Source organism: Lactuca sativa, chromosome 2 (assembly GCF_002870075.4).
Source record: "Lactuca sativa cultivar Salinas chromosome 2, Lsat_Salinas_v11, whole genome shotgun sequence".
NCBI lineage: Eukaryota > Viridiplantae > Streptophyta > Magnoliopsida > Asterales > Asteraceae > Lactuca > Lactuca sativa.
The window spans coordinates 235,146,288-235,218,376 of NC_056624.2; the positions used below are offsets into that span (position 1 = coordinate 235,146,288).

At 35.6% G+C, this 72,089-nt stretch overlaps 4 long non-coding RNA genes and 1 pseudogene across 6 annotated transcripts in view; 2 read left to right on the plus strand and 3 right to left on the minus strand.

Moving 5' to 3' along the window:
* Positions 1 to 24,828: 24,828 nt before the first annotated feature.
* Positions 24,829 to 26,794, plus strand: LOC111920394 (uncharacterized). 2 transcript variants are annotated; one of them, XR_006188645.2, is made up of 5 exons: positions 24,829 to 24,961; positions 25,061 to 25,109; positions 25,749 to 25,817; positions 26,084 to 26,469; positions 26,549 to 26,794. It is a non-coding gene; the product is annotated as an uncharacterized LOC111920394 (long non-coding RNA). The 2 variants fall into 2 exon arrangements; XR_002859834.3 differs by having other exon boundaries at positions 25,749 to 26,469.
* A 2,117-nt stretch (positions 26,795 to 28,911) lies between these two features.
* Positions 28,912 to 29,722, minus strand: LOC111920230 (uncharacterized; annotated as a pseudogene).
* Positions 29,723 to 64,183: 34,461 nt separating this feature from the next.
* Positions 64,184 to 66,827, minus strand: LOC122196814 (uncharacterized). Its single transcript, XR_006188904.2, has 2 exons — positions 65,404 to 66,827; positions 64,184 to 64,381 (listed from the first exon to the last, which is right to left on the minus strand). It is a non-coding gene; the product is annotated as an uncharacterized LOC122196814 (long non-coding RNA).
* A 725-nt stretch (positions 66,828 to 67,552) lies between these two features.
* LOC122196566 (uncharacterized) lies at positions 67,553 to 70,987 on the minus strand. Its single transcript, XR_006188646.2, has 2 exons — positions 70,129 to 70,987; positions 67,553 to 67,714 (listed from the first exon to the last, which is right to left on the minus strand). It is a non-coding gene; the product is annotated as an uncharacterized LOC122196566 (long non-coding RNA).
* Positions 70,988 to 71,073: 86 nt separating this feature from the next.
* LOC111920597 (uncharacterized) overlaps positions 71,074 to 72,089 on the plus strand; it is a 1,588-nt gene continuing 572 nt past the window's right edge. The window contains exon 1 of one of the 2 annotated variants that reach the window (XR_002859941.3): positions 71,074 to 71,670. This is a non-coding gene — a long non-coding RNA (uncharacterized LOC111920597). The remainder of the gene's footprint in view (positions 71,671 to 72,089) is intronic. The other variant, XR_002859943.3, reaches the window with a different exon arrangement.

The following is a 72,089-nucleotide window of genomic DNA, read 5'->3' on the forward strand; positions in this document are numbered from 1 at the left end:
TGCAACCACACGTCATGAAAGCTAATTCCATCTCCGAGATCCAATCCATGACCCCGATCGGATTCTCCTTTCCAGTGAAAGTCGATGGCTTGCAAGTCAGAAAATCCTTGTACTTGCATCCATTCCTCTCGACTTCGTCATCTTGGTTGTTTTGTCGAACTATTAGTGGGTTGACTTGACCAACAGTCCCATTGTAGTTTCCTTGCCCTTCGTTCAGCTCGGGCTGTTCGATTTGAATAGTCGCTTCCTCTCGATTTTGCTGGAGCAAACGTCTGGTTTCCTCCATTTGACGATCCAACATCGCCTGGATCATTGCTTGCACTCCGGCCATTGTTATTGGCTTAGCAGCGGCTACCACAACCGGTATTTGCTCAATCACTGGGGGTTGGTTTCGGTTCCCATTTGCATTCACGTTTCCGCTACGGGTCCTTGCCATCTTGATCTATACACCGAGTAAGGTGAATCTAGACCTTTACTTAGGATTGACGTTTAAATCATCCTTATCACTCCGAAATGTTTATATCCTAGTTCTAATATCGTGATTAAACATTTAGAAACCTGAGCACATAAAATTTCCAGATCCGGTCGGCAATAGACCATAGATCCAAACAAATAACAGCATATAAGGCACAAAGCATTTAGCACATAAAAGCATTTTAGGCATAATTCCTAAAATAATCAAGTGCTCACACCTCACAATCATCGGTTAGCATTCTAAGTTTAAGTCTAGAAATAAATCCATATTCCTAGTTCGCTTAAACTAATGCTCTGATACCAACTGTGACATCCCCATTTTCACGGCCAGAAAAGACCGGTTTGTTTATGCTTTATAAAAATCAGAGCACTTCTTTTAATAAAAAAGTTGCGGAATTTTTTCCCAGAAAAACACGATAAATACGTTATTAAAACATTTTCGAAGGAACGTATTTTATTCATTTCAAAACGTTTGGGATGTCTGCGTCAATACAGAAACATAAGCATAAACAGAACTTACTTTTATTTACACTAGTGATCTACATCTCTTTAATCCCTGAGTGTAATGTGACTTCATATCAACACCTGGAATATAAATAAACTGGAGTGGGTCAGGTTGGGAAACCTGGTGAGTACATAGGGTTTTCAACCCACAATAATATAATTATTATGTTTAATCATCAAACAGTTAACCCAATTACCCATCCCCATTATCTTCTTTATTCTTAAGGATCTACCCTAAGAATCAGCTATTTCTTGTTCATTCATTCCTAAGGAGTATCCTAAGGAAACAATATGAAGTCCATTCTTGCCAATGACACTTTGGTCAAGCGCAGCTGCTAATCTTGTCACTTAGGCGCAGCTGCCAGAATTGGGACATTTCCTATGAGGCGTTTATGCTGGTATTGACCTTTAAACGCTACTGTCATGGTCATAAGGCTCCCTATTAGGCGCGGCTGCCGATACTGTCCTTAGAGCGCAGCTGCTATAACGTTTACTGTAGATCTAAAACATCTACGGGTTGTGGCGCAGCTGCCAATGCTCATCTATAGGGTATTAGGTCCACTGCTGCTAATGTATACCTATAGGGCACTAGGTCCATGCTACTAATGTTCCTCTATTTCAGCTTTTATCCCTCATCATTCATCTACCCATGTTTTACCCAACATATCTTGTAGATATAAAATACTTTATACAGTTTACATCATTTAAAACATGTATAAAAATCTTTCACCAGCATAGACAGCAAGTATTCAGACAATATGCACACATAGCACGTAATTTATAGTAAAATACTTCATATCTATGTGTAAGATGAAAGGGACCATGCACTCACTTGAAAGGTGGTGACTTAACACTCGAACAGTGCTTCGATACTCTCAAAACAATTTCCTTCGATAAAACCTAGTATCGATACCACTAGGGTTTAGTCTAACGATAACCGCGACAAATTAATAGTCTGACTATTATTATTATTATATAAGTGTTAAATAACACTCAATATAACTCATAATAATAGCCCAAATAATTATTTTAAGGACCTAATAACATTCCTATAATTATTTGAAAGCTATATTAAAAATTTCGTAAGCGTAGCACACTTACAACGAATTTTATCGAAAACTGGAACTTATTTCGAGCAGCGTTTCGAAACCGAAAGACACTTTTTTCTCGGGACTCTGGGAGCCTCGGGGCTTCCCTAGGGTGCTAGGGGATTTTTCCTAGGGTTTAGGGGGTTAAAATGGGCTAGAGAGAGAAAGTAATTTAGAGAGAGAAAGGAAATGTTGTGAAAAACTCAGAAACCTTTGCAGCCTTTTATAGGCGCTCAGCAGCTCAGACTACGTTGCGCGTTCAGCAGCTACGCTGGGTGTAGTTCGGATAGGGTTGCCAGCTCGCACCAGCTGGCTCGCACTTTAGAAGAGGATAAGGACCGAGGGTACGCTGGGCGTAAGGCAAAGCAAGGCGACGTGGCGTGATCCGAAGGGCGCTCTGTGATCGGTGATGGACGGTTGCGATGAGGCCACGTCATCTATCTGCATCAGATTTCGCAATTTGCATACTCAACTTTAAAAATTCGTAACTTTCGCATACTCAACTTTAAAAATTCGTAACTTTCGCATACGAGCTCCGTTTTCGACGTTCTTTATATCCACGCGAAGGTGGGAACGTACTCTACAAGTTTCGTTTAGACTCTGTTGGCTAATTTTGACTCGATTTGAAATTTTATATTATTAACAGACCGGGACAGGATTGGTCCGTTAAATCCTCATAACTTCTTCATCCGACGTCCGTTTTCGCCCCTCTTTTTCTCGTTACGCTACTCTTAACGAGATCTTCGATTCTCCTTTAGGTCGTGTCGCCTAAAAACCGCTCGATTCAATGTTCGAATTTCCGGCTGTACACTGCTAATCCGAAACTTCGAAAAATCATAACTTCTTCATACAAAGTCAGATTTGGGCGTTCTTATTATCAATGTTCTTAGTTTATTGTATTCTACGACTTTTGTTTAAGGCGCTAAGGCTAAATCTCGCTCTATCGTAAATTCACTATTTACGCTTCCCGGTATCGTGCCGGTTCCGTCGCGAAACTTCGACGGGTCATAACTTCTTTGTTATAACTCGGATTTCGGCGTTCTTTATATGTACGGAAACCTTGTGACATATTCTACAGCTTGGTTAAGATTATTTATTCTAAATAAAATTTTGTCGAAAAATTGTTTTCGACCCCTATTGCCTCTAATTGACTAGCCCGGATTTGCGGGCGTTACATATTACATCCATTCTAAATTTTCCAAATGCTTAGGGAATTAAGAGGGAAAAATGAATAGAACCGGATATGACTAAAATGATTAAACAATTTTCGAGGACAATCTGAGGTTTACCAAAGATTGGTTGCTCGTGGACAATTGGAAGTATAATGTAAACTTTGGAAATGACCATATTGACATATTTTGAAAAGAGGTAACTCTTGTTCAGAAGTGATGGTAAAAATGGAAATGTGGAATTGTGTCCATAGGTGGAAGTTATTCTCTGAATCTGTATAAGATTAGAAAACTTAATGCAAAGAAGGATGTTCAGAGGAATGTAGTTTGAATATGAGACTTCATTTCCATGGAATTGATCTCCATTGGAATACTTTGTAATGTCTGTTGCCAAGTCTTTATGACTTTTTTGCACAATCGTTACAAGAGAATCATTGCGTATAAGTTTAGAATCTAACAGATTACAGTAAATGGCAAGAGTTTGGTATTCTTACATTTACAATAAGGATTGGGATTGTGAAATGAGCATCATTGGAGTCGTGTTCAATTGATCTATTTCACAAAAGAAAGGACCATAGGTAAACATAGTGTGCATGCTTGGAGCATGGCATGCATATTGTTTTAATTCAAGTATTAAGTTGATATATCGAAACATTATACGCTGAATAACGAGTAATCAATATGGTACTTAGATAAAAGGGTTTTTATTTACACTCAAAGTGTTGGGGTCATATAGGATTAGTATTATTGTTGTGTTTAACTTTGCATGTTTTGACTTACTAAATAACTGGGTTATTCAAACCATCCAGATTCGATCATACGTTGGAAGTAGGTATTGAGGCAAGACTGTCATGAATGGGTCTGTAGTCTGCCTAGGTGGCTAGACTTAGCTACAGTATTCATGAGTGCTTCTGGAATAAGATTCGAGTATTGGACTAAACCCACACTCATTTGAATCCCTTCATGGATTTTATCACGAGTGAATCATGAGATGATAATATCTTATATTCTTCCAACCTAGAGATATGAGTTGTTAACTATGAGTTGGTTATATATTGATTGTACGAAAACGCATCAGTAACTTGATGTTAAAAAACGTGCCTTTGTGTATGATTCAACAAGTGGTTAGTACAATCATATGAGTCGAAGTTTATCCATTACTTTTACCTCATAAGGATAAAAGCGATATATGTGGGCCCCTCGATGATTTAGTGATGACACCCCTAAGTGCTTGGCCAATCCTGGACTGATTTGATTTGTTCAATTAGTCAGTTGTCATAAATCGAAAATCGGAAAACAACAAATGGACAGAGAGAATGATTATAATCCATGTCTCAGTCCATATGATATCTAGAGTGGAGGAATATATGGAAAATATCTAATGGACTCATCATTGATTTGTTCAGAGTTTGACAGCGGCTTTAAGAGCTATGATTGCTAGTCGGGTTATGAAGTCGTACTTGCAATAATAGTTTTAGACTTATCCAAGTAGGAGACTGTTGGATTAGATGTCTAAGCCCATAACTATTATTGGTATGTACTTGACCCGAGAGTAGCATGGTCCATTTGGGTTGCATATCATTAGGACAATTTGTTAGGATGGACTCTTGAGAGAATGTTATATATGATTTATTAATATATTATAAGTACTAATATATTAATATGAAATCATATGGTTTTAATTAGTATTGATCAAGAATTAATTTAAAATTGATTTAGTGATCAAAAAGAGACTAATTAAATCTATGGGGACGAATTATGTTAGTTAGTTATATTTATGTGTGTTGGGCTTATGATCCATGTTGGACCAAGTTTATGTATGGATACATAAACAGTTGGTCCACATGAACCATGGATCATAAGACCCATGAGTATGGATTTGGGTTATATCCATGACCCTAGAAATCCCGCATATAAATACATACTCCATTGCCCAAAATCGACACTTGTGTATTCTTGGAGTTCATGGTGGTTTTGGGTGCATGGAGATTCTCTCTCAAGTTCCTCCTTTTTCCATGATGTGTTGTGGTTCCACTTGAGGCTTCCATACTATTGGGGCTAAGCTCTTAAGGCTAGAAACACCAAGACTTCAATCTCCACCATAAGGTATGTTATCCTAACTAGATTCCTGTGTGGTATATGACAATTGTATGCTAGTTATAGGTTTAATACTTTGGAAACACCATTGCATGTATAATTAGTGAAAGCATAGATCCAAGGTAATTAGGGTTGCATGAACACCTTAGGAGTGTTAGAATGCTCCAAACCCTACTATCAATTGCAGGATCAAGAGAACAACGATAGGGTCCTAGTCTCGGATCTTCACACTATCGATGAACTCAGAGATCTTGCCAAGATCTTCATTGCTTCTCATAAAAAAGGATCACTAAAGCATATAAAAAAACATCAAAGTCAGAAGGTTCTAGGTAGGAGATTTGGTACTTAGGAAAACGCCAAAATACCAAGGATCCCAATGCAGGCAAATTGGCATCTAAATGGGATGGATTGTATCTCATTGATTTAAAAGCAAGAAGAGGGGCATGTTAGCTAGCTAACCTTGAGGGTAACATCTTACCTAGGTCCTGGAATGTCATATGTCTAAAATCATACTTCATGTAAGTTTTATTGATCATTTTCAAACAAACTTAAGGTATTCTCTCCTACCCTCTACTTTTATCTAATTATTTTTCTGAATATCGTTACTAACTTAAGCATCAGATGGGCATTAGCCAAAATAACTCCCATCCCAAGCTAAAGTTTGCTATGCGTTGGAAATTGAGGATCCTAACACATAAGGATCCTAACACTCAAGGATCCTAACACACAAGGATCCTAATATTCAATTATATTGACATTATAGGATCCTAACATCCGAGGATCATAGCACTCAGGGGTCCTAATAGATACATAATTATGTGGTCTTGACGATTGCAATATGCGATTATCTAAGTAACTACGAACAAAGACTGATCATCTCTCCTATGATTAAAGGTACTTAATCCCCTCTAAGGTTTAAGGAGTTAATTACTTCTTTCATACGATTTAAGGTTTCTACACCTCGCTTGGACGCATGAAATATTACTATGGGATGTGAATAAGGGGATCATTTCACGCTTCAGTGACTTGGCAAGCCTCTTATTTCTGAACATATGTCAAGATCCTAACGTTTAAACATGATGTTTACAACAGTTATGTGTTATCCTATGTTGGGATCTTCCCTAGTGATTTCCTAAAGTTTATAACACTTATGTTGTATCCTAAGTTAGGATTTCCCCCAGTAATTTTCTAAAGTTTATAAAACTAACGTGTTATCCTATGTTAGGATTTTCCCGTTTATTTCCTAACATTAATGTGTTATCTTAATTTGGGATTCTCCCCAGAAGTTTGTTGAACATAATAGTGTTTTCAAAGATGAGATTTTACCAAGGAAACTGTTGGATTAGTGTCTAAGTCCATAACTATTTTGGTATGTACTTGACCCGATGGTGCATGGTCCTTTTGGGTTGCCTTCACCAAAGCAACTTGATAGGATGATTTATGGAGAGAAAGGATTAAATATGATTTATTAATATATTATGAGAATAATATATTAAAGGAGAAATCATATTGTTTAATTAATATTAGTCAATAATTAATTTGTAATTAGTTTTGTGACTAAAAGAGATTAATTAAACTTAAGGGACTGGAATTGTAATTATAAGATAATTGCAATTTGGGCCATGGATTGCCTTTTATTATAAGGTGGACGAATTCTATGGGGGAAGCCCATATGAAATCGTCCAAAGGCTTTAAGAAAGGGCTCCATGGGTTGCTTAGGGCTTAAGCAACTAAATTAGGGTTTCCATGTTAGATAACCCTAATTGCCTCACTATATATAGATCCCTTAAGGACCAAAACGTGGCTAAGCTTCTTGCTAGGGTTTCACACGAGTTTTGGCAGCCTCTAACCTCTCTCCTCTTCATCCTCTTGCTTATGGTGTTTGTGAACCATTAGAGGAGTGACACTTGTATGCTAGAATTAGGGTTTATAGTCTTGGATAACATGCATGTATAATAGAGAAACCTAGATCCAAGCATTAGGGTTTGTATCAGCACATAGGATGTTCTTAGGACCAAAACCCATCAATGGTATCAGAGCCTAGACTGGTTTCAATTGTATTGATGCATTGTATATCTAAAAAATTCGGTTTTTGGTGTTCTGGAGGCTGGACTCGCCGAGTCCATCGCTGAACTCGCCGAGTCCATGCAGACTCGACGAGTCCAAGCCTGACTCAACGAGTCAACTCGTCAGATGGGGATTTCTTCGCGATTTCTTGCTGTTTTTGCTTATGGATAGTTACCTTATCATGTTAGATCAATATAAATCCGATTTTATGATATATTTGACTATATTCTTGATCTAATTGAAGATATTTATCAATTAATAAGACAATTGTTTCTTTATGTGATAATTGATTAATTATTTTGACTAAATTGATAAATTGTTTTGCAAGAAATCATTAAAGAAATCCAATATGGATAATTATGTAATTAAATGTTAATTTAGATTATTTGTTATTTGATCCTTCTTGTTATGAAAAGTTTCATATTTTCCCTTTTAGGTTTTATAGTTTAAATTTGAACCTAAAAGTTTTGTTGTTTTGAAATTTAAATAGTTAAAACCCTAATGTTTTGAAAAAGGTTTCAAAACTTGCCCTCAAGTTTTTGAATTTAAATTTTGATTAAATGGTTTAATTTTGATGTATATTTAAATTCAAAACCCTAATGTGTTGAAATGTTTCAAAACTTGCCCTCAAGTTTTGGAATTTAAAAGTTTATTAAAAGTTTAATTTAGGAATGTTAAATTCTAAAACCCTATTAATGTTTTGAAAAAGTTCAAATCACACCCTTATGGTTTTATTAATTAGTTAAGGTGTATAATTAAAAGAGGTTTAATAAATCCATAAAGTTTTTGGTTTAAAATTTAATTGAATTAAAAGTATAATTGTTAAATTTGACCACCTAATATTTTAAAAGTGTAAAATACACCCTATACTATATATATAACATTAAAAGTCTAACATTATATATATGTATGAGTAAAGTCAGTCTTACCGTTAGTAGGCCTCATTCACGAAGCTGGTCTATAAGGGGTGTTTAAGGAAATTGCCTATAAAATGGCGATTGAATGGGTATCCACTCTTACCCACCGCACTCTTGACTAGTGGAGGGTCGTTAGCCGAACGGGTAGGATAGGACGAAACCTTCCATTATAAGTATAATGAAGTATAAAAGTAACTAAATGTTTTCATAAAATTCTCAATCTTAGTTACTTAGGCAAAAGTGAATTGATGCAATTCCATGAAATTACACTTTGTGCCCTTGCGAAGACGTTAGTGGAGCGTGTGTGGTTTACCGGCACACTAAATGGTTCTAAGCAAAGGTAGCAAAGGGTGACTCAATGTTTGTCATAGTTCGGTGGAGCGTGTGTGGTTTACCGGCACATCGAATAGATGACTGTAACATGTGAGGGCACCATGTAAGTTTGCATGGTTATTCACACCCGCTTTGTGATCCTCGGCATCCCAGTCACAAACAAGAGGGGCATATCGAGATTTAACATGTCATTGAAAGTTCAATGAATCTCAAAGGATCTAGGAGTTTTCATAGATTTAAAACTTAAAATTCTTTTTCGTTTTTCGTGGTGGAAATTAGTGAATCGTCATTCACTTACCTTCAAATGTTCTGCAATTTGGGTTACGGCATCCCTCTCCCAAGTTGTAGAATATTGTGTTGGGTCCTAGCCTTAGTATCTCATTTGGGTGATTTACTAAGGACTCTATCTATCGACTAACTTGAATTCGTTTTCTCCCGTTTTGTAGATGTCAAAGTTTGACAACTATGGTTTTCCCAAATCCCGTGGAACAAGCATTCCACATGAAGATGATATTCCACGATTCGATCGAGGAACAAGAGATCATACTTCACTTCCTCCTCCTCCTCAAAATTATTCTCCCTAACCCACAAGTTCAAAGGCTTGAAAAGTTCAAGATCACTCAAGCCCTTTTGGCAAGTAAACATAAAGAAGGAAAGTCAGTGTGTGCACACGTTCTAGGGATGAAGTCACACATTGATAGGTTAAGAATGATGGGATTCGTTGTCTGTGAGGAGATGGCTGTTGATTGGGTTCTTCAATCACTTCCTAACTCATATAGTGAGTTCGTAAGAGAGTACTATATGATGAATCGCCACGTGACCCTTATGGATCTCACCTATATGCTTATTGCTGCTAAATCAGAAATGTTTTGGCGCAATAGAAAAGCAAAGTTGATTGGTGAATCTGCCTTCAAGACCTCTATAGATATAGACAATGGCAACAAAAGACATGCTATGATCGAAAAGGTTGATCATAAGAGAAAGGCAATGTCTGAAGTAGTTCCATGTCATGTTCCAAAAGAGTCAATTTGCTTTTATTGCCAAGAGAAAGGACATTAGAGATGAAGCTGCCCCATTTACCTAAGAGATCTAAGAGATGGGAGAGTCAAAACGTATGGCTCTAATATAGGTAAAATCCATTAACTAACTATTTTAAGCTTCTATTCTAGACTCTTAATACATAATGTGATAAGATTACATTTGATGTTTCGTAGGATCAAAGAAAAGAAAGGAAGCTTAAGGGAAGAAGTGAGCAGAATCTAACCGTGAAGGAATGGATTTCGATCGCATTTCTCGAAGATTAGATTCTTGAGCTACCACTTAGAGTTAGAATTAGATCGCTAAGAAAGATGTATTAGCATAAGTTTTTCAATGAGTTGCATTGTAAGGACAAATTTTTCCGCAATAAAATAAATTTTGATTTTATAATATTTATTTATCCTTGCAATGGTGTATATGAAAAATTGATGTTTGAATATTAGCACTAAGTATTAGAAACATGAACTTAAGAAATTCAATAAGTATTGTTTTCTGAAAGTTAAGATGTTTATGAATACATGTCGAAGCTAGTGGGAGCATAAGTGTTATTGTAACACCCAAGATTTTGAAAGCCAAGAAAGTAAAGGAAACCCTAAATTTAGGAGGGACTCGGCGAGTCGGAGCGGGATCCGGGTCGAGGAGTAAGTGACTAACTCGGTGAGTCGGCCAAGTGGACTCGGCGAGTCTGGTCTTTGCGAGGAAAACCCTAAATCCGGGATTTGGAGCCTATTTAAACGTCTCAAACTTCTTCCTAGGGCTCCTTTACTGCCTCTCACACCCAGAACGCCGCACCCTAAGCCTCCATTGTGATGATTTATTTTTTTGGCCATTTTTGAGTGATTTAGAAGAAGAAGAAGAAGAAGAAGAAGAAGAAGAAGAAGAAGTGGGAATCTTTGAAGCATCAAGAAGTGGCTTTGGATCTGAAGTTTGGGGAGCATTTCAGAGCATTGGAAGGTATCAATTCGTTTCCCTCCTTTAGATCTTCTTTGGTTATGAGTTTTGGGGCTTTTAAGCCATGCCTAAGATCAATTTCAAGCTTGAGGTCCAGATCTGAGGTTGCTACCTCAGATCCATGTTTGTGTTGGTTAGAATCCCGTAAAGTTTCAGCCATTGGGTGGATTTTGGAGCCTCTTGGTCTTAAACCCTAGTTATGGGTGCATTTTGCCTAGATCTCCCTCTTTACACGTAAAGTTTGCAACTTTACGTGGGGAATAGGCTTGGGAAGGGTAGATCTACAGTTTGGAGTCCATGCATGACTCGGAAGTCCTCTGCATGTAAGTGGATCTTAATGGACTCGGCGAGTCCTTCGAGTGGACTCGGCGGGTAGCTTGAAGATGAGGAGGAACTCGACGAGTGGGATGAACAGCTCGTCGAGTCGGATGAAGATGAGCATGAACTCAGCGAGTTGGATGAACAACTCGGCGAGTTGGATGAAGATTGTCGTGTGCTCGGCGAGTCTGTTCTTAGACTCGGCGAGTCAGGTCGCGTGGTCCCAAACCCTTCGAGTTAAGTCTCGAGTCAGCGAGTCGAGCCAGGACTCAGTGAGTTGGACAGGACAGGAATCGGGAATCAGTAGACTCGGCGAGTTAGGGGCTGACTCGGCGAGTAGAGTCGCGAGTGGAAGGACTCTGGACTTATGAACTCGGCGAGTCAGTAGGATGACTCGACGAGTAGGGTTGACTTGGAAGGTTGACTTTGACCAGGACGTTGACTTTGACCAGAGTTGACTTGGTTGACCTTTGAAGGTCAGTTAGACTAAGTGTTATGTTGATATTGGTAGCTCGGGGAGCTAGCGGAGCAGCAGTTCGAAGTCAGTGGTCAGGTAGCGGTCAAAGGGGTTAGCAGTAGTAGTCAGCAGTATCAGGTGAGTTTCCCTTTGTATGAATGGGTCTACGGCCACAATGTCGGCCCATGTAGTTATGAGTAAAAGACTCGGGGGTTAGCCCGAGGCACAGTATGCTAATATGATATTCGGACGAGGTCCAATGATAGAGGGCGGGTGCCCAAGGAGCGGTTTAGGTGATAGTTTATACTTGTTGTCTGTGTGATACTTGTATGTGCCTGGTAGGGAGGTGAGTGTGGGCGAGGTCCCGTATCTCACCAATAGCAGAGTGTGGATGGTGTTCCACATCTCAGTAGCAGCAGAGCCGGGGTGAGGCCCAAGTTAGGAAAGGAGTGAGGGTGGGTTGGGCCCATATCTCACTATCAGAAGGAGTATGGACGAGGTTCCATGACTCATTAGTAGCAGGACACGGGCGGGGCCCAGAGATAGGCGAGGCCTTAGAGAAAGAGTTGTTAGTATATGTTTAGTTTATGTGATGTTATATATGTTAGTGGGCGAGGCCCTGTGACAGGCGAGGCCTAAGTGAAACAGATCTGTATCCGAGCGGGGCTCGAAGCCAGGCGGGGCCTGGAGCGGCGGGGTCGTTGTAGCGGGCGAGGCCCGAAGTAGAGGGCGAGGACCAGGATAGAGGGCGTGGCCCAGTATGTGAAGTATATGGTTTTGCATAGTATGTGGTAAGGTGGGGAACTCACTAAGCTTCGTGCTTACGGTTTTCAGTTTTGTTTTCAGGTACTTTCGGTAGCGGAGGGAGGAGCTCGGGGTGATCGCATGGCACACACCATAGATTAGTCAGCCTGGGAATGTTTACTCTGATAATAAACATGTGTTTTGAAAACTTATGCTCAGATTATGTTTTGGGAATGATGTCCTTTCTTAAAGAAATGTTTTATTAAAAAGAAATTTTTGGTCTTGAATTTTGGGATGTTACAGTTATGTTTTATAATAATCATCATGATAGTGGGAGCATAAATGTTATCATTGTATGATTATTAAGGAAAGTATTGCAAGGTTAGCAATATTAATTATAGAAAATAAGAGTCATACTTTGCAAAGTTGTAAGAGTTGAAAGGTTGTTTTGCTATAATTAAGGGAGAGAATATTATGCTTCATTTCAAATCTAAAGGCTTAGGTTGTGGAATGTTAATAAATTTAGTCAAAGGTACATAGTGGGTTCTTAAAATTCCGATTATGATTATGACATTCCTCTTCACAATTCGAATTTTGAGAACATAGCAAATAAAACATTATGCATCATGTCCCATACGCTTCGAGTATAGGATCGATTGCAAATGCTTTAATGCTTGACCATTCTAAAATTTTCCAAATGTCGAGCGCATTTAGAGGGAAAAGGGACTAGAATTGGTTTTGACTAAAATAATTAAACAACTATCAAAGGACAATCCAAAGTTTGACGAGGATTGGTCACTTGTGAGTAGTTGGAAGCATGGTATTGGATGGACCATATCGACATTATTATGAATAGAAAAGATTCTATTAAGAATGAGTTGTCATATGGAAATTATGGAAATGTTTCCATATTGGATGGACCATATCGACATCATTACGAATAGATAAGATTCTGTTAAGAATGAGTTGTCATTTGGAAAATATGGAAGCGTGTCCATATTGGGAATTGAATATTGAAAATCTATGTCTAGATTAGAAACTTTTATGCAAAATGATGTTCAAAGGAATGTACTTTGAGTAAGAGACATCATATCTAAGGAATTGTCATGTAACAATCTCCGATAGAGGACTTTGTAATATCATTGGAAATAGTCTTTGTGACTTTGGTGCAGTGAATTTACGAAAGGACAATTGCATAAAATGTTAGAATCTAGCATATTCTATAAGTAGCAAGAATTTGATATTCTTTCACTTATGAAAAAGGATTTGGAGTTGTGAAATGAGAATGATTGGAAATGTGCTCAATTTGATCTATTTCACAAAGTAAGAACCATAGGTGAACATTGTGTGCATGCTGAGAGCATGGGACAAGTGTAATAATTCAAGTAAGAAGTTGATTACCCGAAACGACAAATAATGAGTAATCGATATGGTGATAAATAAAATGTGTTTTATTTATACTCAAAGGTTTTGAGGCCATATGGGATTAGTATTATTCTTGTGTTTCACATTTGCATGTTTTGACTTCCAAAATAATTGAATTTATTAAGAATAATCGAATTATTCGAACGGGCCACAGTCATTCATATGTTGGAAGTAGATATGAATGAATAATGTCGTGAATTGGTGTGTGGATTGTCTAAAAGAGTATTAGACATAAGCAAATGTTTGATGCAACGTTCATGAGTGCTTATGAATATGAATTTGAGCATTGGATTAAACCCACGATCACTTGGATCACTCCATGAATTGTATCACGAGTGATTGGTGAGACGATAACATCTTATATTCTTGAAACCGAGATGTGTGAGTTGTATCTTGCAAATCGGTTACACATTGATAATATGTAAACGCACTAGTAACTTGGTGTTATAAAACATATTGTTGTGTGTAATGCGGTGGGTGAGTGCAAGCAAGCATTGTATCAAAGTTTATCCGTTCCTTTTATCCAAAGTAGGATAAAAGCGATATCTTTGGGCCCCTCGATGATTTAGTGATGACAAACGTAAATGCTCAGCCGGGCTAGGGCTAATTTGATTTGTTCAATTAGTCAGTCGTCATAAATTGGGAAATCGAGATATAGTACAAAGAGAATGATTTGGAATCATATCTCATACGATATCTAGAATGGAGGAATATATGATCCCTTATCTAAGGACACGCGTATATGATAGGATCAGAGTTGACAGCGGCTTTGGAAAGCTACGATTGTAGATCAGGATCTGAAGTCATATGCAGAATAGTTATTAGACTTATCCAAGTGGGAGACTGTTGGATTAGTGTCTAAGTCCATAACTATTTTGGTATGTACTTGACCCGATGGTGCATGGTCCTTTTGGGTTGCCTTCACCAAAGCAACTTGATAGGATGATTTATGGAGAGAAAGGATTAAATATGATTTATTAATATATTATGAGAATAATATATTAAAGGAGAAATCATATTGTTTAATTAATATTAGTCAATAATTAATTTGTAATTAGTTTTGTGACTAAAAGAGATTAATTAAACTTAAGGGACTGGAATTGTAATTATAAGATAATTGCAATTTGGGCCATTGATTGCCTTTTATTATAAGGTGGACGAATTCTATGGGGGAAGCCCATATGAAATCGTCCAAAGGCTTTAAGAAAGGGCTTCATGGGTTGTTTAGGGCTTAAGCAACTAAATTAGGGTTTCCATGTTAGATAACCCTAATTGCCTCACTATATATAGATCCCTTAAGGACCAAAACGTGGCTAAGCTTCTTGCTAGGGTTTCACACGAGTTTTGGCAGCCTCTAACCTCTCTCCTCTTCATCCTCTTGCTTATGGTGTTTGTGAACCATTAGAGGAGTGACACTTGTATGCTAGAATTAAGGTTTATAGTCTTGAATAACATGCATGTACAATAGAGAAACCTAGATCCAAGCATTAGGGTTTATATGAGCACATAGGATGTTCTTAGGACCAAAACCCATCAGAAACATCTAAGGCTTGCAACGTTATTATGTTATAAATAGGGATCCTCCCCATTTGCATTTGAAGTTGGGGTTATTCCCAGTTATTTCTTAAAGAGGAATCCTCCTCGGTTAACTAAATAAAAGCTCACCAAGGATCTTTCATGATGTATCCCTAAAGTAAGGATCCTTCCATACACAAACTCACAGAGTATGCCTAATTCAAGGGATTGTGGACCCAAAGGAGCACCAGGTTATATCTATCCTTTAAAATCATATTTTCTACTTAAATTTTGAAGGATTATTATCTCAAAAAGATCTTAACTATTTTAAGATCTCAATTTGATAACTAACTATTTTCAGGTTATTCAGAGTTCTTATAACATATAAACTTTCTAGGATCTTAATTACACAAGGATCCCTAGAAATCCTATTACTGCAACCACACAAATTAACCATGAAAACATAGGAGTATAAAACAATCATAGTTAAAAGAAGAAGTTGTACATTAATTCCATGAAAAATAAAAATTGTTTTATATAAAATCATGTTAAATGTTTTTGTCTAAAAGGCCTAGATCATGGCTTGGTCATCATTGCCTAAGGTCTTCTAATCCTAATTCGCCTTTGGCTGCTACCCTATAGGATCCTCACTAGTGTTGACAGGTTTACCCTTTAATTTGGTTAGGGATTTACGCCACCTAGCAAGATTCCCGGAACCTGCGTTGGCCACATATTTAGCTAATTTGATCTTGGCTTCCCAGACATCCATGATGGTGTTGGCCTTCACTTCGGCAATCAACGTTGCCATATCTATATCGTGCTCCTCCTCTTTCTCAGCCTCCTCTTTCCTTAAAAGTTCATCTCATTTTAGGAGATCCTCATTGGTCGCCTTCCACACTTTCTCTTGCACTCTTAAAGCTTGTTCAACCTTTTCAACTCGGATCCTCAAGTCTATGGAGACGTCATCAAATACCTGGAACAATAGTGACATCAGAAAGAGTGTGTAACACCCAAATTTTCAAATAATTTTTCACAATTTAAAAACACACTTTCATTCACAATTTTTATAAAAATGTCATTGTATCACATCTCAATTCATAAAAACACAACCCAAGATCATAATGTGTAAAAACTCCTAATGTATGTACTGATCATGTCGGCGCCTTCCCGCGATCCTCACTGGTACCTGAAACACATAACACAACACTGTAAGGATAAATGCTTAGTGAGTTCCCTAAAAATACCACATACAACACATATTAGCCACTCGAGGCTATAACTCTGTTGACCCTCTGGTCAATGTGTCTCAGTGGGACCCTCCAGTCCCATAACTCTGTGGACCCTCTGGTCCTAACTCTGTGGACCTTTCGGTCCTAACTCTGTAAACTCTAAAACATACATAGCACAAATCACATAGAAATCACATCATACAAAACATACAAGGTACTCTATCACATAACTCTAATTACCACTCTTTGGTAAAGTATAGTGAGAAGACTCACCTCGGGTAAATCCGGTCTAGCCTCCGCCTAATCACATGGAATAAGCACTCTAATCAATACAACTCTCAAGGCTGGACTATTCCCTCTCTTAGCACTCTTAGAAGGGTAAAAGACCATTTTACCCCTCTCATGGCTCAAAGACCCTAAAGTTGACCAAACCCTAAAAGTCAACAAAAGTCAACCCTCCGGGTTACGCTGCGCGTACCAAACCTGTACGTTGGGCGTACCCAGCGACCTCACAGAAACGGGGAACGCGAACCCTTACGCCGTGCGTACTGGGATTACGCCCCGCGTAACTCCCAGTTTCAGACTCCTAAGCTTTGGGGTCTTAAACAGTTAAGACAAACGTCCAACTTCCAGATCTGGCCATCCCTAAGCCTCTTAATCCATAAAGTTGGTGACTTTAAGCCTTTGCATGGCTGTAATAGTCACCAACACCCATAACATTCCACTTCCAACCCTAGAAAAGCTCATATCTCAAGCATGACCATATAACAACGACCAAGTTGGGATTTTTATGGATCTACAAAACATATATCACCGAAATGGGACAGATCTAGGTCCATGGAGTTCCTTATACTCATAAAGTCTCCACCTTTGGGACTTTTAACCCTAGAAATGGTCCATGCAACACCAAAACAAAATAAAGAGGAAATTTTTGAGCTTTATACCTCTAGATGAAGGTCCTCCCTATGAAGAACTCAGATCCAAACTTGCACTTCAAGCCCTAGCCTCTACAAGCTCCTCTCCTTCTTCTTCACACACACACAAAGGCACTTTTATCTCAAAACACTCACACACAAGCTCAAGGACGAAGGAAATGCTCTCTTAGGGTTTCACTCTCTGATATGGTGGTTGAGGATAAATCCTTAGCATTCCTTATATAGTGCACAAGCCAAATATTAGGTTTTGCATCTGGGCCCTCTACGCCCAGCGTACCTAGGTGAGTCTTCGTCCAAATTAAGCGCATGAGTACGCGCAGCGTACTCCCTAGTACGCCCAGCGTACTCATTTGCTACAAAATTCACTCAAGGGCTAATCTTGACAACTTGACAAAAGAGAAGGGTTAAATAGCTTTACCTGAATTTTGGGATGTTATAGAGTGAAAAGGCAAACCAACTTCCGGAGTGCATCCTCGGCTCTAAGATTGTCAAAGCTCAAGCTCGTAGCTTCGAAACTTTTCCTCTTCCGGGATCCCAGATTCTTTATGGTCAGACTGATATGGGCCTGTTTTGAGGCAAGTGAGGAGCTAATCTTTTCTTTCTTCACAAGCAACTAGCCATTTGACATGGCCGCATCAAGGTCAAAAAGGGAGAAATAAGCACTGACGCGTTTGGCTTTGGATCCTAGGAAAACCAAAGAAATCTTTAAAATTTCTCAAGACGAGAGGTGAAAGTACTCAAATATCCTTACCGATAGCCATAGGGATGATAGAGGTTGAGTTTTCTTGATGATTAGAAGGATCAAGCTTGAATGTCCAGTCAATCTCGGGCAGAGCAAGGAAGTTCTTGATCCTGTCTTCGGTGTCTTCAGTAGGGGGAATTAACTCATCAAACTTGAAAGATGCAAAAAATCAAACAAAATAAGAAGTGTAAATATTGGGATCCTCAATACAAAGATAAGAAACCCTACCCTTTTTAACCCAAGAATAAAGGTAAAAGATTTCCACCAGGAGTCGAGTCATGTTTCATGAAAAAGTATCTTCCTTTCCAAGCACCATCATCATGCTTGGATTTCAATACAAGAGGTGAACCATCAGTTTTGACTTTCAATAAGAAACGAGAATTCCCAAAGGTTGAAATGTCATAAACATAAGCTAATTCTTTTAGAGCAATATTGAGACCCATGGAGTGCTTCAGATTATCAATCCAATAAAGGATCGTCCAAACCGTTGGCATGACTTAGATGTATGAAATCTTAGTAATTTCGAAAAATTCATAGATGATTCCAGAAAAGGGATAAGTAAGGCCTTAGGTAAAAGGGTACTTAGGAAAACAAACCCAAACATAAGAAATAAAATCATATTAGATCCTGACATCAAAAGGTTTGAAAACAGTACCAGAGGGAAAGGTTTCAACTGAACTCAAAGCTTTGATACTATCGTCATTAAAGGTAAAAGTTTCCTCGTAGGAAAGGAGTTTATGATCTACGAAATCATCATCAAGTATAGCTATGATGTTTGCACAAGAGAGAGCTCTTTTTTGACCATTTTTAAAAAAGAAAACTAGGAAGGAGAAACAAAAATAGTACCTTCAACGATATTCGGTGGACTTCCAGAAGAAGAGCTAAAGAGTAAGATGAAATTGAAAGGTTTCATACCTTATTTATACAAGAATAAAATAAAGGTGGAAGGGCGATTTGACATATTCCAACGACTAGAAATCTATCCGTTGAAACTTAAATTACCCTATCCGTTAGAGATTTTTACTTTATTTTTTACTTAATATCTCCAAAGTCTTAGGATCCTTAAACATATCCCAGGATCCTGATTATTACCATTAATATTTCCTAACACTTAGAACGACTATATTCTTCTTTATTTTTTTCACATGTGCAAAATTAGTCAACACAATACTCATTCTCAACAGAGAGTCACTTAAACCAAGCTTAAGACCCGGGGATACCAAGTTAAACAACGTGCAAACACTTGTTCAAGGAAGATCCCTGAAATCTCATACTTCTTGTTGTTTAGATTAGACTATAAATAACACATGTAACCGCACACAACATGCACAATTAGCTCTACCGTTACACTTGTACTCGTATTACCTTCATCATATTTGTAATCTTAGATTTAAATCAATAAAATACATGAACGCAGATGATCATTATCACCTCCCAAGGTTTTATGTCGAAGATCCTATAAGGGATCAAGGGCTTTCCTTGTAACTCATTTGTCTCACTTTGATCATTATTCTATACTTACATTGCACTAACACCACAACCTCTCATACAAATTGGTTGAATTGCACTTGATCAATTTTTGACCAAAACATATATATATATATATATATATATATATATATATATATATATATATATATATATATATATATATACCATCGACGTTTGTCTTTCCCAAGATCTCTTCCTTCAAGCCGACTCATCAGATTGCTTCGTCTTTACAATTACACGATTCAAGAGAAGGACACTTGGTCTCCACTCCCATTTTCTTCTGTCCTAATTCACATACATATAGTCATCCATTAGTTTTGTTCCTCTCATAAACCAATTTGGGGTAGATTTAAATACAGTTCTTGATTTCCATCTTACCTTTTTTATCTCGTTTTGCTTTTCTCCGGTGATTTCTTAAATGGTTTTACTCACCTACTCATAGTTTTGTAGATATGGAGGTTTGATTTAGATAGTTCTTTGAAGCACAAAGAAGTGGAAGAACCTACTTATGTCCGCCTCTCTCATCTGAAGTAAGGCTAATCTCTATAATTGACTCCACTTTGTTTCATCGATATGTTGGTTGATAGGAATAAAGTTTCTTTTATTCTTACTGGAATTCTTAAACGAACCACCATATGTCTCTCTATCCACTCTCTCCACAAGCCCTCAAAACACCGCCTCTTAATCTTCGTCTTCGTTCTCTTTCTATCCACTATAGAAATTGGAAGGTGAAAACACTTCATGGGTAAATCACATCTCATGTTGAAGATTCTCAATTGAGGTATTTTGTCTTCTAAATTTCTTTGCGTCCATACAAACCCATTGGTTGGTTAAATTTCTATAGAACTCCTTAGATAAAGTGGGCTGGTTTTGCAACATCTAATTTTTCCAAAGATGTGGTTGTAGTACTTATGGATGGAACATGATTTTTAGGTAAAAACTGGATTTTTCATTTTATGATATTTTTATTCCCCGTTTTCTTTCAAGATTTTTACTAAATTGTGGATGTCATGTTTCTTTAAACTCCTATTTTGGGAGATCCTTGAAACATATAAAATAATGACTAGAATTAGAACTTGAAAAATAATAATTATCTCATGCCCTCTAAACATTCATCCTTCATAGAAGTGTTTTGCCATTCATAATTTATATAAGCCTTGCTTTTAATTCACAACATAGAAAGAGTCTTACTTACTAGAAAATATAGTTGATGGTCATCTTTGACATTTATTATTATGTTTGGGAGTGTGTGTGTGTGTGTGTGTATGCCTAATTTTCCTTTGCAACCTAACTATTTATCTTTGTCTAATCCTATTTTTTGTTTATGGTTGCAAAAATAAAGAATATGGATGTAGTAGTGTCAAATGCTATTGGTAATCCCCTATTTGATACCATTGTAGTTATTGGCATTTGCATTTAGAATGATGGTTAGTATTGGTTTTCTCCTTCTTTTTCACTTTCTTTCTCTATAATCATGTCTTAGTCTTATTCATTCATTTCCTAAACTATTGATCATACTCATTATTTTTCAATTGTTAAAGAAAGAGTTACCTGTTTGTGAAATTAAGAGAAAAATAGGAAGGAATCTAGTGAGTGAGCTTGTAACAACCCATCCCATATGGATAGAAGATTAAAATTATATCAAAATCCTTGTTGCATGTAAGATTTTACAAAATTTTAAGTATAAGGATTTTTTAAGAATCACATTCCAAAAGTTAGATATTTCATTGCATATAAGGTGTTTGACAAAACTCCTGACAGTATTCTATTTGTTTTTATTAGGCATTAATTGGATGAATTGCATATATGGAAATCTCTTCTTGTTCTGAACAATCAATAATTTGAAATGTAAATTTATGAACTTATCCAATTACATATGTAATGAATTTATTTGTTGTATTTATTCCATTTTAGTTTAGGGGATGCTACAATGGACTTATTAAACCTATTTATTTGTAAAAAAGAACAATTGCAACAACTAAAAAAATAGGAGTGTTACTTTCCTAATTTGGTATCATTGCCACAACTCGTGTGTGATCGGTAGAAGGGTCATGTTAAGACAAATCTCGAGCAGTTGATAGATGCATCAGTTCAGGCTGATATATACTTTATATGAGCCTGCAATATATTTCTTTTTAGATGTTTGGAAATTTTCTTTTGAGCGTTGTTATCATAGTCATTGGTGAAGTTTCTGTGTACCTATCTCTATCTATCTATCTATCTATCTATTTATCTCTCTCTCTCTTGTGTGTGTGTGTGTGTGTTGCTTTTAATTAACTGTATGGCTCATTATCTAAAGTACATTGACTTGATAGGAATTTCTTCAAATACAAAGATGTAATAAGAATACGTGAAAATAAAATGCTATGATAGAAGAACAATTAGGAACATGTTTGCTTTTTCTTGCATCTTATAACAAACTATGGGTCGTGCTTCGCACGACCTACAAACCCTACTAGTGTGTGTGTGTGTGTGTGTGTATATATACCTTAATAAGCATTTAGCCTCAAATGCTGAATTTTAAGAGGTACAATTGTTAATGTAATATGTAAAAACCTTTTTTGCATCGTAGAGAAAATTGAACTTATCGGTCAATGACTGAAAAACTCAAAGATAAGAATTAGGAGTATTCAATTGTACTTGACCAATTCATGACATAATTTAAGGTTGCATTTGTTTTGCAAAATGTTTTTGAAATGAATGAATGTCAAAGGAATTGGAATTTGAATGTACTAGAAACTTAAATATGTTTGGTTGACATGGAATGAAAACTGTTTTCTGTTTGGTTTATTGACTTTCCAAAGGAATTGGAAAATGATTTTTGTAATTTGATAAAAATACCCTTCGTAGTGTTTTTTTTTCCTTATTCGTATTTTTAATAAACATAGCAAAGTTTTATATAATTACAATATTTTTTTATTGAACTCTTTTATAAATTATAAATTAAAAAACTACTAACATGTATTTCATCGAACACATAAAAATCATAAAAGTATTTTTTAAATAGAAATAAAACAACTATATATAATAACATAAAGCAACAATGCCATTCATTATTTCCAATCTAAAATTAAAAAAAGAAAGAAACAAAAATAAGTTAACCAAGCACTATTTAAAATAATATCTAGATACCTAGTTCATAATCATATCACTCTTCCAACATGAACCTCATTAATTTCCTCCCGATATTCTCCTTCCAAATTCCAAAAACTTAACACGGTTTCCGAATCATGCATTATTTTCCTACACGCATTAATCGTTAATTAATTGTCACATTATACAAAAAATGATGTTGTCCATTAGTACAACACATGATCATACGACTAGAAAAAAAAATTCCATAGAAGATATCATGGTTAAAATGATTCCAAGGGAGTAAATTTGTATTTAACATATTTAGTAAGGCATGTGATGCAATTTATCATAGTTTTATCATAAAAGTAGTATTTTATTCATTTATTTTTCTTCCCACGTGACGATGTTTGGAAGGATACATATAGCCTTTAAGTGATATGAATAAAATATAGGGTAGTAGTTTTGAATACAAACAAAAGTCTCATATTTTCCTCATCTATTTGCTTTTTCTCTTGTTATGTATAGCACCACGTTTTTTCTTTTTGTTATTTGGTCATAGGTTAAAAAAAATGAATAAACCAACAGTTTATCTAATTAAAAATGCATGAAAGTAAAAAACTAACAAACCTATCAACATCATTTTGTGAATTTACATTAGTTCTGAAGCTCTTATACCATTGGAAACAGTTTCATAGTTTTTCATCTTTTTTAACATGTGAGATCCATTAGTCATATAGGGTAACTGAAAAACTAGGATTGAAAGAAACATGAACACCATTCTCTTTTGGAGGGTTTGAAAGAGATCACTCAATTTCAGATGGTGCTAACAACGTAAGAGGGTTATTATGTGTATTATTAGTTTTTGGTAATGTAGGAAGATTGCTACTACCAAAAGATTATATGTTGAAATTTGTACATGACTAATCTCTTTCAACCCTACCAAAACAAAATGATGTTACTGTTTCTTCTAATCCTATTTTTCAGCCAACCCATATGACAAATGCATCTCACATGCTAAAAAAAAAAAGATGAAACCATTATATAGCTTCAGAACCATTTACAGGAGTGAACCGAATGGGCAAATCAGAAGGTTATGCATGTTGCACATAGATTTTGTAAAGGCAAAGTAGTTATTGATTTCATAGAGGCAAAAGCACAAACACTTGGTGTGCATACTTATAAAAACAATGATTTCATATCCCAACAGTAAATCTAATCCCAAAAAATTTACATGTCTGTATGTATGTATAGATAAGTCTCGATATTTTATCCAAATAAACCATAGATGAAGTAAAACAACACTAATATACATATATTACTGTCTATCAAGCAAAGATGAAAGCAGATATAGAATTTGTATAAATCAATAGTAAAATATAGTTGGTTGCAGAAAAATATAAGGATTTAAGAGGCTTACCTATAAATGGAGATGATACATCAACTACGAAGAACAGGACGAACCACAGACAATACGATGTCACAGCAGCAGCGACCGAAAGATGTAAATTTTTTGGAAAATGAGAATGAGGAAATATATAATCAGGGAGAACGTAATACTATAAAATATATGAAAACGAAAGAGATGATTTTTTTATTTCTCGCATCGTATAGATAATAGGAAGACAGATAAGGAATTGAATTTAGAATCTTATTCAAAGATGGAAGAACTGGAAATCTTTCAAATAATGAATGAAATTGGTATTATGGAAATCGAATTCCATTCATTCCATAAGCCAAACACGCTTTTCCCCTTGATTTTAGTTTCTAATTCCCTTTAATTCCTTTAGAATCATACGAAACAAACGTGCCATAAGGAGTTTTGGTTACATTCAAACTTGAATCCCAATTATATCGCCCTGTCTCCTTAAATTCTTTCATTTTGTAGATGGTTTGGATTTTAGGTCAGATCCAAGCCCACCGCACATTGATCTTTAAATTGTGTTTCTGAAACTCTCTGAAAGCTGCAAACCACGATACCATCTTCACTGTCTCTTCTCTCCTTGAACTCTCTAATAAGAACCCTAATAGGAAAAATCGTAAACATCAATACCACCTTCTATCACCCCTCTTCTTTCTCACAACCATCATCGTCTCAATGGTGGTACACCATACACTCACAACATTCTCCAGTCTCTTTTTTAACAACCATTAGTCTTGATTTTTTTTCTGCCTTTAAAAACCTAATGGTTTCTTCGCCTATCTTCAGTATTCAAAACCCTAATTTTTTCACTACCCACCACCAGATCAATATCAGCCAATGGTGCCGGAGTTGATCAAACCCATAAATCAATTCCATTAATGTCTTCCATGATTTCTGAACTTTTTGATTCTCCTTAAAAATCCGACTTCGAAGCTCATTATCTTCTTCATCTTCCACACACGAATCAAGCAGGTAATTGGTTTTTTACTTTTCAATTGATCCTCTTATTCATGTTGAAATCGGGTGGAGCATGCACATAGAAATTGCAACTATTTGGGGTTATTATTTCAGATTTCGCCATGTTTTCGTCTCTCACATAGTCACAAATGGATATCATCAGGTACACTTTTGCATTCAGACTTTCTTTGCAAACATAAAATTTATATTGACAATTGTTTTGGGTTTATTAATCCATATATGACTATGGTTTCTCTCTCTCACACATATACCCAAATGGATATCATCGTCTATAGTATTACTCATCCTCCCTGAATCTCTCTTTCTCTATCAATTATGGGATTAATTGGTTTCACTTTGGTCTTTGAAATCTAAAATCTGCAAATAAGGAGTTGCATGAAACATCATAGATTGGTTTTGAGATCCTATATTATCAGAAGAAATAAACAAAAATTAGAGATGCTTGGTCTTTTACCTTCCATAATAAATTTAAATTTTCTTATTTTTAACTATTTAAAATTGTATTTATCATTTGCTGATTTTACAATTTGCCGACTTTTAAATTCAAGAGACTGTTGGGGTGGTAAACACAGGTAATTTGCACTTGAATATGTTTTCTTAAAGTTGAAATTTTTCTTTTTGGTGCTATAAAAACTGAGGGTTATTTTGGTCCGGATTAGACGTTTGTTGGATTCAATGTTGTTTTCGTGCATTCAACTTCTAGTAATTACCTTCTTACATTTCTTTACTACAATATTCTTAGATTTCTTGTAATATCTCAAGGATTTGTATATTCTTATAGGATCAAAAGTTGTGGTAGCAAGGATTGCTTGCAATATAGCAATATGGGAGAAAGTTGCAACATAGACAGGTATCAAGTGTGATCCGATCTATGTGTGTATTGGATCTGATTTGTATGTATTTACATATGTCATATGATCTATTTTTTATGTGAGAGACCTGATCTGTATATTCGAGTATGATCTGATTTGTATGTCTATGTATATCTTCATTACTTGCCTCCTTCTATTGAATCTCGAGTGTCTGATCACATGCCCCTAATGAAGGGTATGACCATTTTTTTAAAAACCGATGCTTACATTCTATTACATAGTAAAAAAATTCTATTTTTAACAGTGAAAACAGGAAAAGACTACAGAATCGATGGAACGGGAAAATACTACATAATCAAGAATTGAGAACTAAGAAGTCTGGAATCTTCCAAGAGTCAATATATCTAATCTTGAAACTGAAAATAAAGTTGAAATAATATTTTCACTTCAAACTAGCCAAGTGGTGTCTTCCTCTATTCAAGGATTTAGAAACCTATGAGTTTTCAAGGTAAACAAAATTATTTCAAATAAGAAAATCAAAGGCGTGGAGTCCATATTCCTCAAAGACATTTTGGTCATTTCATGACAAGCAAATGTAACGACAGCCAACAAAATATATATGGATGTTGCAAAATAACTTCGAGGTGAAGAGACTTGGAGCCAAAAACTAATCACATGAATAATTCTAAAGTAAGGGATTTGGTCGCTTTTCTTTTTGACATAATTGCATTTTTATCTGTATACTAAATAATCTCTTTCACTGTTATAGATGGAACCTTGGGAATGCATAGAGGGATGCTGTGATACATAACAATCTGCTGTCAAAACCATGGTTACAGATAGGTAATGAGCATCTTAAAAGTTTTTGGTCAAAATATATGAATTACTCCTATAAATTTACTCAAAATATGTGAATTCCTTTATGTTATAGCAAGAAATATCAATTTACTTTGAACAACCATTTGATTATGAAAATAAAACAATTTTTTTAAAAAAATGTTTAGTTTTGATTAAACATAGTAAAATTCAGAAAGAACAATGATCCTTTTGTATTTTAAATCTTGTGTGTCAGCTTCTTTTTTTCATGTCTTTGGTTAGCAATCATGTTTTTGTTCTGTTGGTGATGGTTTTCTTATGAGTTATTTTGTTGTGAAAAGCGTGTTTCTAATCAATTTTATTTGTTTTGTTGTTAATTATGTGAAACAATGTATTACTTTAAAGGTTTTTTACTACTTTTGTGATTGCCATATATTATGGGGGAGGGGATGTTAAGGAAGGATCAGAGGGGATGGGAATTGCATATGGCGAATGTATATATAGAAAATTAATATAAACTAGGTGGTGACCTGTACGTGCGTACGTGCGCTGCAGCATGGACACCATGCATGTAGTTTTCAATATCATAAAAAAAACTATTCAGATTAAGTGATTGTAGCATATACGTACAACACACAACATTTGTTGTGTTGGTTGATACATCAAAATGTAAAATCTGTTGAACTTGGATTTATTGTTTAAAGGTTCCTTTCCATTTTTTTTATTTAAGCTTTAGAGGCCTACAATAAAGTTACTGTTAAATTTTTTATAGAATGGTTTCATTTATTGTTCCGATGCTAATTATAAGTTAATGATAATTAACGAATAATAAAAGTAATTGAGTTAAGAAGCTTTCATGAAGGGTAAACAAAAAATAAATTCTATGAAGGAAAAAAAATATAAAACTGAAACAGAGTGGGAAAGATAGTAAAGGGAAGTCTAGAAGGTGGAGGAAATAGACTCTGAAAGAAAAAAAAAAAGAAAAAGAAGTTAAAATATCCGACATATAAAAAAAATAAGTAATAATATCTGAGGGATATATATATATATATATATATATATATATATATATATATATATATATATATATATATATATATATATATATAGGCCTAGGTTATTCTATTCAAAGTAATTATTGTGTTATTGTATTCATAAATATGGGCCAATCATTTTACTTATTTTAAGAAAATGATTAATACATATTATTGAATTAAAAATAATCGAAAAATACCATCTAATTTAACTAGAAGCGTATTTTAGTCAATTAATATAGATTTAATAAAGGAAATTTGCATATTTTAAGGGATCATAGATTCTATTAATTTTAAAAATCCGATTTTACGAATTATAAGGTTTTTAAGTCGGACATTCTAATCAAATATGTTTGAGTATGTTCAAAAAAATATATTCTAGAACCATAAAATAATAAAAATATTCTTGAACATATTTCTTGTAGAATAACAAACTCTCGAATCAGCAATTGAAGAATTAAAACAAAAATTATATTAATTCTTATAGAATACATGTAACAATTGCTAAGAATTACATTTGTTGTTAAAGAATAACACTAAAAACTGTAAAATCGGGGGGAAAAACATCAAAATCTAACAAATACACTAATTTATTCTAAAAGAATAATGTTGCTAAGAGGCGTCGTTCAAATTTCGTGGTCCGTTCTTCAAGCATCAGCTTCTGTGGAAAATAATCCAATGAATAAATTAGTGAGAAAATATTCATATTCCATTCCAGCACGAATGGAATTCGTGATTCCATTCTGATAGAATTGGAATTCATTTACCAATAATTATATTAATTTGGGGCATTCTAACAGAATATGTTCATGATTATCATAAAAAACATTCTTTTCTTATAGAATATTATAAATGAAGAAATACCATTCAGTTGAAACATTTTACCGAGCGCTTGGTGTGCATCAAAACAACTTTTAATTTCCTATAAAAATTAGATAATCAGAACAAATTCCCAAGAAACCTAAACACATCGAGTCTATCAATGACATCATTCAAGACTGTATTTTTTAATCATCCAACAGAAGATTCCTAATTTCGTACATTTTTATTGGGGATTTCGTTTGGGATGGTTCAAATAACGAAAACTAGGGCTTTTTTGCCAATTCAAACTCAAAGAACACCTGATCGATCGGCCTACATGTCTATAAAATACTAAATGCTAACATATTATACAAACTGAGCATTCATCACTGCAAATAAAACTGCTTATTGATATGACTAATATCTATTAACAGCCTCGATTAACTCAGAGAGCAAAGCACAAAAGGGGCAAAACCTGAAATCAGAATCGACCTCCCGTGCGCAGAATTGACATCGAATGCTTTCTGATGGCCGAAGGAATTTCCATGTGATCAATAATCTCAATTCCAAAAGGTGCTATCGGTACATCGCCATGGTTGATCAACAAAAGCTTCTTGATTACTGTGAAGTAATCGTATTTCGCAAAATCCCTCTCTACTCTTCCTGATTCCTGTATTAATTTCCTAAACTTTATGAAACTCATCGCCATGTAAACAGAGTGAGAGAAAGAAGAAGAAGAAGAACCTGGAATTGAGAGATGTAGAAATCGTCTCCAAAAGATTTAGTGAATAAGTGAGTTGGATTGATAGGGTATCTTGGAAAAAATGGAATACCGAGAGTAATGATTCCTTTGACTCTATCTGGCCGGAAAAGACTCAGATGCCATACGGCGGTTGCCCCCTAATTGTGTCCCACCACAAACACCTGATATTCATACTTACACAAAATCAACCCTAACGTTGATTAAAGCTTCATCGCCATTAAAGCCACATACGACATACCTGTTGTTGATTGAAGTGACCTAGAAGGCCGATGAGATCACAGACTATGTGGAAGAAGGTGTAGGAAGAGGGAGAGGATAGGGAGTCAGAATCGCCATAGTTGCGGAGGTCAGGTGGGAGGACATGGTAACCATGGTTACTTAAGTGAGTGATCTGATGACGCCATGAAAACCATAGCTCCGGGAAGCCATGGAAGAGGAGCACTACAGGTCCGTCGCCTTTTTCTGCAACATGCATCGATATTCCGTTGGTTTTGATTTTATGGTGAACTATTTCACCTATCTTCTTCATCCATTCCATTTCCATGTCTGCCGGAGTCAATGAATATAAGAGAGGAGGGAAGTAGCGGACTAGAAATTGGGTTTTAAAACTGATATCCCTAAATTAAAGGGATATTTATTGACTTATATATTTACCATAATTAATTAAGTATAAGATTACATATTTACCCTTTTGAAATTATTGGCATGTATTTACTCATACAATAACACAATAATTAGTTTAAACAAATGAACCTAGCTCTCTCTCTCTCTCTCTCTCTCTCTCTATATATATATATATATATATATATATATATATATATATATATATATATATATATATATATATATATATATATAATAACACACAATTACATAAAGTTTATTACAAATTAAAATCAGCTTCAAGATAATTTTTTTGGACTAAAATCAACAAAATAAAGTACAAGAATAGTTTCAAGATAAACATGATCATTGAACTTAAGTTGGAATTTGGTGGCAAACCATATGATCAAAATCAAGGGCGGAGCCACCTAGGACTAGGGTACACCTTAAATTTTATAAATTTACACAATTCAATTTTTAGCTAATTTAATTTAGTTTTTAGTTTTTCTTTTCCAATTTATTTTTCTTATATATATAAAAAAATTATATCTAGGGGCCGATTTTCACTTTTTACATAGGGTCTTCAAAATACCATATATATATATATATATATATATATATATATATATATATATATATATATATATATATATATATATATAATTTTAAAAGGAACACCTTAAAAAAAAATTGGCTCCGCCCCTGATCAAATTAGTGGTCTTACCTGTTTTGAAGATCTCTACACTGTCAACAACGTAAATCATTCAACTATAAGTTAAATTACAATTTAATCTTTTTATTATTATTATAAAACATGTAAATTAAATTATAAGTTTATTTTATTTGCGCAAAAAAATATCAACTCTAGAAATTACTTTCTGCAAAAAGTTTTTGCACCCGCCGCTTGGCGCGGACAAACGGCTAGTATCTATATATATATATATATATATATATATATATATATATATATATATATATATATATATATATATATGAAACATCCCAAAAGTACGATCCAAAAATTTCGTTTTAAATCCATTTAAGAAAACCATAATTTATCTAACATCATAATAAAGATCATAATTCAGGTATCTCAAATCGTCATAAAAAAATACTATATAAAAATCATGTGTCAAAATATCAAAGTAAATCATCCCATGCTAAATGTTGTGGTGTGTGCTATGCAGTCATCTCGATCTCTTCCCCTTGCTAGTGGAAGCACCTGAAACCAAAACTAAAAATTGTAAGCACGAAGCTTAGCGAGTCTCCCCAAGCTACCACATACCATACACATAAGCACATAACAAAATACATTAGGCCTAGCCTGCTACCTCGGGCCCCGCCTGGCATCGGATGAATCCGGCATCAGGCCCCGCTCGGTATATAGACCTGTTTCTACTAGGCCCCGCCTGTCTCTGGGCCTCACCCGCTATACACATATAATCATGTTAGTACATAATAATCAAACACTACACTACAACTACTAGTCTCAAGGCCCCACCTATCCTGGGCCCCGCCCCTATTCGCTAATAATGAGATATGGAACCCCGTCCACACTCAGCTAGTGATGAGGTACGGGCCCCCGCCCACACTCACCTCCCTACCAGGCACATACAAGTATCACAAAGACAAAAAGTATAACTAAACATGCATTCCTTCCTAGGGTACCACCTGGCATCGAACCATAGTTCGGAAACATACATATAGACTTTCCTCGGGCCTTGCCCGACATCAGACCATAATCCGAAAACTTATAAACTACATCAGGCTAAACCCGACATCATATCTAAATGTGGTATACACTAACATATATAAACGGGCCGACATTGGTGCTTTAGACCCGTTCCTACAGGAGAAAACTCACCTCGCAAGCTGACTGTAGAATCCCGTGAATAAACCTCTCGCTGCTAGCTAGCAGATCCCCGAACTACTGATCACTCGTCTCCCCGAGCTATCATTACAAACATAATACTTACTCAAGAGCTGATAATCCTTCTTAGGGTAAAATGACCATTTTACCACCGGTCAAAGTCAAAGTCAACGCTTGGTCAAAGTCAAAGTCAACACCCCGAGTTGACTCAACTCACCGAGTTGCTCCATCAACTAGTCGAGTTCTCTAAATCAGAATCCTGAAATCACGATCCAACTCGTCAAGTCACCCCCTGACTCGCCGAGTTCCCTGGCTACTCATAGTCGCGATTTGGCGACTCAACGTGTCGAGTCCCTTCACAGACTCGTCGAGTTCTACCTTAAACTGGATCGGGACATCATGACCCAACCCGTCGAGTTCATTTATGGACTCGACGAGTCCCATAGTCTGTTTAGGCCATCTTAACAGATTAAGCCTCTACTCTCCAGATTAAAGCTCCATACTCCTTCTACATATTGGAAGAGCCTTCTTAAGGGTAAAGTTTCCAACTTTACCCGCTACTAGTCCTTCTTAATGGGTTTAGCTAAAACCCTAGTTCTTTAGGACATAGATCTTGTGAAAAAAGCCATAATACTCTGAGCTAAAGCATACTAACATAGATCCAGACCTTAAACCTCATTTGGACACGTAAAGTCTTAGGCTTTCCTTCCATTTATGGCCTTTTGGGGCTTAAAAGGCTATAACAACACCTTAAATCTTGCAAGGGGCTTCCATGGTCATAAAGTTTGCACCTTTATGCCATGAAACCCCTTCTAGATCCCAGATCTGAAAGATAAGCCACTAGGGATGTCCATTCTCCACATGCTAACATTCTTGGACCAAAAACCCTCATAAAAATGACAAGAAGAGATCTAAGAAACCATTGAGCAAGGTTGGGACTTGCTTGCATGAAAATGTAGCAAATGATGTGTAGTTTCTGGATCTACTCTCTCCCTCTTGAGCCCTCTAGCTTCCTCTTCTTCCACAATCTTCAAAAATACACAAGGATCACTCAAATGGCTCACAACCTCAAACAAAGCACTAGGGTTTCGTGGATTAGGGTTTGGGACTTGGAGGCCATAAATGAGGCTAAGGGGTGGGTATTAAGATGCTTAAATAGGGTGCAAAACCCAAAATCTAGGGTTTCCCAAACCTAGACCAACTCGTCGAGTAGGTCTCTCTACCCGCATCCAAAACTTATTCCTACTCGTCGAGTTATCCCCCATTGGACTCGACGAGTAGACCTTCAATTTGCATAATATCTTTCCTTAATTAGCCTTCTGGTTTCCGGTGTTACAACATATATATATATATATATATATATATATATATATATATATATATATATATAATTATTTTATAAAAAATATGATATGTTATTACTTCTGATATATATATATATATATATATATATATATATATATATATATATATATATATATCCACTCATACATATGTGGCTAATTAATTAAATAAATATTACTAATATAATTGATTTAATTTATAAATAAATAAAAAAGAAATAAATAAAGGAAAGACTTGTATAGGTATCCCACACCGCCTGAACAAGAAAGAAGGGATAGAACTTTCATCTATATATATATATATATATATATATATGTGTGTGTGTGTGTGTGTGCGCGCGCGCGCGCGTGCGCTCCCTTGTACCTTATACTTCATTACAAGTTAATAAAGTTGTTGGTGTGATACAAGCTTATCTAATCTTATTCTTATATGTGATTTACGTGGTTTTTTGTATTTGTTGTATATATTCATGACTCGTAAAGCCGTTTCGAAGGTAATCATAGTCACTATGTGGTGACATTATTTCCATGCAATTATTTTTTAATGGAAATAAAAATATTTTATATGTTTAGAAGGTTTGTGTTTTAGTAATAATAATGTATCATATTTTTTTCATAAAATAAATATAGTTGTATAAGTTATTATTTCTAAAATACAAGCATAAACATTTTAAATTTATAAAATATAAATATATTTGTTGAAGTCATGATACAAATATAACTATTTTTATGAAAAATATGATATGTTATTACTTCTGAAATACAAATCTTTTAAACATATAAAATATTTTTATTTTCCTTCTAAAGAAAATTAATTGATTTTAACTAATATCATATTATTCATATATTTAACTATTTTAGCGTAGTTAATTATTAGCTAACACATGATTTTTTAATTTTGTTTTGAAAAGTTTAAGTATTAACTAAGAAAATGTTTTTAAAATTTGATAAAACTAAATAATTATTTAAAATTTACCTTATTTATAGGTAAAAGTATGTTTAAATTTACCTTATTTATAGGTAAAAGTATGTTTCGGTTTTCATTTTATAATATAAATACGGTAAAACTTATATTGGTTTGATATAAAGTTTTGATATCTAAATTTTAAAAAACAATTTAGTATTATATATATATATATATATATATATATATATATATATATATATATATATATATATATATATATATATATAATATTAAGGTGTATTTTGCAAAAGATTTGTAAACTTAAGGGTTTTTTCGCAAACAATATTTCATGGTAACATGGAAAGCTACTATTAAAGATAAAAATGGCAAATTTGCAGTATAAACGAACCAAAAATTTGTTGGAGAGTACAACCGATATTTTCGGCCAAATTTAAGGTTTCTTATGACAGTATCTATCAAATTTGCTCTTTTTGATAGCTTTCTTAATGGTTGAAGTAGTTTTTTAATTGTTGAACATGTTGGCTGAATCTAGTTTTTCATTGAACCGGTTGATTTTTACTGGTTCATTAACAAATGGTTATGGAATTTATAAAAACGCAACCAGACCGGTGAACCGGCCATGTTTCTTGGGTCTATTTTTGTAAAAGAAAAAAAAAGGAAAAAAAAAAACTGCAAAAACCAACCTACACGGTTTCTAAATTTCAAAAACCGAAGTTGCATTTTCGATTCGATTTCGGCCAAAAGTTGCACCGAACCGGTGTTATGTTCACCTCTATTAATATCAATGTTCTAAATAACGTGAGGTGTGAGATTGACAACAATATCAAAGTTCAGCTTTAGCGAGCAATGATATTTTTCAAAGTGTGACTCTTTTATATACATTAAAAAAATAAATCATATTATTATTGAATTTTATCAAATGTATCAAGTTTTTAGAAGTGTTTTATTAATATTTAATATAAAAAGTTTAACAAAAACTCAATTATTTTAGGCCTGAGTAAAAAAAAACCAAATAAAAAAATACCACCACCTTGAAAATCTTGCGTTGTAAAGTGATGAAGTACGTCTTGACACGTTATTTGGATATCACGTTCCATTACACGCCTTGTGCGCCATGAAGGACACCATGATTAATATATGGAGTTTCTAAATATTAAAATATCATATTTATCCAAGTTAATTTTTAAACATCATATTTATTTTACAAACTTCAAAATATCAAATTAACAAAATTGCAAAAATGGTCCCTGTGATATGCATTTTTTTGGGGTTTTAGTCCAAACCTCGACTTTTTTTGATTCGTGGTCCTTTTGGCCATGTTTGTATGTAAATTTGATCCCTCGTAAAATTGAAATGACTATAATGCCCTTCTGATATATTTTTTATGTTTTTTCTATTTAATTTAAATAAAAAAGGAATTAAATAATTAATTTGGGCCCACTTATCTCTCTCTCTCTCTCTCTCTCTCAAAATCAAGAACAGATGGAAACACACCCATCACTAATCTCCCCTTCTTCGCTCACCTATTCATCTTCTCTGATTTCCGGTAGGAAACACACCCAAATCGCCGATGTTACTACACCCAAATCTCGATTTCCGGTGGTACTACAAACAGAATGAAAGCTTCATCCAGAAAAGGTTGATGTTGATTATGAGATAGTACTGTGATCTTAGGAAGATTGGTCTCAAGAACCCTAAATCTAATCTGAACCCCAGATGATGGTTTTGATCGGTGAGATTTGTTCTGGATTGGTGGAATGTGATGGATGGGGTAAATTAAGTCGGGAAGAGGGTTCAGGTCTTGTATGGTGTTGTTGTGAGTTCAAAGTACTCTTCTAGAAATTCCCTAAGTCCAAATCATGATGATCTTGTTTAGTTGGTGGTGGATCAAAAATCAGAAAGGGGAGGCGCATTCGTTTTCATCAGATTGAGAAAAGAACTGACGAAGCAGCAAGAGAGGTTGTCTAGTGGTGGATCAAAAATCGTGAGGAGGGAGAAGGGGGTCCATCTAGATCGGCGACCCTTTGTGGGTTTACTCTTCATCAACAGCAGCAACTGTGGTGGTCACTGTCATCTGCGATGGCGAGGGAGATAGACTGTTCTTTCTTTTCTGATCCAACAATTATGCAAGGAAAGAGGTGTTCTGGGTTGTGTTTTCTCGACAATCCTGGTGTGTTAGGTGGCTCCAGGCAACAGAGGAAGAAGAGGGGAACGAGGGCTCTTTTCCCTTTCGATCTCGCCGGAATTTGCAACCACTCTGGTGGTTTCTTTCGCAGTCAACCAGAGAGAGAGAGATATATATATATAGAGAGAGAGAGAGAGATATCTTTTATTATTTTTTTAATTGTTAAAATATATAAATAAATATTAAATTTAAAAATAAAATGAAAGAAAAATGAAAAATAAATACCCCAAGGGTATTATGGTCATTTCAATTTTCGGAGGGACTATTTTCACATACAAACCACTCCAAAAGGACCACGAATCAAAAAAAATCGGGGTTTGGACTAAAACCCCAAAAAAATGCATACCATAGGGACCATTTTTGCAATTTTGTCTATCAAATTTACACAAGTTCTTATTTTTAATACTTTTTTAGTTTTTTTTTTAACATTTAGTAATCATTTTAAAATATTGTTTTTATCAATTGCCTATTATATCCTTAATAATTAATATAAATAAAAGTTTAAAATGTCATAATTCAAACAAACATTTAATCGGCATAATCGCAACTTCACTAGACTCCATTGTTAAACATATCAATTCTCCATATATTAAACGAATGTCGACGATGATTGCAGCATGATCTGGCCAACAAAAGCTTATTCAAGCAAGATATTAAGGATGATCCGTTCACACTAGTATTTGCAGTAGTGTTGAAGAAAACCTTACTGGAGCCTATGAACAATACTTCCTGCGGAATTGAAACAAAAAACGGAGATATGGGAGTTCAATCCACTCGTTCGACTCAGGTTTGAATGCAAATGCTTGATTGTTTTTAAGAAAATGTTGTTTTGGTTGTAGAGGAAGAACAAGGGGTGACGTAGTAGTGGCGACGAACAATGAGGAGATGATAATTGAGTGTTAGAGCTTGTAGACGACGAGCTTAGTTAAATCAAAGCTGAGGAATAAAAAGAAATTATTAAATGAATCAATTTCTTTTAGCGGGTTTGAATCTTCTAATCACAAATGAACCGTTGAAGAAAATTGGGTATTTGCTTGGAATGTATAAACGGATTTTGAGATCAGAAGAATTATGTTTAGAGAAAACATAAGAAAGATAAAGACAATTTATGTGGAAGATGGGATCAACAAATTGGTCGCCCTCCACAACCATAAGAGTACTTCGTCTTCTTGAATGGAATTTAATTAATGGAGATTTCAATAGTATATTTAAAACCTCATTTATAAGTAATATATGGTTTTCGTGAAACACTAATAAAGAACTTTAATTTAGCTTTAAGATAAGATAAACATTGAAGTATAAGGTGCTGTTTGTTTTTTCTGAGTCAAAATGTCTACAGTCTGCAAACCATATCTGTAGATCTCTGCAGTAGAAGAGACGGACTAAACGTCTGCAGTCTGAAAAAAAAGACTGTTTTTTTTAACATCTGCGGGCTACTAAAATAAACTGATTTTTTTAAACTTCAAAGTGATTTTTTAATATTTTTATGACTTTGTTATAAATAATTAACGAATCTAGATCAACTTTTATGTATTATTGTATAAAAAAATAAAAATAAAAATGATATGAATTAATGTATATATTTGATAAAAACCAACAACTTTGGTTGCAAAGTTATAACTAAACATTATAATTAGTGATCAAAGAATTTGATACATAAATGGATGAAAATAAACTTCGATTTTTTCAATTAAATCCATTAAAAACGTACCATAAATATTTTCTCGAGAAATTGACGATACTGTATTAAATAATGTGTTACAAAATTTAGCAAAAAAAATATAAGAATATATTATGATTTTTTTTTCATATTTATATAAACAACGTCAACGATTATTATTGTAATAAATTTTTATTTATAAATTTATCAAAAATATCATGTTTGTACCGTCGAACGTTTTTTCTTTTTGAAGTTTTGTAATTTTTTTCAAATTGTTTATCATTAATAAAGTTGGAAAAAATATAAATTAAAAAAAATAAACTTGAAAAAAAATAAAGATATATATATATATTTTTAGGCTAGAAGATGTCTAAAGATGTTAGAAGACTCTGGTCCACATCTGCGCCAAGAAGAGGGCGTGTAAACATTTTTAAGTCTGCAGACTTCAGAAAAACAAACAGTCTGCAAAGGCTAATGTCTGCGTGTGGTCTGCGTGGTGCAGACAGAAAAGGTCATGCAGATCTAAAGACAAAAAACAAACACTACCTAAATGTAGATGAGGGTATTATAGTCATTTAATAAAAATAATGATTTAAAATGGTTATAATATATATATATATATATATATATATATATATATATATATATATATATATATATAAATGTGGATTTGGATAAATATAGTATTTTAAAAGTTTATGAAAAATAAACATGATATTTAGATTTACCGTGAGTAAATATGATATTTTGATATGTTTAATAACTAGATTATGACTCGCGTTAAACACGGGAAACATAAATTAAATACATATTACATTAATAGGTGATATTGTCTTGGGTGAAATTTTAATAAAAAAAATGTTAGTTATATTCATTTTTACAGTTTTTGGACCAAACTTATTAAATAAAATTATTTAATATTTATATTAGAACAATTTGTTTTTTTAATACAATAATTTTTAACATGAATGATCCATGTGATCTTTGTTTTATCACGACAAGATGTGACTTCTTGATTAAAACATGTTGTGTAGTAGCTTTATGAATTAACTTTGTTCGATGTACCAACCCCCATGAAAGTTCATATGATTCTTTTCATATTGGCCCTGTAAAATCAAAAACAAAATAAGTTGTTATATGTACCAGCAACGTTAAATTTTGCAAAGAAATTCGATAAACATTACAGTTAAAGAGCATTGTCATAACTATAAACATCAAACTCAAATATTTTAATTTGGTCAAGATGGCATAAGCAATTTGATCTAAGGATGAAAAATGTATAAGTGAAACACAATCAAAAGTATTTATTTCTTTAGATGATGAAATAAAGTTTCTCTTTTAGACATAGAATTCAATCTTTTATATTGTAAATGTAAACGTCTTAGTCTTCGCCTCTCTTTAGCATCATTGTAATGAATTTTATTATTTGAATCTATAAAATTATAGAATATCATTAATATCTAAAAATAATAATATTTTAATGGTAAATATTTACTAATAAATTTATGAATAATTTCACAAGGATTTATTAATAATTGTTTCGGAACAGTTACAAAATTAATAAAAGTTTACAAGTTCATAAAAAATGGTAGTTTTCTAATATTTATATTGAAGTTGTAATGAATAACATTATAACAATGTTGACAAATTCACATTCAAACGAAATAATAAAGTAAAATATTATTAAATTTCTAAATTCATCTGAGTTTAAACCAAAAAGGCAAATAAATGAATAATTCAGCATTTCATAAAACCCAAAATGTATTCAAATGATCAAAATTCTAACCCAAAAATGAATAGGATGAAACAAAGTCATCAAAAATCAAACCCCAAAACCAAATAGTATGTAAACAAAATATGAGATTAATAATATTCAAATCATTCAACTACTCAAACAAAATCATGAAAATCATATACTATTTTTCTTGCTTTGGAATTAACAGTTTTGACTTGCCTTCTCTAGAAATACGATATGTCAATGATGTTGATGGTCGTTTGTTTGAGGACATTGTTGTCAAATTATCAACATCGTAAACATCTTCCAGCATGCATTTTAATTATTCATGTCCATACACTTTTTTAAAGGATGTCTATTTAGTTAGTGGACTTGTTGCAGTGCATTTATCAAGATTCAAAGCGGGTGTGATGTTATCACCAGTAAATGAAACAACATCCTAAATGTGGAAAATAAATTCATATGTCAATCTAGAAGTTAATAATAATTTAAAGTATTTAACATATTAGTTTTAGTTATATTATATTTAAAACCTTCTAATTTAACGTGTCTTGAAATCCGAATTCTGTTAATAAAACGTTAAATAAATCAAATTATGGCGCCTATATTTTTAGTACATAGAAATATGTTAGTTGATCAACCGAAATATTAAAAAAAAATGAAATTTAATAAGTGCAGTGTTTGTAGCATTCTTTGTAAAAGAATGTTTCATGTTTGATGTTAAATTTTTTTTTCCAATTCAATAATGATTGTATTATCAACAGTGAAGTTTGAGATTGCATAACCATCAACTTTGTTCTCTAAATTATAATGTAAAACTTGAATTTTGAACACCAAATTTTTATCCAAAAGTACATTCAAAGAAGATGGATAAATCTCCATAATACCCTCTTAAAAATTAAAAAAAAAAGGTTATAAAAATAAATAGACAAAAAGTAAAAAATTAGTATTATATAAATGAAGTTAATATCGATAACCTCGTTAAACTTTTGAAGCAACTCTTGTGCGGTTTTTTCTAGAAGTTTCTTTGCATCATGATCAAATATTGTAAGTAACACCACATCGGTAAAGTCTTGTACTCGAACGATGATTTTGAAACTAAAATCATTAATATAAACAAATTCAGTAAAAAAAAATTAGAAAATTTAACTGAAGAGTATAATAATATGTATAAAAAAATTCTTAAAAACCTTAAAACAACATATATGTATTTGTTCATGCAAGTTGAAGTGTAATAATAAAAAACTTATTTATCTTGCTTTTAGTTCGGTCCATGAGTTTTGTCATCATGCATTAAAATGACTTTTATGGCTTTCTCTTAACAAACATAGGTCAACACACACACACACACACACACACACACATATATATATATATATATATATATATATATATATATATATATAACTAATATGCTTAAAGTAGATTAATAATTTTATTAATGACCTCTCAATAGGAATAAAGTAGAAATAAGAGATAATAAGAATAGAAAAAAATACAAGAGATTGGAGAAGAAGAAGGAGAACACGGTAAACAAAGAACTTGGAAAAAAGAATAAAAGAATAAGACCACTAAAGAAGAAACACTGTAAATCATAGGATTCAATCTAAAATTGTAAGAAGAACAACTTCAATGTAATTGTATATATAGGTTGTTTTCCAATAAGGAAATCATTATCTTCCAAAAAAATGGGATCCTAAGATATCATCTTGGAGAATTTTGGTTATTCATCTGAAAAAAATATCATTTTTATTGTGTCAAAATTTCAAATTAATTGACTTTGTTAATTAATAAGTTTTAAATTCAAAACCATTATCTCAAATTGATTTCTTTTACATGGGATATACCAAGAGATAAATTATAAATAATATTGACTTTAATTTTGACTATTAAATATTTTACAAATTTAATGGGATTAGATTAGCTTTTATAGGTTAATTACTAAATTATTTATATGCTTATTTAATGGGTTTTTTCAAAAAAAAAAAAAAAAAAAAAAAAAAAAAAAAAAAATCTAAACAGGTTTGAATTTTGAAGCCAAAAGCTATAAATAATAAAGTTAAATTAGGAACAATATTAATTAGAGAAACTGATATCTAGTAAATAAATAGAATGATATGTGATAATTGATAATATAATTGCTAAAGTTAAAGATTCTATAATTGAATCTTATTGTGTTTGAATTCTATTTAAAGAAGATGATGTAACCAATTTGATCTAATAGTGGAAAACATAGGATTGAAATTCAATTAAGGGTCCTGATTGCTTCATTGGTAAATTAAGAGTTCTCTTTTAATAATTTTTAAAGATAACTGAATTATTTATATGTTTATTTAATGAATTTTTTCAAAAAGAAAAAATAAAAACTAAACGGGTTTAGATTTTGAAGCCAAAAGCTATAAATAAGAAAGTTAAATTAGGAACAACGTTAATTAGAGAAACTGATATCTAGTATATAAATAAAACGATATGTTGTAATTGATAATATAATTGTTGAATTTAAAGATTCTATAATTATTAAAGATTCTATAATTGAATCTTATTGTGTTTGAATTCTATTTAAAAAAGATGATGTAAGCAATTTGATCTAATGGTAAAAAAATATGATTGAAATGCAATCAAGGTCTATGCTTGATTGGTGAATTAATATTCTCCTTTAATCTTTAATAATATTTAGAGAAGATTAGAGATTACCGTACCCCATTAATATACATGAAAAAACAATTAGGACTATTTTTTTTCTCTCGTATCCGTCAATCGGCACACAGAACCGAACCTTTGTTATTAATGGCTTCTACGACATTCGGGACTTGTTCTTGGCTGCTGCTTTGGAACACCATATCCAGACCTCCATTGAGCAGTTCCTGCTTTGGAACACCTCCATTGAGCAGTTCCTGTTTGGGTTTTTTGCCTTGTCCCCGAAACCCTAGCAGACTCCCCATCGTCAGAGCTGAGGCGAGCAGCAACGATAAAGGTACCTTTGGGTTGGGTAAGTCCAAATCTAAACCATCCGATTCTGGCGAACAAAAATGGGTGGCTAAAGGTCTGATTACCGAATCGCTTCCGAATGGAATGTTTTGGGTTCGTCTAGAAAATGGTGATGTGGTTCTAGGTTATGTATCGGGGAAAATTCGTCGCAATTCTATACGAATGTTGCCGGGGGATAAAGTGAAAATCGAAGTGAGTCGATATGATTCGACTAGAGGGCGTATAGTATATCGAATTGGTAACAAAGATATGTAGATATACTAGATCCTAAAGTTATTTTACTAAGAACTAAGAAGCATGTTTTTTGGGGTTTTTTCGGTGTATGCTGTTTGTAATTTCCATTATATATCATATGTGTTATGTTTGTTTGCACCTTTCGGCATTCCTAAGGCTAACCATTTGAATTTTGAAACGTGGATGTCCATTCCAAGGTTGAGTTGATCTTAATCTAAACATGAGATGAAAGAAATTTGAATTTGTGATTATGAGTTACTAGATGCAATCTCCTTTAATTTCTTACTTCTTTGTTTGTTCAGTTTACCTTATAAATGTTTGATATATAAAAATTTAATCTAACTGGGTTTGACGCAGCTGTTTCCAACCAGGCAACCACAAATAAAAAAATTGACTGAAACCAAGGAAGATCAATTTGTTGTTCCATTCCATAATCAGCATATATGTGGTGGTGACTTATATATACATAATGATACATGCATATACTCTAGACTCAAGTTTCCTATTGTAATAATGCTAAACTCTAATTAATCAGGTGTTTTAAGGAAGTGGCTAATCATGGCAACTTGGATTGATATTCATCGTCTTCAGGGATGGATTGAAGCTTTAACCTCCATTTCATATCACTCTCACTCTGTCTGAAAAGCAAAAGTTGTAGAAGCTGTTGCTTGGTGATCACCATCTTAATCCTCTTTGTTCCAGCTGCTGCCAGAGCTTGGTCTTTGTTGTTCCACCTTCAGTATCACCATTGTTGATTCACCCTGTGTACTTGTACTAGCTCCTGGTAGAACATAAGAATACATCTTTCCTAATCCTAACTTGAGTTTGTATTTAGGAGGGTCAGCGGCTCCTTGAAAGATTTGTAGTATCTCCAGTGTCTTCCCAGTCCCTCCATTGCCATGTTTTCCTGTGGCTGTGTTTCTTTTTAAGTTGAATAAACAACATATGTTGGTCATGTGTTGTGGTGGGAAGGATATTTTTAAGGGAGGGGTTGTACACTTGTACTTGTAGCCTTGTAGGGATTGTGGAAAAGGTGTAGGGGTAACGTAACTTTCTCTGTTGAAAAAAGGGCAAGTGGACGGTATGTGTGTGTTGTGTGTATTTTGTATTTCAACAGGCATGCGTGGAATGAAAGTTGTTGATGTCGCTCGTAATTCTTACTTTACGCCAACACAAGTACACTACACAACTTAAGTTTACGCAATGCAATAAGGCTATAGAGTGTGGGCGCGGTAGCACCAACGATTCCACATCATATGTGGGGAATACCGCACCATATCGTACAATCTTCTTCTCTCAATGTCTTTGTCATGGTAGAACCATGACTCTACCATGACATAACACCCTCTAGCCTAATACACTAGAAAATAACAAACCTTTGTAATCATCTTTTGAAGTTGTATCTCTACCTTGGAGATTCGATTGTATATATACACACATATTGTTGATATTGATGTAACATGTCTGGAAGATTTATATTTATTTAAAAGAGACCATTACCATATTACCCAAAAATACATATATTAGGACATTCTTAGAGAGCTTTGGGCATAAAATGACCCAACATGGATCCTAATAAATAAAAAAGGTAGTAGTAGGTTGAATTGGGTTGAGAACTTGAGATTCTAAATCAGTTTAATTAAATCTATTGATCCGGTCAACCTAATCAACTAAAAATGTAAAAATGTTAGGGTATGTTGAAATTTTATAACTAATATCAACCTACCAACATCTTCAAAAATAAATTTTATAACTAATATCCCCCTTTGTCGCATCCCCCTCGCCGTCTCCCCCATTGTTGGTAGTTTTCTTACTCTGTTTCTTTATTTTCGGTTTTAATCCACCTTTTGGTCGATTCTTTCAAGCCCTAAAAAAAACGTTAGGCTCGATTTGTATAAACTGTGTTTGAACTGTGGTCTTGCTGCTTGAATTTTTTAGGGTTTATACGAAATTATTTTTCTGCTAGCTTCTTGCTCCGTGTTTGAAAATCCGAAAATATATGTTCACTTTGTTACTGAAATATGTTATGTTCAAGCAAATTGTTGATTCTTGTTTTTCTACTTTAACTGATTTATGATGCTTTTTACCTGCAGGCCATGGGCACACAACAATAGTGTTCTTGAGTAGAAGATATTGATAAGATTAGAATATTGTATCTGTCAAGTAATTTAATAGAATTTTAGTTAAAGTTATGGAATTTAGACAATTTTGGGTTAAAAACTTTGTTGATTTTAAAGTTATGTTGAATATTTGGTATTAAATTGTATTTACAATCATGAATTTTATGAATAGTTGTGTGAAAAACTTTGTTAATTGAAAATTTGTATAAAGACATTCTTGAAACTTATATTCAAGAAATTACAACTTATGGACGGACGAGATGGGAGTAGTTTGAGCAAACAACAATAACTCAAAGGGTTAAAATTGTCATTTTCATCATTAAGAGACAAACATTCATATGCCTTACCAAACATCAATTTAGCATTCATACAGAGCATCTATATCATCCAGGCCTCTACATCCCTCTACATCATTCAGGTATAAATAATCCAGATTCTACCAAACAGCCCCTTAGTCTTTATAAGTTTTAAAATACAAGCAATAAGTCTTAAAACTTTTACCATTTCAAGAGCCGGCTAAGACATCATGACACTAATTGGAGAGAGATTACATACAATGATACATCACAATCTACCTATCAAATAAAAGAATCTTAATTTTGCTACTTGACAATTTTCTAGAACCCATTCTGCCACATGTCACTATTTTAGTTCCCTGCTAATTGTTTTTCCCGCCCATGCCTATCAAACCAAATTAATCACGAAGAAACTGATCTTAAATCCCTTAAAATCAATCTTATTTAGGTTATTGTTCACTCTCACACCCATAAATATCGCTGATTTGTTGTTTGACGATCCGTAAATCTCGCCAATCACATGTCTTTCTTTTCTATTCATAAACCATAATACTCCATTTCCTATCTATCAGTAGTTGCGTTGAAAGAAGATTTATCTCATCTCTAATTTTCTCTCTAAAACCATAGTTTCGCAAACCCTTTGATTTTATGCTTCTCCTACTTGGAGCATAACAATGGTGCACGGCTTCCATAAAAAGATAGGAAATAGTTGAGTTGGTTCTCTTATTTTGTAAGTATTCTGTTTTTTTTCCTTCAATTCCTCTCCATCCTACTATTTTTCTCCATCTTGGTTTGCTACTTTTTATAGATACCTGATGCTTCTCTTGAAATTGTTCTATGGCTATTTCAAGAAAACGATAAATAAATCCTAATTTTTTTAGTTCTATGGTTTTGCTGTCACATACAAATTTAGGTCAAAACATGCTGAAAAATGCTTACAATTAATCAACAAAACGAAAAAAAATCTCTAAATTCTTTAGCTTGCTTCCTTCCAAGAATTTGTTTAGAGAGAAAGAGAGGGAGAGAAAAAAGAACGGTCTTTTTGTTAAGAAAGGAGCATGCCCAAATTTTATGTCAAATGGAAGATGTCGTATAAGGGGAAAAGTATGGCTTCTTTCTTTTTCTTTGATACAACTAACATTTCTTTATAATGGTGCTATTTTAGTATTTTAACAGATAAAGGAATGGATGGAATTGAATTCCCTTTTGTCTTTGTAGGAATGTTTAATTCCATGAATGATGCGATTCGAAGGAACCCAGTGGAATTAAATTCATCATCTATCATGATTGAAATATGGTCAACTAAGAGTTGGATTTCAAAATGTTAGCTTTTATTTTGTTGAGTAAATTACGTGAATGGCCCCTACGGTTTAGTGTAATTTGAGCGTTTGGTCCCTAACTTATCTTTTTAATTCGGAAGATCCCTACTGTTTGTTTTTGTAACGAGCTTGGTCCCTATCTTAACTAGAAAGACTATTTTGCCTTTGATTTTTTAATTTATTTAAATGAACATACCCCCAACCCCACCTCCCTCACCTTACATACTCCACCAATTTTTCTTATTTAAATAATTGTCTTTTTAGGTAAGACAGGGACCAAACACGTAACAAAAACAAACTGTAGGGATCTAGCGTGTAACAAAAGCAAATAGTAGGGACCTTCTGAGTTAAAAAAATAAGTTAGGGACCAAACGTGCAAATTACCCCAAACCATAGGGACCATTTATGTAAGATACTCTATTTTGTTTCAAAACATGGTAATTTAACTTCATAGTGATGATGTAAGAATGTCAAAAATATTTGCTAATATTGCAGGTTCAATCTTGTGCATCACCTTCGTTTACAACCTTTTGCTAATATTTCAAGTTCAAGGTGAGCTTCATACTATGTTGCTTCTATAGCTAAGCTAATTCCACAATTTTATTAATTTCAATTTGAGTATGTGTTTGTGTAGCCATTTGAAAAGTTCTTTATTCTATTCTTTCTTATGTTAACAACTTAATCTAAAGATTGGTAAATATTTAACAGGGTTGCATCTTAGTTGTGTTGCAATGGAGAATAAAAGATTGATAATTATTGACATGTTTTTTAGCCGGAGTGTATATCACTTAAATATTTTTTTTTCTTTAATCTTAATCTTTTAAAGACAGTTCTACATTTGGGTTAAGTTTTACATATTATGAAAATATGGGTTGATGTGTCAAATATATTTAAAATACTTCACATGTAACATTTTTTACAAGTTAGTTTATTATTTGAAAGATCAGATAATGATGAGGCTGAAGTTGAATTAATTGCTCTGTAAGGGAATGTTCATAAAGAATGTAATATGTCTTGCATATACAAGCATAATGTTCTAGGTAAGTTTGCAAAAGGATTATAGATTATAAAGATAATAACTCAAGTTAGAAAGGAAAATGATTAACATCTTCTTTTGGTTTCCACTTGGATCTAATATAAGAGTTGGAATTAATCACGTGCCAAGAAAATTAGCAAAAGGTTGTTGAAAATTCAACATTTACTTTTTGTTGTTCTTATCTACATATCATATTATTTCTTTGTGAAAAAAGTCTTAATTTGTGTTCATGAACTTCTGGATCGAACATGGTTAATTGTCTATGTGAAAAAGTTATGCTTAGCACGATTCTAATTATGCCATTCGGTCCGATTTGTGGTTTGTAGAGATGAAGTGATTGACAAATTAGTGAAGGAACAACCCATTCTAGCTTTATGAGATATTAAATTATTGTAAAGATTTACTATGTTACATGCTTTCTCAATCGAAATTCAAGTATGCTTATGCTTTCTCATGAATATGCATCGCAGAAGATTGGAGTAGTGAGACTAATCTTATACATTTAAAAAAAAAAGTTGATGTCTATTAATAACAATGAACCTTCTATTTTAAATATTAAATAACATGAAGATGCAGGCCTGATGCATTTTTTTTAAAAACTTTTAAGAAGCTTTATTGAAACAATTCCAACTTGGACCATTATGCCCCTATATGTTTATAACAAAAAGGAAAAAATAAAAATAAAAATAATGGTCCATGTTAACATTTATAGCAACGTTCTTTGAAATAGGAGCACTTTCGGTAGATTTTAAAAAACAGGGACCAATTTGGTCATTTATCAAAGTACAATGTTATAAATGGGAGTACATAATTTTGTCAATGTGTAACAGGACCCGTTATTTTTTAATGAAAATTAGTTTATAATGTCAGATTACATTTTAGTCAATAATATCGTTTCTTATGTTTCTTTATACCATCTTACTTTCCCAATTTCACTTCTGTTAACTGTTATAAATAAGGACTATATGTGTTAATTTTTGAATTTTATAGGGACTATTTAAGAGATTTTTGAATATTATTAAAACATTTACCGCATCGGTTTTATTAATAGAACATGGAACATTTATGTTAAATAGCAATAAATTATGGTTTAAGAATTTAATAGCATTGAAGCATGCGGTTATACTTTTTTATGTCAATTAATAGCAATGAACTTGAATTTCTGTTATAGCTCTATTCATTGTTTTGTTGTGAAAAAATCGTTAAACATTCAAGATTAAGTTGTTTCATAACCATTTTAAAATACCATTTAGTTGTAACAACTTTATTTTTTATTCTGACGCTCAAAGTCTTATTATGTTATACTTTTAAAAAAATCATATTATACACAATAAAATGAACAATGATTGTATTGTCCTATAAAATTACTTTTTATTCAGGGTGTATGGAGATTCTCTTGGATGCTATATAATTTTATATACCTCGATACATATTTAAAGCTAGCCACATGTAAGTATGACGGTATTGTCCTACAAAATCACTTTTTAAATTTATTAACCGTGATTTTCACGGGTTATAACCTAGTTTTTTATACACTTTACTTGTTTGCTATTTGGTGTCTAATATCTAACCAAATGTTATAAAATCTTGAAGAGAGTAGCAATAAAACCATATCATTATCATTATATACTTATAAAGGAAGCATTTTTTCTTTCACCACATTCATTTGAAACTCTCATTCATTTTTCTTTTCATCACATTCATTTGAAACTCCCATGACTTTTCAATTTCTTTCTAATAATAATTATAAGTTGGTTAATAAGGTTAAATAAATATAAAACCTAAAGTGTAATCATATATAAACTAAATTTCAATATTAAAAAAATATATTTGCTTATACTTATAAAGTTATGTTTTTAACTTTTAACATATTATACTTAATTTATTAGGTCTAATATGTTGTTGTATGCATACCATTATTATTTTAAAGCTACAACTTTTGAACAATTTGTATAAAATACTTAAATTGCACGATCAACTTAAATATAAAATTTTGTTTAACTTAAACAACCTAAAGAATATTTTGTAAATACTTAAAAGTGATAAATTGTAGTATCTTTCTAATAATGATTATAAGTTGGTTAATAAGGTTAAATAAGTACCAAACCTAAAGTGTAATCATAAATAAACTAAATTTCAATATTAAAATAATATTTTTACTTCTACTTATAAAGTTATGTCAACATATTAAACTTAATTTATTAGATTTAATATATTGTTGTATGTAAAGCATTATCAATTTAAAGCTATAACTTTTGAAGAGTTTGGACAAAATACTTAAATTGTTAATTTAAACATATCATTACAGGGTCAACTTCAATATAAATTTCAATTCCACTTAAAAAACCCAAAGAATATTTTGTGAATAGTTAAAAGTGATAAATTGTAGTTCTAAATGCAAAAACTAAATTATAATATCAATTTAACTAAAATATTTCCTAAAAATATTTTTATATTGGTTAAAAAATTTCAAATAAGTAGCTTAAAATAACTTACAATAACAATAGTTAAAAATACCTTTATATAAATGATTATATTGTTACCATTAAAATTAAAAAAAATGTTTGATATTTTAAATAATTACAATGATAGAAATTACAATGTTAAGTAAATAACTTTTAAAAATTAATTAACAATAACAACAACTATACATAACATTAAACCGTATATTAAATTTAATTTTATTAATGAGTAATCCGATGGTAGAGTTCATTCAAAAGGTTGAGATTATACAGTTTTAATAGATGTATATATTATCATATAATTCAAAATAATCAATATATTATAACAACTTAGTCTACGAATTATTATATCAAATTTAATAACAACATTATTGTTACATTTAAAGAATATATATTTGTAAAGATTTCAGCTGTATAAATGCTTCTGCGCAACGCGCGGGCATTTGCCTAGTTCATCATATAATAGGAAAATATACCGATAATTTTAGTGGTGTGAGTTAGTTGTTGCTTTATATTAGTATTAAAAGTAGCGCCACATGATCCGTAGTGTGAGTTAGCTGTTGCTTTATATTAGTATTAAAAGTAGCGCCACATGATCGTGCAGTGCAGTATGTGTAACGTCCCAAAATTCAAGACTAAAAATTTCTTTTAATAAAACTTTACTTTAAGCATATTCATCATTTCAAAACATAAACAGAGTATTAGTTTCCAAAATACATGTACGTTATCAGAGTAAACATTCCCAGGCTGTCTAAACTATGGTGTGTGCCATGCGATCACCCCGAGCTCTTCCCTCCGCTACCGGAAGTACCTGAAACCAAAACTGAAAATCGTAAGCACGAAGCTTAGTGAGTTCCCCACCCTACCACATACCATGCATAACCACATACTGCACATACTGGGCCACACCCGCTATCCTGGGCCTCGCCCCCTACCTCGGGCCTCGCCCGCTACAACGGCCCCGCCGCTCCAGGCCCCGCCTGGCTTCGAGCCTCGCTCGGATACAGATCTGTTTCACTTAGGCCTCGCCTGTCACTGGGCCTCGCCCATTAACATATAATAGCACATAAACATATCACATCACATCACATCACATAAGCTAAACACATACTAATGGATCTTGTCCTAAGGCCTCGGCTATCTCTGGGCTCCGCCCTTGCCCTGCTACTGATGAGTCATGGAACCCCGTCCATACTCCTGCTGATAGTGAGGTACGGGCCCAGCCCACCCTCACTCATTCCCTAACTTGGGCCTCGCCCCTGCTCTGCTGCTACTGAGATGTGGAACACCATCCACACTCTGCTATTAGTGAGATACGGGACCTCGCCCACACTCACCTCCCTACCAGGCACATACAAGTATCACACAGACAACAAGTATAAATTATCACATAAACCATACCTTGGGCACCCTCCCTCTATCATTGGACCTTGTCCCGAATATCATACTAACATACTGTGCCTAGGGCTAACCCCCGGGTCTTCTACTCATAACTACATGGGCTGGCATTGTGGCCGTAGACCCATTCATACAAAGGGAAACTCACCTGCACTGGCTGATCTGGCTGATGAACCCACTAGCTGCTGCACGGCAACTCTCTGAACTTCAGCTCCCCTCGCTCCCCCAACTACCAATATCAATACAACACTAAGTCTAACTGACCCCCGACAGCCAACCAAGTCAACTCTGGTCAAAGTCAAAGTCCTGGTCAAAGTCAACCTTCCAGGTCAACCCTACTCGCCGAGTCACCCTATTGACTTGCCGAGTTCATATGTTCAGAGTCCTTCTCTTTGCGACTCGACTCGCCGAGCCAGTCCATGACTCGCCGAGTCTACCGATTACCGAGTCCTGACCTGTCCAACTCACCGAGTCTCCATTTGACTCACTGATTCGAGTCTCAACTCGAAGGGTTTGGGGTTTCGCGACCTGACTCGCCGAGTCCAGGACAACCTTCAACAGACTCGCCGAGTTGTTCTTCCAACTCGCCGAGTTCCTGCCCAACTTCATCTGACTCGACGAGCTGTTCATCCCACTCGTCGAGTTCCTCCAAATCTTCATGCTACTCGCCGAGTCCACTCAAAGGACTCGCCGAGTCCATCCGGTCCTTCATACATGCAGAGGACTTTTGAGTCATGCAGGGACTCAAATCTGTAGATCTACCCTTCCCAAGCCTATTCCTCACGTAAAGTTGCAAACCTTACGTGTAGAGAAGGAGATCTAGGCAAAATACACCATAAACTAGGGTTTAAGGCAAGAAAGCTCCATAATCGACTCAAGGGTTGATGCTTTACGGGATTCTAAACCAAAACAAGCATGGATCTGAGGTCGCAACCTCAGATCTGGACTTCAAGCTCGAGATTGATCTTGAACATGGCTTAAAAGCCCAAAAACTCATAACCAAAGAAGATTTAAAGGAGAGAAACGACTTAATACCTTCAATATCTCAGAAGGGTTCCCCAATCTTCGGATCCAAGGCCACTCCTTGATGCTTCAATGATTCCCACTTCTTCTTCTTCCTTTAAATCACTCAAAATGGCTAAAAGCTTGAATGAGCACAATGGAGGCTTAGGGTGTGGTGTTCTGGGTGTGAGAGACAGTAAAGGAACCCTAGGGGAGAGAATGAGACGATTAAATAGGCTCCAAGCCCCGAATTTAGGGTTTTCCTCGCACAGACCAGACTCGCCGAGTCGCCCCTTATAATTAAGGTTTTCTTTCCTTTCTTGGCCTTCAAAACTTTGGGTGTTACAACTCTCCCCCACTTAAACTAAACTTCGCCCTCGAAGTTTGCTATGGCCAACCGCCTACGATCTGCCTCTAATACCTAACCCATTATCCCAACACCAGCTGCCTTCCCTCGCTGGCCTTCCGCTCGGTCATTCCGACTAACATTAATCCTTGCAGATTATCATATCGGGTCAACCCTGACCCTGAACATTCTGGAACACAACTTACTCAACCGACATTCCTTCTGGTACTCACCGAGTACTGCACTGAACCCATAGGGGTTCTCCATTTCCTTCCTTGTGAGATTTCCTTGCCTCCCCAAGGCAATGCTCCATAACCAACTATTTCCTCCGCCACTGCGAAGACCCTATCTTCACCGATTCTATTACTCCCACTACTTCCAGTACGGGTGATTATCGCCAGTATCCACTGGGCATTACTTCCTACTATAATCTGGTGTCGAGCACCTCACGATCAACTAACTAAATTCCACCATACGCTGCATACTCGCACTGCCACTGACTGGCAATTCTGCTATTCCTCATCTGACTTCAGGATGAACTGAGACCACCCTGGTCCCTACCAAGCTATCAATATCTGGATTACCGGCTTCCTCGATCGCTGACCCAACACAACGCTAGTCGCTCCCAGCGACTTTCGAAGGAACTTCGACCACCTATAACTGCTCAATCTATCATGCCATTCAGGCGCTACAATCCTGGAATCCTCGATCCTCTATCTTGACACTAAGGTCCTTACCAGGTCCCACCTGTGCTGCTAAAACTCACGGGCCTCGCCCATGGGTCCCACCCGCCTCTAACCTCCTAGTTCCACTAGTCTAACCACTCTCACTCGGGCCTCACCCATGGGTCTCACCCAACCATACTACTAAGCAACCCTGCTCTCAGGTCTCACCTACACTGCTAATCTCATACGGGCCTCGCCCATGGGTCTCACCCAACTATATCCACTCTCACTCGGGCCTCACCCACGGGTCTCACCCAACCATACTACTAAGCAACCCTGCTCTCAGGTCTCACCTACACTGCTAATCTCATACGGGCCTCGCCCATGGGTCTCACCCAACTATATCCTAGAGCAGCCTCTCCCAAAGTCTCACCTCTCTAGCGTTATACAGGCAACTCCCTATCATTCTCATCCACTACCCATTCCTGATCCCTACCTGATCACTAGGAGATAAGGGCCTCGCCCCGACTCCGCTAACGAAGCTACTAAGGAATGCTACGACTTACCCGTAGTCTTACATCACCATCCATTGCTGACTGCTAGTACAAAGGCACCCATGTGCCATAAGCTCTCCAGATCCTCATTCCGACTCCCTCGAGTCCTTCGGGCGATCCACAACCTGAATTCCCAACTACGCACTAACCATTACCATCACACACACTAACTGATGGGGAGTTTCTCAAACTCCCAACCCTGAATCCTCAATCCATCAAACGCTGAGCCACTTCTTTTCCTTCTCGGAGGTCACATACTCATTATGGGTCTGCGTGCTCCTACCTGGGCACAATTGGAGGATTCTCCCCCACTTCAATCCTGCTTACCCCTTGTTGCTCAATACTCAAAAGAAATCCTTGCTACCATTCCATAATCGATCTGCTGAGGAACCCAAGCTTACCATAGCCAGGGATCTAACCAATCCATTTCTAACACTATACAACTCCGATCTAGCGAGACATACCAAGTCCCTCCCAAGCATGCTATAGTTACTGCATCCTATGTAACCTTCTCCAATAGGGCACATCCCCTCACTACCATTCGAATATCCAAGGTATGTAGATGGCATATAACTCGATCACAATCAACCGCTCAAAAATAAAATACTCATACCGATAATGATGCAGAACCATAACAATATAGTCATGCACAAATAAAAGAACTGAAAACAGAAATCGCATACCTGCAACGTCCGGTGCTGATCGCGCCTCTAAGGTAGTCATCTGAAGAGCTCTGCCTCCCACTGCAGGCGCCTCTGCACGGCCCTGACGGTCGTCTGTGATCCTCAAAGTTGCAGGGGCAGGTGTCATCACCCGTCCTGCTGAAAACAAACTGGGGCACTGGGACTTCTTGTGGCCCCGCTGATTGCAGTGAAAACATAACAAGTCTGATCCCTGTGTGGTGGTAACAGTACAATCCCTGCTGAAATGACCAGTCCGACCGCACTTGAAACAACTAGACTCACCATCACTACCACTCCTGCACGTGCCCCCGTGTGCCCTGCCACACTTCCCGCACCGACTGCGGTCCTGATAATCCCTCGATCTCGAATCCGATCCCTTGGGCCTTTTGCCCGAACCTGCAACTACCTGAACCTCATCCGACTTCCTCTTCCAGATCTGCTCCAAATCGATTTCCATCTCTCTAGCCCAAGAGATCATATCTTCCAACATCTTACAGCTGGATCTGCTCACGAACTCCCTGATGTCATCCCTCAATATCTCATGGTATCGGGCCTTCTTCATCTCCTCATCCGCGACATACTGCGGTACAAGAAGAGCCCTCTCCCTGAACTTGGCGGTGATCTCTGCCACAGTCTCAGTGGTTTGCGTCAAATCCTAAACCTCCCGTGCCAACTGCTGCACCTCAATAATCGGCGAAAACTCCGCCCTGAACCTGGCCGAGAAATTGCTCCAAGTCATCGCGTCCAACGCGGCATCATCCCCCAAAGCATGACCAATATCCTCCCACCAATACCTCGCTCTGTCCTTCAGAAGGCAGGAAGCGAGTCTGACCTTTTCCCCCTCAGGACACCGGCTTGTACGAAATGTGTTGGCAACATCAGCCAACCATCTGCTGCTAGCGATGGGGTCCCTAGCCCCATGATAATCTGGTGCTTCGCAAGCCCTGAACTCTCGAAATGTCAAGGTACGCGCTCCCATCAATGCCATCATCTCAGTACGGAAGGCTCCCAGCCTCTCATCCAAAATTTCCAATATACCCTCCTTGACCGTGCCAAAGATCACAGGAGTCTGATTCAAAATACTGCGCGTAACCTCGGCGGATATCAACTCCCTCATTCGTTCCTCGAGCTGGTCGGCCCCTGAACCCGAGCCTGATCCCTCTCTGGCGCCTGATCCACCCGCTGGTCTCTCTCGCAACGTCACCATGCTGAAAGTATACCACAACCACTATCAGAATACTCATCACTGATGCGAGACCAAACACACCTTACCAGGTTCCCGATCTTGTCTCGGCCTTTCCCGAATCGAGTACGGATCCTCTGCTTTCAGTAGTACGGGTCCATACTACCTTCCATATCTATCCGTACTTTCCTCAGGAATTGCTTTGACTCCACCAGGTCCCTTTTCCACTACTACTGCTCCCAGCACTATCTCATCCTAGGCTTACCCTAGGGAAACCTCTGACTCAACTCAAACCAGTCCTTAGCTACTGAAGGTCTCCTTGTGATGTCAATTAGCCATCACCTGGATACCATCACATGCGACAAGGCTCAGATAATCCTTCAAGTAAAAGACTCGTCCCTACAACGGTTGGACTCAAACAAGAGTTGTGCAATATGACCAAATCCAACACTCTGAGATTATTCAACCCTAATCGCATGTGACGTGTCGTATCCACCTAATGGCTAACTCCTATCACTCAGAATCCCATAATGCACAAAGCAAGCAGCATTCAGACAAGGGAAAATCTAACCATAACATACTCAAACAATCATATCCACAAAGCAGGAAACTGAACTAGCATGCAACACAAGCTTATAGACTCACACAAACTCATAAACTCAGGCATAACCTAAACAGGCTATCCTACTACTGTCTAATCAGCACTACTATGCAGCTCAAAAGCACAAATAATAGGCACATAAGGCATCATCCCTAGATCCTTAGTCCTATTATAGCATGCTGTTCTATCAACTGATAATCATAACATAAACTTGTATGGGTATTTTGGGGTACTTACTTGAGCTCGGTTGATTGCATGCACCACACCCTTTTTCTCTTTTCAAAGTTCTTTCCTTTCTGAATTATTTTTGCTTTTCTAAAACTGTTTTCTTTCCCAAAACTCTCTTTTACAAAACTGTCTTTTCATTTTGAAAACTTATACCAATCCCTCAGTTTGAGTTCAGACACGCTCGAGAGCATGTCCGAATCCCTCAAACCAAGGCTCTGATACCAACTTGTAACGTCCCAAAATTCAAGACTAAAAATTTCTTTAAACAAAACTTTACTTTAAGCATATTCATCATTTCAAAACATAAACAGAGTATTAGTTTCCAAAATACATGTTCGTTATCAGAGTAAACATTCCAAGGCTGTCTAAACTATGGTGTGTGCCATTCGATCACCCCGAGCTCTTCCCTCCACTACCGGAAGCACCTGAAACCAAAACTGAAAACCGTAAGCACGAAGCTTAGTGAGTTCCCCACCCTACCACATACCATGCATAACAACATACTGCACATACTGGGCCACGCCCGCTATCCTGGGCCTCGCCTCCTACCTCGGGCCTCGCCCGCTACAACAGCCCCGCCGCTCCAGGCCCCGCCTGGCTTCGAGCCTCACTCGGATACAGATCTGTTTCACTTAGGCCTCGCCTGTCACAGGGCCTCGCCCACTAACATGTAATAGCACATAAACATATCACATCACATCACATAAGCTAAACACATACTAATGGATCTTGTCCTAAGTCCTCGCCTATCTCTGGGCCCCGCCCTTGCCATGCTACTGATGAGTCATGGAACCCCGTCCAAACTCCTGCTGATAATGAGGTACGGGCCCAGCCCACCCTCACTCATTCCCTAACTTGGGCCTCGCCCCTGCTCTGCTGCTACTGAGATGTGGAACACCATCCACACTCTGCTATTAGTGAGATACGGGACCTCGCCCACACTCACCTCCCTACCAGGCACATACAAGTATCACACAGACAACAAGTATAAATTATCACATAAACCATACCTTGGGCACCCGCCCTCTATCATTGGACCTCGTCCCGAATATCATACTAACATACTGTGCCTAGGGCTAACCCCCGAGTCTTCTACTCATAACTACATGGGCCGACATTGTGGCCGTAGACCCATTCATACAAAGGGAAACTCACCTGCACTGGCTGATCTGGCTGATGAACCCACTAGCTGCTGCACGGCAACTCTCTGAACTTCAGCTCCACTCGCTCCCCGAACTACCAATATCAATACAACACTGAGTCTAACTGACCCCCGACAGCCAACCAAGTCAACTCTGGTCAAAGTCAAAGTCCTAGTCAAAGTCAACCTTCCAGGTCAACCCTATTCGCCGAGTCACCCTATTGACTCGCCGAGTTCATATGTTCAGAGTCCTTCTCTTTGCGACTCGACTCGCCGAGCCAGTCCATGACTCGCCGAGTCTACCGATTACCGAGTCCTGACCTGTCCAACTCACCGAGTCTCCATTCGACTCACTGATTCGAGTCTCAACTCGAAGGGTTTGGGGTTTCGCGACCTGACTCGCCGAGTCCAAGAACAGACTCGCCGAGTCCAGGACAACCTTCAACAGACTCGCCGAGTTGTTCTTCCAACTCGCCGAGTTCCTGCGCAACTTCATCTGACTCGACGAGCTATTCATCCCACTCGTCGAGTTCCTCCAAATCTTCATGCTACTCGCCGAGTCCACTCAAAGGACTCGCCGAGTCCATCCGGTCCTTCATACATGCAGATGACTTTTGAGTCATGCAGGGACTCAAATCTGTAGATCTACCCTTCCCAAGCCTATTCCTCACGTAAAGTTGCAAACTTTACGTGTAGAGAAGTAGATCTAGGCAAAATACACCATAAACTAGGGTTTAAGGCAAGAAAGCTCCATAATCGACTCAAGGGTTGATGCTTTACGGGATTCTAAACCAAAACAAGCATGGATCTGAGGTCGCAACCTCAGATCTGGACTTCAAGCTCGAGATTGATCTTAAACATGGCTTAAATGCCCCAAAACTCATAACCAAAGAAGATCTAAAGGAGAGAAACGACTTTAATACCTTCAATATCTCAGAAGGGTTCCCCAATCTTCGGATCCAAGGCCACTCCTTGATGCTTCAATGATTCCCACTTCTTCTTCTTCCTTTAAATCACTCAAAATGGCTAAAAGCTTGAATGAGCACAATGGAGGCTTAGGGTGCGGTGTTCTGGGTGTGAGAGATAGTAAAGGAACCCTAGGGGAGAGATTGAGACGATTAAATAAGCTCCAAGCCCCGAATTTAGGATTTTCCTCACACAGACCAGACTCGCCGAGTCCACTTGGCAGACTCGCCGAGTTGGTCACTTACACCTCGACCCGGATCCCGCTCGGACTCACCGAGTCCCTCCTTGGACTCTCCGAGTCGCCCCTTATAATTAAGGTTTTCTTTCCTTTCTTGGCCTTCAAAACTTTGGGTGTTACAGTATGAACCCTAAGGCTACTAGGTATGGACAACATGTTAAAGGGTGTTATTACACCCAAAAAAGTGTCACCTCACATGTCACGTCATCTGTGGTGTTATAACATCAATCGAGTAAATTGACAACATGTTATAAGATCCATTATTTTTTCATGTCATCATTTTCTTTTTTAATTTACTTTTTTCAATTTATTTCTCTATTATTTTTTTCGATTTATTTTTTTATTATTTATTTTTTCGATTTTTTCAAATATATATAGATATAAATATAAATTAATAAGACATGCTATTTAAATACATCCTAAATTAAACATAACATTTAAAAACTAAAACCAACATTACACGAAAAAATACGATAGTCCACATTTTAAAACAAAAAACAAATAACATGTTAAAAAAATACATTTTTTCCAAATTATTCATCTCAGTTAGCATCGTAAATATACTCTGCCAAATTTTTTCAAAGTTGTTTGTGTTTTTGTGCGTCTTGAATATCAACGACTTTATGTAAATACTATGTTGTCTATGGTTGAAATTGTACGTGTCTGGGTTCCATAGCCAAATTCTTTGCAATATTTCGTCATTTATATTCAATCACCATGTTATGCATTATGATACATTCATACATAATATCTCGTATAATTTCTAATTGATATGCTACAAGGACAAAATGAAGAAATGACATGATGCAAGGTTAAGAAGACGTAAAAAAAATTCAAGAATGTCAACATTTCCAATGGTGTGTACCAATCGGGGACAACCCAAGAAAGTGAGATTTGGTCTCCTATTCATCGCCTTTTACACCGATTGATCACTAATGCCATCAACCAACAACAAGAGGGGGACAAAGTCCTAAGCTTGGATGTTTATTTTATGTGGAATCTCATTACTCCGGTTGTACTTATTGATGTTCTGTGGCATGTGGCTGACTTTTTAGCAAACTAGGCCGGAAAAGATCGCTGCGGGTCACCTTTGTATGGTGACATGTTAATCACAAGGTTGGCGTGGTCGTTTGGGGTCCTCCAAAAAAGGGAGGCTTTTATGCTTACGGTGGAAACTAGCAATCCTTTTAGTCCACTTCTCTATAAACAAGCAAATATTATGGTGGACAATGGGTTTGGGAACTTTTCCATTCCAAATGACAACCTACGAGACCGGCCCGGGAGGAGAGTGAGACAAAGGGGCGGTGAAGCGGAAGAAGAGCCACCTGTGATTCCTACCAAGGATGAGTTGCCCATGGACCCGTATAATGTTGCTTTGCGTTGATAGCAAGACAACTTGGGGCGAGGTGTTAACTACACCCACATACACCTCGACATTTTGATGCAACATATGAACATCCAACGCCCAAGTGTGTATCCAATGTCATACCCCTACATTCCAACATAGGACGATCTTTGGGTGGAGCAACACAGAGGAGCTAGCGGGAGTGGAGGAGGACATAATGATGAAGAGTGAAATTATCCTTTTATTTGTTTCAAGTGGATTTAAGAAAATTTTATTTTTATTTGTTTGTGTTTGTTTGTTTTGTTTTATTTTCTAGGATGTTGGTAATCGTAGGATTTAAAGTATTTGGTGTTATTTGTTTCCTTGTTTTTGTCTCTAGATTTCCCAGTGGTTCGAGTTTGGTGAGAGGAGTATTTTTCGCGAGAGACTTTGATGAATTTGAGTGAGGGGTTAGGAATGCGGCGAGAGAGGCGAGATTTGAGCATATCGAGCGTTAACTTGATCACCCAAGCTGATGAGTCACGTTTCCAGAAGTTCACATCATCATTAGTGACCAATTATTGAAGAAATCTACAGTGAAATGCACATATTTTTCACATATTTCGACCCACCATGACGTGGTCACCTTTGCCATGATGTGGTGTCGTTACCGAAAACAAAAATTAATTGTCACCTATTTAACACGACGTGGTCTCCCTACCACGACTTGGTGACTGTTTCAAGTCAACTTTTCGAGTCTTTTTCCTACACCTTACGAAGTACAAAATGTCCAGGTGTGAGTACAAGAATCAATGCACAAGGACAAGGTTTGAAAACTCAAACCTTGAGTTAATCTTAAAGATCGATGTCTGCTCTTAATTGATGTTCCAGTCAAGTCTGGTAATACCAGTCGAGATTTGAAGTAAAGATTAAACAAAGTACACAAGTACTAAATGAAGAAACTATGAGTATGATAAATGTAAAGACAATAAATGAACAAGAAGAATGTTGTGAAGGTTTTGACTTGAGAGAAAAGTGAAAGAGAGTTAAGAGGAATATTTTCTATCTTTAGAGGAACAATCCATCTCTTTCTTGTCATTAAAATCACTCCTTATATAGGAAAAGGAGCTATATCGTACATACTACAAAACGTTCCTAGGATTGGATAATAAACAGCTTCTGACAAATGATTATCCAACATATTCAAAAAGTTAAGTCCTATGAAACGTAACATCAATAAAAAGGAGAAGAAACAATAAATTCATAAACAGACTATCAATCTTGGATCTTTGCTCAATCTTGGAATGGTCTTCACTTCGGACTCCATCTCTACTTCGGAACATGCTTACTTCGGATCTTCAATACTTGTGATTGCTAGAGGTTCGCTTTAAGGTTCCAACAATCTCCCCCTAAGTGAACTTAGCAATCTAGTTGGCTAGTTGGCTTCCTCTTGGATGAACACATGAGCTCTAAACAACCAATCTCGTACTTCAAGATACCATTAAAGCTGACTTATAAACTTGGACTTCACATGTTCGAGGGCATCTGACTTAGCTGCATTTTTTATAAACTTTTTAAGAGCTTTGGAGGGGACGAGATGCTTATCTAGGAAATGGAAGAAGTCCTTCTTTTGAAGGTAGACATACCCCAACACTGGTTCATAAATTGGCCCTTCTACCAAGATTTCAGCTTCTGGCATTTTATAGTCAATCTTTGCCAAGAATTGTTCAATTTCGAACAAGTGATCCAATTCAAATTCACATCTACAAAACTCAGCGACATAATCCTTTAAGTAACATATTGCAACACTGTATGCAGCCATGCTCATCTGACTGTCTTGATGCGTTCGGAAATAAGCATCAATGGTTAAGATGCCATTAGGATTGATGGGTGGGAAGTCGGCATCCGTAATGGTGAGCTATGTTGTCTTGTTCCGATAAACATGTAAGCGATGTAAGAGGCAATCCAAATCAAACTTTTTCATAACTTTCCTTGCAAGCCCATATATTTTGGTTATTCTCTTCTGAGACTACACTTCCTTTTAGGGATGTGCATTCAAGGAGTAGAAAGTCTTCAAACGTTCTCTTTCGGTTCTGATGATCACTTGAGGATCATCTTCTTAGTAGAGAGGAGTGAATTTGATATAAAACTTGCCGTATGGAGAAATGGGAAGATCAAGCTGGTCCGAATCCTGGGTTAGGAGGTCATAATACATGAAAGGAACAATATCTAGATCATGAATTATTCCTTCTTTGCAGAGTGGGAAAAAACCTAGCATCGGATTGGGGTTGTCTTTCAGAGCTTGAATTAGGATGCTCTCTTCAAGAGGTTGAGCGATCTGTTCTTGAGACCAACCATCATGCTTCTTGGTGGTCTTTTCGGAGCTTTAAAATTCCGAGATGCGCTTTTTACCCTTATCTTGTTGCTTATTGAGGACCGAGATGATATGTTGTATGTTTTCATCGATGGTGAATTCAGAAGGAGGTGGAATCAGGGGCTCTTCAAGAATGTTATCAGGTTTCCGAAGTGGCCAACCTTCATTGATTGGAGCAATTCTTGGTGAGGGAATTAGAAGCATCATTGACTGAGTGGCTTGGAAAGCGTCAATGGTCGGCTTGGTTTTTTCCTAAGCCATTTCACAGCATCGTTGAAGTACATCAGCTAGGGATGATGGCCATGATACAGCAGAGCATGTCCGTTGCTCATCCTCGAAAAGAATTTTGGCTGGGAAATTCCTTTGAGCTTGAATTCCTATCACAAAATTGGTGATATACTTGTCATCATCATCATCATCATCATCATCATTAGATGGAGTACCTGTGGAGACAATCTGAACAGATTCATCATCAGACTCATCTCAGAGTTTGAACTCCGAGGCAGGCTTCCAATAGATAGAATTATCTCTGTTGCTTGGGCCTTCTACCCCTCTTGCATCGGATGGCCTAGCAACCGAGGAAAGCAATGTAGACTGTTGAAATTCTGAGAGACGATTAAACACCTTCTGAAAGATGGTGTTCATCTACAGGGTAAGAGCATCATAGGTTTCAACAGTCGGAGCCTGAGCTTTGAGATGGTCAAATAAGGATGCAAGAATGGAAAACATTTCATCGAACTTGTTGTTCGGAACGTCCACAATATTCCAACAGGCCATGCGGAGTTTGATGAGAACTTGTTGCATGATGAGATTCATCTCATCTTTTTTATTTATCTCCTTCTCCATCCTTTGAATCTGTTTCTCATTCCCGACATGTGTCTATTTGATCAGCTCATTGGTGGCGCTGATCATATCATCGTGAACTTTTAGCATGGCGGTGATGGTGTCGAGATAATGATCAAGACTTGAATTATACTTCTCCTCGACCTCCTCGATGGTGTGCTTGAGACGGAGGGGGATGATTTGATCCAACTATTGAGCTCTTTCTTCATCTGGGGGCCCTTGATTCTTGACGTGCGAGAGAGATTTTAGAATTGAATCCAGCTTAGTGTAAAGACTAGACACTTTGGCATCAATTTTGGAGTCAAGCTGGGCTACTGACTTGTCCAATGATCCAACCTTGGTACTGCAGCTGAGAAATTGTCTCGGATTTCCATCAAGGCAAAGGGAAGTCGCAGTTTTTGGGCTATGGACAGTTCTTATGCAATCCCGAGCAGATCCTTAGCCCATAATCTAGCATGCAATTCTCATATCATGGCATAAAATATATAACATGTATAGGTATTTTGGGAAGACTTACTTGAGCTCGGCTAATTGCAGGCATCACACCCCTTTTCTTTTATTAAAATCTCTAATGTTTTTATGGAAAATCTACCAAATCCTCGATATGATTTTAGGCACACCTGAGAGTATGCCCGAATCTCTCAAACCAAGGCTCTGATACCAACTTGTAACAACCCAAAAATGCATATAAAATATTTGTTTTTAAATTTATTCAAAATATACGATAATCATATCAAAACACTTAAAAGTGTATCATAGCAACATTTTATCAGAGTACAAATTCACAAAATTACATAATGCGGAAAATCATAGGTGGATGCAGTGCGATCAGGCTGGGCCCTTCCTCTTCGAGTTGGAAGTACCTGAAACATAAGCTGAAAACCGTAAGCACAAAGCTTAGTGAGTTCCCCTAAAATACCACATACCATAACAAAAGAATCACAAAGTCATCAAGAAAATACATCCATAATTGACAACTGTCATGAAGATAATCATCATACTACATCATAAACAAGTAGGCCGACATTGGTGCATTCGACCTACGGATACAGTGAAGGAAACTCACCTCAGACTGAAGGTATCAAATCACACTCGCGCAACTGACTCTTGAAATCCTCTCTCTAAATTAAAATTATAAAACCCTAATTATAAATTTGGTCAATAATCCAACCTGAGAGTCCAAACCCTAAATCTTGGCCCTAAGGGAAAAAAGTCACTTATTACATGCCTTAATGGGCCTAGCCCATCAAGGCCCAAATGTTTCTAGACACGAAGACCAACAATAAACTATGTTCAAAATGGGTCCAAGACTTAAATTTTCATCACAAAAAAGCTTACGGCCCAACAAGGACCCAAAAATCCCTAAGTCCCACATGGCCAGAATAAACCCAAACCCACTCTAGTGAGTACGCTCAACATACCAATCAGTACACTCGGTGTACTCACATTTCTCGCATGCATTGGGACTTCAGAGGCGTACGCGCAGCGTACCCGAAGGTACACCCGACGTACGCTTCAGTTGGCCAAAACCTCATCTATGGTCTTAATCCGTTAAGACCCGACGTCCAAATTTTAGATCCATGCTTCTTAAAGAGCATTAAGCCATAAAGTTGCCAACTTTATGATTTTGCATGTCTTAATGGGGGGAAATATTGGATTAAACCACATCATCCTGATGAAAGCACCTTGAATCCTTGCGTGATTGAACTTAATCCATCACAACTCCATTTTTATACTTAAGGGAAGTTAGAAACACTAGGATCTAGCATTATAACCTTCTGGAGTAGCTCATACTCTCAAGAAATACCTGAAGGACCATTTTATGACGAAATAAGACCTAAACAACAAACTAACACATGGAGTCATCGAGGTAGAAGCTTTTTACCTTCAACAAGCTAGAAATGATGAGAAACCCCTAGATCCACAAGCTCTTTCTGATTCAATGCTCCTTCACAACTCTTCTTCTTCTTCTCTAAGCACCACACACACTAAAAACACACACACAAGCTCAAAATTTAGGAAAAATGGATTAGGGTTTCGAGATATGACTCGAGAGACAATGGAGGCTGAAAAGGTGATGAACTTGAAGGAATTAATGAGCTTAAATAGGGTGCAAACCCTACAAATTAGGGTATGCCCCTGGCTTGCGTACTCCATGCGTATGCATGGGTACACCTAACATACGTAGGGGTTATCCCGATCCACACATGCAGAGGGAATACACCGTGCGTACCTTGAGTACGTCGTCATACTCTCGTCTGGTCCAAAATCAAATGAAATAATTGCAAGAATTTACCTGGTGAATCTGGGTGTTACACCAACAATCAAAAAATTGATGATATGACCTTTTGATTCAAGATTCAATTCTGGCATAATTGAAATTCAAGATTACATTCTAGCATAATTGCTCACGAAGCTAGATATATGGGTAAAAATCCATCTACATATCTAAATTTAGTGCATTCTGAAAGAATAAAACTATAAAGTCCATCATAATCATCTACTTTTTATAAATAACAACATAAATAAACATTAGAAAGTGAAAATAGAATTCTCCAATACTACATTCAAACCAAATCTTTAGCTAAATAAACAGGTACGTTAAAATAACTTAAATATTTGATTCAAGCATTTTTGCAAACGCTTAGCGGGCAAAATGAGATACCTTATTGTAAAGAATCGCTACATTAGTTAAGATCAGTAGCTAAATGCGTCCACATGAATGAGTATTCGTTTCACTTGTCAATTTAATCAAATAATATTTATAAATAATTAGTAGTTACAAATAACGAAAACTATTGGTATGTCATTATTTATTCTTACTGCAAATAACCAAAACTAGCAAATTTAATGACGTGAAATACATCCAATTTCAAAATCAAAAGTATATTCTATAAACAAATTCATTACTACAAATAACTAAAATCATGTCGTTTGTTTCTTCTTTACTTCAAAGAAAGACAAAAACTCGACCCGTGCACTCACATAAAGCTTGCATTTGATTTATTTTGATTCCAATAAGCAGCAGGGCAGAGCCTCCCATTAAAAAAACGTTTGTACTAAAAACTAATATTAAATAGTTTATGATCATTTTTAGTATATGTAAATAAATGAAAAATAAATCTACTGCAAATATGTTTTTTTTTTTAATTCATCAAGCATATAAAGAATTGCAAGTCGATTATGTATACATTGCAAATAGAGTTCCTAAGCTTTATGTAAATCAATTCAATTGCAAACACACGATTACCCAACATCAAGAATATAAAATCAACTTAAAAAAAAACATGAGTTTAATAAAGGAAAAAGAAACTTACATATTGATTGGAGAAGGTATCCCGGGTTATGGTCTAGAATCTTGATGATGGATTGTAGAAGTAATGCACCTTCGAGTTTCGTGATGGTGGCGTGTGGTTGATGAACACAGATGGCGACATAGAGTTATAGGAGACGGGATGTGATGATAGATAATTATTATAGACTCAATCAACACATAGTTACCATAATAATAAGATTTATTTCAAATTTAGATAATTAATTTAAAATTTAATTTGCCAAATTACCCTTATATATTTAATTAATTATTAAAATTTGATAATTAAAATAATTGGTCCATATTAATCCTTATATCCACACTATATATATATATATATATATATATATATATATATATATATATATATATATATATATATATATATATATATATATATATATATATATATATATATAGGAATGAGTTCTATGGAAAACAAATAACTAGGGCAACATTTACCTGAACCAATAATCAAATGACACGTGTCCATTTCTTTCTTCACAAGTAATGTATTGTGGAAGTGATGTGTTGTCATGTTTTCATTGGTTCAAATATGTGTTGCCATAATCATTCATTTTCCATATTACTCTTCCTTATATATATATATATATATATATATATATATATATATATATATATATATTGACACACCCTCAGCCGCCGGCGGAAACGCCGAGGTGCGTAACGTAAACCAATAATCACAGTTATTTAACGTACATTGAACAGCACAAATATAATCTTCTATTATTACCGAAATAGAAATTACATTGGCAAGACCATTGCTAAATCGAGACACGCGTCTAACAATTCAGCATTTAAAAAGGTATTATAAAAATAACGGAGAGCCTTCGGAGCGAACACTTCCGACCTGCTAAATAACCTGAGAATACATGCATTTAAAATACGTCAAAAAATTTGTTGGTGAGTTCTACATGCTTTGACACGAAGTATTTTTATAACCGAAAGTGTTTTATAAAATTTATCTGGTTGACCAGCTTTTATAAATACGTACTTTTCTATCAAAAGTATAAAGTCATTGAATTATAAAAATGTATTTAAACTGATTTATAAATATTGTTTTTTCAAATCCGAAAGCACAAAATTTGGTGAATATATAAGTAAATCAAAATAATATTGAGTTTTCACGAGATTACCAGGACCAATGATTTTTGAATAACAATTTATATAAAATAAATTCATATCACTCTTTATGAAAACATTAAATAACCAAGTCTACTCTTGAATCCTTGTACAGACATTTGTATAATTTATATGAAAAACTCATAAGTCTCAAATTTATAATCTTTGTAAAATCGTGTTGTGGTAATAATTAAGTGTTATCTGACTTAATTGGAGAATCGGCACTTAGCCGGTGGGGCAAACTCCTCCCATGTAAATATTGTGTTTTCGTATAAAAACAAATGGTTTATATAAATAACTTGTTTTATGTAAATTAATAAACCTCATTGAGTCGTGTCATGATATTAATTAAGTGTTATATGACTTATTTTTTGGTATCTACGCTTATCGTTTTTAGTCACAAACTATCTCACTAAATACGGTCTCTTTCAACTAGTATAAGTGAACAAAAACTCCGTATAAACCCAATATCGATTATATACGGTAACGAAACAAAACTGAGATTTTATAATGAACTCATAACCGAACTTATGACACTAAACTTTTTGTACTGGCTCCATAATAGGGCATGCTAACGTCATTCACCTCGTTACAGCACGTGGTAATGTTCAATGAAACTAACGTCAACGCCAAAATTCGTCTCGTCGGACGTAGTTGTAGCTAGCAACTCTAGGCGGACGGTCTGATCGTACAAGATCAATAGTATGACACTTATATCTGTCGTTGGTCGTTCTCTGAGGATTAACGATTATGAAAATAAAGAGTTTTCCCACTAAGACACACAGTCTTAGTATACTCAACAACATAGCTCAAATGGCTTAGGAAATGAAGCTAACTCATATGGCTCTAGAAACAACATGACACCGGTAGGGAGACCTTGGGATGTTGGATCCTAACAATGTGTCTAGGCCTCCTAATCTTAAACTTTTCGTTATAATATTGTTGAATATTTATGATTTTGTTGTTTAGGAATAATATTTGATTGAATTCTTTTAGTATTTAAGATACGTAAGACTTAATGGATTTCCAAATTTCTATTGTTTGTTCTGACGAAATTTGGGCAGCATAACGGCTGCTTTTATAATTTTTTCCAGGTTTCAACCAACGTGAAACCAATAATTCCCATGATATTTATAATACATGAGATATATAAAATATAATATTTCGTAAATAACAACTCTTAAGTCCTGAAGTCAATTATGTTAAATTTTTATATTTAATATAAAAATATATTTATAAAATTTACATTCATTTTTACATAAATTGTAGTTCTTATGAATCGAGTATTAACATCGAAATCAAAGTACATAATGAATTAAGAACAATGATGTAAATAGAATATGTTTGGCTCTTTGATTGCGTCTGAATGAATACAGGAGTATAGATAGAGTAAAGTGCTCTCACTCACAAAAGTTCACAAAGTTACTCTCGACATCCTATACATTCCCTATTTATAGGGACATACATACGCGTACACAAAAAAAACATAAGGACTAGACATGAGAGCTTCGACCTCTAACAATGCCTTATGTAATACATAAATTCGAAATACAATACAATGACTTCGAAACTAACCAGGCCTAATTGTACTTCGACACCTCACTATAAACTTCGAACCCTACATAAATTATATATATTAAAAGTTAATTTTCGATAACCTTAACTATTAATTATACGATTTCATAATTTTGACTTCCATCAAATATAACAATGTACTTTCATTTTATACGCGAATAATATTTTTTGTCATTTATATATATTATCATGATTCCATGTACTTTAACTTATATATATATATATATATATATATATATATATATATATATATATATATATATATAACCATCCTTTTGTGATTTATAATCTCAAAATGTGTTATTATAGCAATCTACTTATAATCTTATGAATTTTCTTAATAATTATATTTATATTTCACGTAAGGTATAAATATATCATCATTTAACAATCTACTTTAGCTTAATTGATCTATTGGTGATTTATCACATTTTTAGATTGTTATTTCATAAAATTTGACCAACAATAAAGTCTGATGTTATTTTGTATATAAAACTATAAAATCATCAAACTTTAATAAACACACATATATTCTCCCCCAAATATTAAAATCGTAAAAGAGGGGTCATAGAAACTTACATTTGAAGCGTAATCTCGATCACGGTTCGCTTTTTGGTGAAACTTCACGTGAGAAATCGCAACGTAACCATTCTCGGACTTTCAAACGTTTCTGGGTTAATTTGGTAATGTTTTAAACTAAAAGGACTTGTTTTCAAATATTTTATATTTAAAAGAAGAGGCTATTTTGTAATTTATTTTACACAAGGGACTGATCTTTGGATAAATTAAATTAAAAGGGACTACTTTTGTATTAATTTACATTAAAATGGGTTGTTTTGGTCTTTTAATGCAAAATGGGGTTGATCTGTCAAACTAATTCAAGTCAGGGACCAATTTGTAATGCCTAGACCTAGTTTGTAAGGATTTAGGTCAAAGGCTGATTTTGATTTAAAGTTACAATTGCAGGGACTCGTTTTGCCAATTTGATACAAAGTTTGGGTAAAAGAATCGACGAGTTCCTTTTTTTCTTTGTTCATCAGATCAGCAAAGGAACGGGGGAAAGATCGAGCAAACGAAACAGCATGGAGAAAGGCCTGATCTCCGACGATGATCGAGTAAACCGCATGAAGGGGCACCGACAGATGGCTATCTTCGGCGTCTTCTTCCTCTTCTGGTTCGATTGGGTCATCTCCTTCGCCTGATCGGAGCAAAAAGAAAGAAACACGAAAGATCAGGGAGGTGGGAGGGTGGTTCGATGGTGGCAAATCCGTCGAGTGGGGGGTAGTCGACCTCCGGTGGCCCCTTTCTGGTTTAATCTTCGTCTGGTTGGGAGAGGGAAAAAGAGAAACGCGAGTGGAAACAGATGACGGGATGGATTGGGTCATCTCCTTCGTCTGATCGTAGCAAAAAGAAAGAAGCACGAACGCTAACAGACCAGGGAGGTGGGAGGGTGGTTCGATGGTGGCAAATCCATCAGGGGGGGGGGGGGGGGGGGGGGGCGACCTCCGGTAGCCCGTTTATGGTTTAATCTTCGTCTGGTTGGAAGAGGGAAAAAGAGAAACACAAGTGGAAACAGATGACGAGATGGATTAGGAAAACTCCACTAGCTCTTACCTTGATCGGAGAAGAAGGACGAAGGCGTCAGTAAGAGCTGTCGTCAGCTGTGATGGAAGCAAGGGGCTGCTCCGGCAGTGGATCGCGAAGGGGAGGAGGGAAAGCCGTTGGTCCCGGGGTGGTCCTGTGATATTCAATCGATGAAGAAAGGAAATCAGCAACAGTAGGGTCGGATGGAGGCTCGCCACAACCGGTTAGCTTACCGGTCCTTCTTCTTCCCCACTTCGCCGGTGCCAAAGAAAAGGGAGGGAGTGAGATCGGTACAGTAGTCAAAAGGGGGTGCTTGGGTGGTTTCTTTGAGTTCATAGGGGTGTTTGGATTGCTGTTTAAATCGACAGGAATAATGGAGGAAAGAGAGAGGCTGCTGCCTCTTTGATTTCACCGGAAAAATAACACCTGCCGGTGTGTTTTATTTACCGTTAAACGGAGAAGAAGAAGACGAGGAGGGGATCGAGGTCTCGATAGTTGCTGACCGAGAAAAGGTCTGTCGAGTAAGGAGACATGCTGGTGAGTGTGCTGACCAATTAAAAACGACCATTTTACATTTCACAAGCAATTCAAAAGGAAACCCATTTTCTCAAAATATAAAAAAAAAACATAGAATTTTGGGGAATTAAAAGCTAAAAAACTTATTTCAATATCTTTTACAAATACTTTTAACAAATTATATATATATATATATATATATATATATATATATATATATATATATATATATATATATATATATATATATATATATATATATATATATTAAATCCCGTGAGCATGAATGAACATGAAAGTTTTAACTTTCTTATTTTGGCCACAAATTTTATATTTTGATTCCCTAACACTTTTATAGCGTTTTTCAAAACTGCCCCCTCTGTTTTTTTTTTATACTTGCGCCACCACTTTTCCAGCTCTCTTGACTTTGGTCACATTTC